The sequence below is a fragment of the Acomys russatus genome, chromosome 5, assembly GCF_903995435.1.
Source record: "Acomys russatus chromosome 5, mAcoRus1.1, whole genome shotgun sequence".
NCBI classification, from domain to species: Eukaryota; Metazoa; Chordata; class Mammalia; order Rodentia; family Muridae; genus Acomys; species Acomys russatus.
Window position 1 is genome coordinate 27784059 of NC_067141.1, and position 65788 is coordinate 27849846.

The 65788-nt window shown below is 51.9% G+C and overlaps 9 protein-coding genes across 11 annotated transcripts; 4 read left to right on the top strand and 5 right to left on the bottom strand.

The window, feature by feature from the left end:
- Positions 1 to 7001: 7001 nt before the first annotated feature.
- On the top strand, positions 7002 to 14978 carry Fosl1 (FOS like 1, AP-1 transcription factor subunit). Its single transcript, XM_051145889.1, has 4 exons — positions 7002 to 7261; positions 9664 to 9861; positions 13576 to 13683; positions 14267 to 14978. Exons 1-4 carry the CDS (start codon positions 7157 to 7159, stop codon positions 14660 to 14662), a joined length of 807 nt encoding a protein of 268 aa, XP_051001846.1. The 5' UTR covers positions 7002 to 7156; the 3' UTR covers positions 14663 to 14978.
- Positions 14979 to 16027: 1049 nt separating this feature from the next.
- Ccdc85b (coiled-coil domain containing 85B) lies at positions 16028 to 16875 on the bottom strand. The gene has a single exon (XM_051145892.1). It carries the CDS (start codon positions 16697 to 16699, stop codon positions 16091 to 16093), a length of 609 nt encoding a protein of 202 aa, XP_051001849.1. The 5' UTR covers positions 16700 to 16875; the 3' UTR covers positions 16028 to 16090.
- A 4097-nt stretch (positions 16876 to 20972) lies between these two features.
- On the top strand, positions 20973 to 25659 carry Fibp (FGF1 intracellular binding protein). 2 transcript variants are annotated; one of them, XM_051145884.1, is made up of 10 exons: positions 20973 to 21148; positions 21338 to 21536; positions 21729 to 21855; positions 22922 to 23022; positions 23827 to 23981; positions 24260 to 24368; positions 24442 to 24505; positions 24776 to 24862; positions 24960 to 25057; positions 25537 to 25659. In XM_051145884.1, exons 1-10 carry the CDS (start codon positions 21064 to 21066, stop codon positions 25604 to 25606), a joined length of 1095 nt encoding a protein of 364 aa, XP_051001841.1. In that variant the 5' UTR covers positions 20973 to 21063; the 3' UTR covers positions 25607 to 25659. The 2 variants fall into 2 exon arrangements, with proteins under 2 accessions (XP_051001841.1, XP_051001842.1); XM_051145885.1 differs by having other exon boundaries at positions 23827 to 23960.
- A 237-nt stretch (positions 25660 to 25896) lies between these two features.
- Ctsw (cathepsin W) lies at positions 25897 to 29395 on the bottom strand. Its single transcript, XM_051145901.1, has 10 exons — positions 29303 to 29395; positions 28663 to 28747; positions 27805 to 27918; positions 27275 to 27429; positions 27079 to 27175; positions 26920 to 27000; positions 26706 to 26831; positions 26447 to 26511; positions 26169 to 26369; positions 25897 to 26087 (listed from the first exon to the last, which is right to left on the bottom strand). Exons 1-10 carry the CDS (start codon positions 29381 to 29383, stop codon positions 25977 to 25979), a joined length of 1116 nt encoding a protein of 371 aa, XP_051001858.1. The 5' UTR covers positions 29384 to 29395; the 3' UTR covers positions 25897 to 25976.
- A 6911-nt stretch (positions 29396 to 36306) lies between these two features.
- On the top strand, positions 36307 to 43207 carry Efemp2 (EGF containing fibulin extracellular matrix protein 2). Of its 2 annotated transcripts, XM_051145880.1 has the most exons (11): positions 36307 to 36410; positions 36683 to 36800; positions 37029 to 37077; positions 37671 to 37883; positions 38395 to 38517; positions 38700 to 38816; positions 38972 to 39091; positions 40996 to 41115; positions 41205 to 41331; positions 41924 to 42119; positions 42909 to 43207. In XM_051145880.1, the coding sequence occupies exons 2-11, from the start codon at positions 36690 to 36692 to the stop codon at positions 43068 to 43070; spliced, it is 1338 nt and encodes a 445-aa protein (XP_051001837.1). In that variant the 5' UTR covers positions 36307 to 36410; positions 36683 to 36689; the 3' UTR covers positions 43071 to 43207. The 2 variants fall into 2 exon arrangements, with proteins under 2 accessions (XP_051001837.1, XP_051001838.1); XM_051145881.1 differs by lacking the exon at positions 36307 to 36410 and having other exon boundaries at positions 36485 to 36800.
- Positions 43208 to 44253: 1046 nt separating this feature from the next.
- Mus81 (MUS81 structure-specific endonuclease subunit) lies at positions 44254 to 49718 on the bottom strand. The gene is made up of 16 exons (XM_051145899.1): positions 49376 to 49718; positions 49148 to 49277; positions 48410 to 48495; positions 47848 to 47949; positions 47651 to 47719; positions 47397 to 47482; positions 46883 to 47023; positions 46647 to 46742; positions 46427 to 46548; positions 46240 to 46337; positions 45501 to 45617; positions 45319 to 45414; positions 45024 to 45152; positions 44844 to 44947; positions 44484 to 44567; positions 44254 to 44405 (listed from the first exon to the last, which is right to left on the bottom strand). Exons 1-16 carry the CDS (start codon positions 49508 to 49510, stop codon positions 44339 to 44341), a joined length of 1662 nt encoding a protein of 553 aa, XP_051001856.1. The 5' UTR covers positions 49511 to 49718; the 3' UTR covers positions 44254 to 44338.
- Positions 49719 to 51583: 1865 nt separating this feature from the next.
- Cfl1 (cofilin 1) lies at positions 51584 to 55024 on the top strand. The gene is made up of 4 exons (XM_051145893.1): positions 51584 to 51742; positions 53615 to 53922; positions 54224 to 54300; positions 54473 to 55024. The coding sequence occupies exons 1-4, from the start codon at positions 51740 to 51742 to the stop codon at positions 54583 to 54585; spliced, it is 501 nt and encodes a 166-aa protein (XP_051001850.1). The 5' UTR covers positions 51584 to 51739; the 3' UTR covers positions 54586 to 55024.
- Positions 55025 to 56483: 1459 nt separating this feature from the next.
- Positions 56484 to 60227, bottom strand: Snx32 (sorting nexin 32). Its single transcript, XM_051145882.1, has 12 exons — positions 60075 to 60227; positions 59544 to 59654; positions 59320 to 59441; positions 59012 to 59135; positions 58758 to 58862; positions 58516 to 58621; positions 58359 to 58434; positions 58123 to 58162; positions 57309 to 57395; positions 57049 to 57208; positions 56883 to 56968; positions 56484 to 56662 (listed from the first exon to the last, which is right to left on the bottom strand). Exons 1-12 carry the CDS (start codon positions 60168 to 60170, stop codon positions 56609 to 56611), a joined length of 1167 nt encoding a protein of 388 aa, XP_051001839.1. The 5' UTR covers positions 60171 to 60227; the 3' UTR covers positions 56484 to 56608.
- Positions 60228 to 64125: 3898 nt separating this feature from the next.
- LOC127189214 (non-structural maintenance of chromosomes element 3 homolog) lies at positions 64126 to 65084 on the bottom strand. Its single transcript, XM_051145888.1, has one exon. The coding sequence runs from the start codon at positions 65022 to 65024 to the stop codon at positions 64161 to 64163; it is 864 nt and encodes a 287-aa protein (XP_051001845.1). The 5' UTR covers positions 65025 to 65084; the 3' UTR covers positions 64126 to 64160.
- Positions 65085 to 65788: the final 704 nt, after the last annotated feature.

The following is a 65788-nucleotide window of genomic DNA, read 5'->3' on the forward strand; positions in this document are numbered from 1 at the left end:
TTTTTAGAAAGCATTCTGGGAAGGAGTTTGTTTGTTTTTTAAGTAATGGGAAGGAGTTTGTTTGTTCATTTGCTTGTCTTTTAAGTAAAATTGTTCACAGAACCGGACAACCGAGCTGTATTTCATGAGGAATTTGAGCAAGAACGGGGCCATGGAAACTGAGAGCTACAGGATAGGAGTGACAATGAGAGGAAGAGAGAGAGCACCTGACAGAGGGACCAGGAAGGACCAGAAGCTCAGTACAGTGGGGAAAGCAGGGGAAAGGAGGCATAGTGTGTGGGAAGGCCCAAGGTTAAATCTCATGGAGAGACACATGTCAAGCACACTTTAACCTCTACACCTGAGAGGTGATGGCAGGAGGATCAGGGATTCAAAGCTAGCCTCAGTTACACGACAAACTTGAGGCTAGCCTGGGGTATATGACAAGTCAGTGGTTAAGAGCACTTGCTGCTCTTTCCGAGGACTGGCAGTGGATTCTCAGCACCCACATGATGGCTGACAACTATCTATAACCCCCAGTTCCTGGGAGTCTGGCACCCTCTTCTGGCCTCCATGAGCAATGCATGTACATGGTGCACAGACCTCCACACAGGCCAAACACTCATACACATAAAACAAAGACAAATACATCTTTTAAATAAATGAACCCCAAACCAACAAAAGTTATCCCCGAATGCACCAAGCACTTTGAGGAGCAGTTGGAGAAAATCCATGGAAGCCAAATAAACGCCTACCCTCCCTGCCACCTCCAAGTGAAATGATAGTAACTGGCCACCGAAGGATAGATCAGACATGCATATGACAGCCTTATTCACCATGCCCTAAACCGGAAGAGCCCTCGAGACACCAGCAGGAGCATAGGAAGACTGTGGGCTCTTCATGCAACTTTTCATATGGGTGACAGCTACCAGGGTTTCTGTAAGTGTAAAGTCAGCGAGCTAGCTGAGTGATGGTGGCGGTGCACGCCTTTAACCAGCATTTGGGAGGCAGGCAGAGGCAGGTGAGTCTCTATGAGTTCAAGGTCTACAGAACAAATTCTAGGCCAGCTCAGGCTACACAGTGATATCCTGCCTCAAACAAACAAAAGGCGGGAGCTAAACACTTCGGATGCTATCCTCGTTAAATGTCATCTTAATCAATGTCTTTTTTTTTTTTTTTTTTTTTGAGACAGGGTTTCTCTGTGTAGCCCTGGCTGTACTGGAATCACTTTGTAGACCAGGCTGGCCTCGAACTCACAGAGATCCACCTGCCTCTGCCTCCCAGGTGCTGGGATTAAAGGCGTGCGCCACCACTGCCTGGCTCTGGCTAATGTCTTAACTCTTAAGAGCTAACTCTGTAAAACTTTTAAAGAAAAACATGATGACTTCCTGACTTTGGATTGAACAAAAGACTCCCCCCCCCCCGCCTTTTCCAGAAAGGGTTTCTCTGTGTAGCCCTGGCTTCCTGGAACTCACTCTGTAGACCAGGCTGCCCTTGAACTCACAGAGATGCACCTGCCTCTGCCTACCAAGTGTTGGATGAAAGCTGTGTGCCGCCACCACCTGTCTGACTCTTAGATTTATTATCAGAAACATCGTCAACAGATAAAAAAAATAAATAAATTGGCTTAAACAAAATTCTTACACTTTGGTGAACCAAAAGGACATTATTTCTGGGCACGGTGGCTCTAGGGCAACCAAAACCACGTGGTCAGACCATGCAATAAGAGTAACAACAACCACATCGTGTGTGTGTGTGTGTGTGTGTGTGTGTGTGTGTGTGTGTGTGTGCGCGCACGCGCACATTCTCATGCAGGATTCAAGGATTCAAGTGTGCGTCTGTGTTTAAAGGAAAAGCGGTGAGATGGCTCAGCAGATAAAGGAGGCTGCTTCCGGCTGCTTCCGTGCTGGAGCTTTGTTCCATCGGTCCTGGGATCCACACGACGGAGAGAGAACCTACGCTCTCTGGTTGTTCCCTACCTCCACACCACAGTGGTGTGCACAAAGCACACCAAATGTAGTGAAAATGTGAAGGCACACGGGATAAGCCATGGGAAAACTGGGAAGGCAGAGGGGGGAGGATTGTGAGTCAAAGGCCGGCCTGGGCTACCTATCAAGACACTACCTTTCAACAAAAATAATAGAATGAGAAAGAGACATTTGGAAATCATAGGTTTATATTTAGAATATACAAAAACTACTCTACACATCTCAATTTTAAAAAAGGAAGGAAAGGAAGAAAGAAAGAAAAGAAAAGAAAGAAAGAAAGAAAACACAAGGGTGGTGTCCCACAGCCGTGACCCAGCCCTCGGGAGACAGAAGCAGAAAGATCAGACATTCAAGATCCTCCTTACTGACGTAGGAAGTTGGAGGCCAGCCTGGGCTACATAAGAGCCTGTTTAAAAACAAAGCAAAACAAAACAAAACACCTCTGATCTCGGGGACAAAGGAATATAGGAGGCTGACAAGTCAGTGGCAGTGGCACACTTGGGAGGAAGAGGCAGGCAAATCTCTGTATTCAAGACCAGTCTACACAGCAAGTTCCAGGATGGTGAGGACTACACAAAGAACCGTGTCTCAAAAAAATAAAAATAAAAATAAAAAATAATAAAAAACCAAAAAGAGATGGCTCAGAGGACTGTCTGTCCATCCAGAGGTCCTGAATTCAATTTCCAGCAACCACATGGTGGCTCACAACCATCTATAATGTGATCTGATGCCCTTTTGTTGCCTGCAAGTGTATAAGCAGGCAGAGCACTGTGTATATAATAATAAATAAATCTTTTTTTGTTTTGTTTTGTTTTGTTTGTTTGTTTCGAGACAAGTTTTCTCTGTGTAGCCTTGGCTGTCCTGGACTCCCTTTGTAGACCAGGCTGGACTCAAACTCAGAGATCGCCTGCCTCTGCCTCTAGAGTGCGGGGATTAAAGGCATGCACCACCACGCCCGACCAGTCTTTAATTTTTAAATCTCCAACTGGAAACTAACTAGGCTTAGCCATGATTTAGAGAAATTTGAGTCCCTCTCCCCACACACACCATTTCAGAAGCTGCACAGCTGCTTTAGAAATTTGTCTGGAGGCTCCTGAGGGAGATGCACCAGTCCCACCCGAGGCAAATACCTGAGAGAAATGACAGCCTCGTCCGTCCTCACAGAGACTTGCACTCTGACCTCTACAGAAATGCTGTTTGTACCTGGCCCAAAGTGACGGTGACACCAAGGCCAGAGATTTTTGAGCAGCTGTGGCAAATACATACCATGGGATAGTCTTCAGTCACAGAAAGGTGCGAATAGTCAAATTCATGGGAAAACACACCGAGCCTTGAAAATCTTTAGGCTGAAGCCAGACAGAAAAAGTCACATAGCGTGTGACTCCATTTCTACGAAATGCCCGGATGGGGAAAGCCACGTCCACAGAGAGCAGATTCGTGGCTACCCGGGGATGGGGTAAGGGGTAAAGTGGAGTGATTGCTTAAAGGACGGAGGGTGTTTTTCTAGACCAATAAAGTTTTGAAACCAGAGAGAGGCAGTGGTTACACAACGTTGTGAGTTCACTAGATGACACCAAAGTGTACACTTAAAATGGCTAATTGTATGTTATGTGAATCTCACCTCCATTAGAAAAGTAAACTTTAATTTAAAAAGAGAATAGAAACTTCAAAACATAAACAGCACCTCCAGCTTCCTGGTGTCCCGAGAGCCTAGAGATGCCAGACTTTATCTCCTTGGGCCTCACTGCAACTCACGAGGTGGGGGTTCCCTGGGCTCAGAGCGGGGAAGCCACCGAACCAAGCACACATAGAGGGCCAGTAGCAGGCCTTCCCAGCAGTCACTGTGGCCCCTGGGGTTCATCTCTAGCTAGGAGCCAGTGAGCTCAGGCATGGGGAATGGCTGAGCAACCGCAAGGCAGGAGTTAATGACTGACGAGCTTGGAATGTGCTGTTTCTGAAAGGGCCTCTGTGGCTCCAGAGTCAGAGCAGGAAGGGACTTTCAAAGTCACGTACATTCGCTCTGCAGGAGGCCTGCTCAGCTGCCACTGGCGGTGTGAGGCAGAGGCGGGAAATCTTTTTTTTTTTTTTTTTTTTACAGTAGGAAGATGGATGTAATAAGGGTGGACTCAAATTCTCCTATGTGCCATTGTGCCACCTCTGGTCAGCCAAAGAGTTCAAACGCCAGTCAGTTGGTATAATTGTGTGTGTGTGTGTGTGTGTGTGTGTGTGTGTGTGTGTGTGCATGTGTGCCTGTGTGGTGTGTGTGTGTGAGAGCATGAGTGTGTGTTGGAGTCTGTGTGAGTGTGAGTATAATTGTGTGTGAGCACGTGCATGTGCGAGTGTGTGAGCATATTGTGTGAGTGAGCTAGTGTGTGGTGTGTGTGAGTATGTGAGCATGAGTGTGTGTGTGCTCGAGCCTGTGTGAACGTGAGTGCATGTGTGAGCATATATGTATGTGTGTGAGTGTGAGCATATGTGTGTGGTGTGAAAGTGTGAGTGAATGTGCATGTGTCTGTGAGCATGTGTGTGGTGTGTGCAGGTATGTGAGTGAGCCTGTGAGTGTGTGCGTGTGTGGGAGTGAGTGCATGTGCCTGTGTGTTCAGGAACCTGTGTGTGTGCTGGAGCTTGAGTGTGTGCGTGTGCAAGAGTGCATGCACCACAACACTCAGGAGGAGATCATGGGACACCTTTTGGGAATCAGCTCTCTCCTGACACCATAGGCTCCGGGGATCCAAGTCAGGCTGTTGGGCCTGTTGTAGCGAGCACTTTGACCCACTGAGCCCGATTTTGGTTTTTCAGACAGTCTCACGTAGCCCAGGCTGGCCTTGAGCTCATCTTACAGCAGATGCTGAGCTTGAACTATCCTGTCCTTGTGCCTTTACCAGCACCGTGAGACTCAGTGTCCACCACCACGTCCATCTGTCTCCATGACGTTATTGCATACATATCTCTAGCAGACCTGAGGTGTAGTTGTCACTATGTCTCCAGTTCACAAATAAGGAAACAGGAGAGCAGAGTGATCTGGTGAGTCACCTAGGACACACAGCAGATGCTCAGCCCGTCCAGAGTCCACACTCAGAACCCAGAGCATTCTGAGTCCACCGCGTGTGTGTGTCTGCATGTTCTCTCTTGGGGTCTCACTGCCCGCAAGGCTCTTCTCTCTCCCTCCCCTAAGCCCCAACCCTGGTGCACATGCCTGCATTTCTCTTTCTGGAAAACCACTGTAATTTCTCTTGAGGAAGATGGGTTTTGTGGAATCAGAGCAAGGGAGGGGCGCTAGGCCAGTGACCTGAGGACACTGCAACTACATGGCCCTCTCACACCTGTGGTCTTTTGCTTCCATAACAGCCCTGTGAGCTCAGCTGTGAGGCCCGACGGGGACTCAGGAAGGTGACCTGCCTGGGTCACATGGGTACAAAGTATAGCTCTATGACAGAAACCCAGGGCCACTCTGGCCTCCAGGCCTGAGTCTAAACAGTGGAACCCTAGCCTTTATTCCCAAGCAAGACAGCCCAGGACCCTGCTTCCTGGAGGGCAAATGTCTTCAGTCTCCACTGAAATGGAAGGAAGCAGAAAAGAGCTTTGGGACCCATGTTCATCCTGTCCCGCAGTCTTCATATAGTGCAGTGTAAGAGCTTCAAGCGCTGACGGCCTGGCTCGGTCACCAGACTCAGCCACTTACTCAGCGGCCTTGGGCAACTCGTTTCAGTACCTGTCAGCCTCAGTTTTCCCCATCTGTAAAATGGGGGTTGTGATGGCACCTACCTCCCCAGCACACTTGGCCAGGGCCTCACCCTCACAAAGACCTTTCACATACTTCCAAGGATGCCTGGTGACACACACAGTCCTGAAGGAGTGCCTCCAGTCAAAACGCCAGTCAAGGAGCCCCATTGATCCTGTCTCGGGACACCTGTGTCTTTCTGTGGGCTCTCTCTGTCTGTAGAGGCCGGGATGAAAACTTCTAATAGCTCCAGAGACGGTCTCGAACACAATTCTAGCGGAGTCTATCTATGGACATCCTAAGTATCACTTCATTTAGTGGTTTTTTTTGTTTTGGTTTTGGTTTTCTGAGACTGGGTCTCTCTGTGTAGCCTTGGCTGTCCTAGACTCACTTTGTAGACCAGGCTGGCCTCGAACGCACAGCGATCCGCCTGCCTCTGCCTCCCAAGTGCTGGGATTAAAAGCGTGGGCCACCACACCCGGCTACTTTTTAGTCTATCCGAAGCCTTGACACCAGTTGAAGCTGGGTGTGGCGGCATACACCTGAAATATCTGCCCTCCACTCAGGAAGCAAAGCAGGAAGATCAGCCGTTCCGGGCAATCCTAAGCTGCACACGGAGTTCAACACCAACCTGGGATACTTGAGGCCCGATCTAAAAGAGCCAGATATGATGGCACATTCCCGCACTTGAGAGGTGAAGGAAGGATCAGCCTCAACTAAGTAGCAAGTTCAAGGCCAGTTTAAGGTACCTGGGACACCCCCACCACTGCAAAAAGATACCTGAGATATCTTACCCATCCACCTCCACAAACAACAAACATAACAAACTCAATCAAACAATCCTGCCACCCGATTCCAGAGGAGCGGCCTTAAAATAGGACGTTGGGATGATTCTTGCCAGGTAAATAATGATAATAATAACCCATCATATATAATTCACTTCATAGTTTCCAGACAGTTTTCCCTTTCTTTCTAAGTCCCCGCGCGCGAGGCCAGGAGGCTACAGGATTGTTTCGTCCCGTTTTATGGTGTTGGGAACCTTGGCTAGCCCGGACGGGGCGGGGCGCAGCTGCAAGCCCCAACCTCTGCTAGGTGCGTCAGGGGGAATCCTCGCTGCACCTGGGCGCGGCGAGGAAATTGCACCATGTATGGGCAGCTGCGTCAGAGGAGGCGGGCCGCCGCGGAGGCTAGGGGACGCCAAGTAGGTCGCTGTTTCCCAGCAGAGGAGGCTTGCCACCAGAGCAAGGGGGTCGTGAAGTTCCGTGTGGACCGGCCGACAGAAGCTCCTCGGGAGAGGTGGGTCCCTTGTGAGGTAAAAGGCGCCGCTGCGACACGCCCCCACCCCCCGCAGTGCAAGTGGTTCAGCCCAAGAACTTTTCATTCATAAAAAAGACAAGACTCCGCGAGGCGCGAGTGAGTCAGAACCGCAGCCGCCGACGCGGACCCTACCGAGCATCCAGCCTAGGGCATGTACCGAGACTTCGGGGAACCGGGACCGAGCTCTGGGGCAGGCAGCGCGTATGGTCGCCCAGCGCAGCCCCCGCAAGCTCAGGCGCCAACCGCCCAGCAGCAGGTGAGGCTGGCGGGACCCCCGGGAGGGACCTGGGTTTGGACAACATTGGGGGATGCTGGGGTTAGTCTGGTTTGCTCTGGGATTAGGATTGGGAGCCCGAGCAGTGTCTGTCTCTGGTGGTCGTGACCGAGGATCCTGCACGTTCAGCGCAGTCCAGGAATCCGTGTTCCCGGTGGCCAAGGGGACGCGCGCGCAGCGGGAGGAACGAAGGTCTGCGAATTCCCCTTCTAGCCGGCCCGCATCTCCCTAGCTGACTGTCACTCTGTCCCTTCGTCTCCGTTATGGTCCTTCATTTCCTCCCGTCTGCCTCTAAATACGGTGTCCCCCACCTGCCCCATCCCAGCCTGGACAGGATCAGAGGAGCTCACCTTCTCCAGTTAGTAACTGGGACCTGGAGTCTGGACACACGGGAAGGATGGGGTCCTTCAGAACCTGACAGGGACAGTGAATTCTTAGCAGTCTGTGGTTGTCTGTGTATCGCTCCAGTTGTCCGTGTCCCTCTACCCGGTCAAGTTCTCATTCCTTTGTGTGCAGTATAGAGCCCATGGACCCCAGACAGTGTTCTGAAGGGTTCCTGGAGACCACGAAGTGTTGGGACATGCACCGGGGCATCTGCCTGACCGTTCTCTCACCCCATACTCTCGGAACCCGACGTTTCCCACTGCTGGCTAGGGGCACTTGAGAGGTTGCAGGTGCCCATTTCCTGTCGAGGGGCAGAGAGCACGTGTCGCCAGGGGAGGGAAGGAGCTGCGTCCGTTCCGCCGAGTCACAGCGGGCCGAGTCACTGCGGCTGAGTCACCGTGGGTGCCCCTCCCTTCCTGGCCCCAAACAGCCCCTAGGACCGAAGACCTAGGAGCGGGAGATGCCCCCTGGCTGTGCTTCTAGGCTAGAACCGGGGTCACTGAGCTGCTGTGTCCCCCCAGTGCTGGGCTGAGGATACAGCCTTCCAGACTTGCCTAGGCATGAGAGGTGCTTCCTGGACTGGAGCCCCGGCCCCCTTTAGCTCACAGGACTTGAACCCAGTTTTCTCCATCAGAACACTCACCCCCTCCCCAATCCCCCAACACCCAATCCCAACACATACCTCAGAATTCTGGCAGAAAAAGAACTAAAGGACGCCAGGCCTCTAAATGGAGGGCATCTCATCTCTCTTATTTTATGGACTCGAAAACCCCCATCAATTTTGAGCCTTCAAAATTTGAAGATGACAGTTGGGCACACCTGGAATTCCAGCACTCAGGAGGCAGAGGAAAGCAGATCTCTGGGAGTTTGGGGCCAGTCTGGTCTACAAAGTGAGTTCCAGGACAGCCAGAGACCCTGTCTCAAAACTAAAATTTAAAGAAAAAAAATTTTTTTTTTTTTTGGCTTTTCAAGACTGGGTTTCTCTGTGTAGCCTTAGCTGGCCTAGACTCACTTTGTAGTCCAGGCTGGCCTTGAACTCACAGCGATCCACCAGCCTCTGCCTCCCAAGTGCTAGGATTAAAGGTGTGCGCCACCACCGCCCAGCTTAAAAAAAATTTTTTAAAAGCAGATTAAACTCTGATTTCTGAGCTATCAGAGCCTGCTTCTCAGCAGCAATGAAATGTCATGTTGTGTGATATTAGGAAGAAGGAAACTGAAGCAACACTGAGGCTAAGCAACTCACCCCAGTCACAAAGCCAGAAAATGGCTGAACGGATGTTTGACACAAGACATAGTCCTTGTCCAACATATTGGGGGGACCCAGCTCTCAAAAGGCTTTGCTACACACATCCTCAGGCTGTGCTGCCATATGCCTACAGTCTCGGTGTTCGCGAGGTGGAGACGGAAGGATCAAGAGTATAAGTCTAGCCTGAGCTACATGAGATCCTGTCCCCCCAACAACAAACAAAACCTGCTTCTCAGTTGCCTTGGGAGCTAGACGCTGAAGTTACGCGCCTCTGCGAGGCTGGGAGGAGGCGCGGCTGAGAGCCCAGCCATTTGGGCCCAATCTCAGTTTCTGCCCACTGGCTGTGGGTCTATGGACAACTGTCCCCGTGGCTGAAAGTGAAGCAATTGTTGTGACAGCTGTAATAAGTCACTGTCTGTAAAGCAGTTGGAACAGCATGGGCCGTTCATACTTAGTTCAAAAACAAAAAGTATCTCTGATGGGGAAACAGAGGCAAAGAGGACATTTTGTAATCTGTCCCAAAGAGCCATACAGCTCATGAACAGGTTTCTGATTGCCAAACTGCTCTTTGTGGTCTCCCAGAGCCAGTATCTACACTGAAGGTAGACAGAAGTCTGGCTTGTCTCCTGGAAGTCCCTCAGCCAATCTGGCTGTCCTCGAACTCACAGCGATCCGACAGCCTCTGCCTCCTGAGTGCTAGGATTAAAGGCGTGCGCCACCACGCACAGCTCAACTTTCTGTTTTTATTTCTCAGAAGTTCCACCTTGTGCCAAGCATCAACGCTGTGAGTGGCAGCCAGGAATTGCAGTGGATGGTGCAGCCTCATTTCCTGGGACCCGGTGGCTATCCCCGACCTCTGCCTTATCCCCAGTACAGTCCCCCTCAGCCCCGGCCAGGAGTCATACGAGCCTTAGGGCCACCTCCAGGGGTGCGTCGCAGGCCCTGTGAGCAGGTAAGGAACAGAGGTGTTGCACTTTCGATAGCCCCTAGGGGTCCTGGGAGGAAGGGATGGGATCTTGCTATGCGATGCAGTCCCTGGGACACCAAGAAAGAGGTCAAAGGTCACTTCTGAGTCAAGGAAAGCTTCCTGGAGAAGGCTAACCTAAACCGCAGACAGGATTTGCGGGTGGAAAACCGAAAGAAGACTCTTCTTGGAAATGGGGTTGGGGGAACAAGAATGGAGGCCGAGGGGCCAGAGTGTAAAGTGCTTGTGTGGGGATGAGTGGGGTCCCCATGGCCACACACAGGGTGGGGGGCCTATGCTGCCTGTGTAGCCTGGGGTGAGGAACGAATAGGAATGAACCAGTGGCCCTTTCAACATTCTCGGAATCTCAGTTTCTCTTCTAATGCTCACAAAAAGTCAATGGGCGGTGGTGGTGCACACTTTCAATCCCAGCACCTGGGAGGCAGAGGCAGGTGGATCGCTGTGAGTTCGAGGCCAGCCTGGTTTACAAAGTGAGTCCAGGACAGCCAGGGCTACACAGAGAAACCCTGTCTACAGGGAAAAAGAAGAAAGAAAAAAAAAAGTGAATGGGAAATTTTCCCATCTTCCAGAAGAGGAAGTGAAGGCATAGAGAGGTAGTCACTTGTCCAAAGCCATACGAACAGCGAGTGATGGCAGACTGGCCTTGGCCTCAGGTACATTGAACTTCCAGCATCAGACTCCATGAGCCACACTGTCTCGCTGGGAGCTCACAGGCTTCAGACAGCGAGCTGGAACATTTGCCTCCCTGAGTCCTTCCTAAAATAGATAAGGGTATGGTTTGGGTTTTTTGTTTGTTTGTTTGTTTTATTTTTGCTTGAAGTAGGAGTCTCTTTATGTAACCCAAGCTAGCCTTGAATTTGAGATCCTCCTACCTCAACTTCCCAAGTGCTAGGATTACAGGTGCATACTAGGACACCTGACTGAGATGGAGGGTCTTTAGGGCCATGGCATCTCTTTTTCTCTCCCTGGGGTGTATAGTTTGTGTGTGTGTTGGCGGGGGGGGGGGGGTGGCCTCCATATTAAAAAGCTGGCTGTGCTGGGCATGCCCGTCATTCCAGTACTTGGGAAGAGTGGTGAGAGGGGGATGGGCTCAAGTCTAGTCTCAGAAACATGAGAAGTTTATGGTCAGCCTGGGATACATAAACCCTGTCTCCAATAACCAAACAACAACAACAAAAAAAAAAACGACTAGGAAAAAAATATGCTGTAAGGAACAAACCTGGCTCTGAGGGGTTAACTCTAAGATGGAGAACATGCTTCCCAAGTGAACGCTTACACAGACCTTTGCTCGGCAGAGGATGGGGAGGGTGGGCAAGACCCTGGGAGATGCGTGAGATTGGCCAGAGAAAAGCCCAGCGGCAAGCTTCGTGGCAACAGCATAGCTTACTCTGTGATCAGCTGGGGTATGAGCAAGAGGCAAGCCAAGGATAAAGCTTTAGTGCTTCCTTCCTTTAGCCCTGTCCTGAGTGTCACCTTTCAATCACAGGTGCTGGTGGGTTGAAGCCATGAGCTGTGGGTAGCGTCTCCTGGGCAGGTGGCTCCATCAGACAGCCATTCACTCAGTGTGAACAGTGAATAGTAAACTGTGCTCTGGAACTTTAACAAGCTGTTCACCCTCCCTGAGCCCCAGCTCCTCACATGCCAGTACAAAGAGGGCTACAGAGATGACTCAGCCATTAGCTCTGGCTGGGACCCAGGCTCTATTCCCAGCACCTTCCATAATTCTCTCCAAAGTCTGACGCCCTCTTCTGGCCTCCACCAGTACTGCATGCATGTGGTGCTCATCCATACACACAGGCAAAACACTCATATACGTAATTTTGCTGTTGCTTGTTTGAGACAATTTCTCTATGTAACAGCCTTGGCTGTCCTGGAACTCACTCTGTAGACCAGGCTGGCCTCGAACTCACAAAGTCTCTGGCTGCCTCTGCCTCCCAAGTGTTGGGACTAAAGGTGTGTGCTACCTCCACAAGCCAATTTTTCCTTGCAAACTTTATTTACTTATATATTATGTATTCACTTATGTATTTACATATGTATGCATGTACACCTGCAGGTTAGAGGAGGGCATCACATCCTATTATAGACGATGTGAGCCACCATGTGGTTGGGGGGTATTGAACTCAGGACCTCTGAAAGAGCAGCCAGTGCTCTTAACTGATGAGCCATCTCTTCAGTTCCAGGCCAATTTTTTTTTTTTTTTATCCTTAAAAAATCAGGCAGTGGTGACTCACTCAGGCAGCAGATCTGATTTTGAGGCCAGCCTGGTCTGGTTTACAAATCAAGTTCCAGGACAGCCAGAGCTACACAGAGAAACCCTCTCAAAAACCAAACAAGAATCTGTGTAGGGGGCCCTGGTAAGATGGCTCAGGGGTAAAGGCTCTTGCTGCCAAGCCTGAGTTCAATCCCTGAAACCCCCATAGTGGAAGGAGAGAACCAACCTCTCAAAAGTTGTCCTCTGACCTCCATAGGTGCTATAGCACACTTGTGTCCACACACATACATATATAAATAAATACATATGTTTTAAGACTCTAGCTGGGCCGGGTGTGGTGGCGCACACCTATAGGGAGGCAGAGGCAGGCAGACTGCTGTGAGTTCGAGGCCAGCCTGGTCTACAAAGCAAGTCCAGGACAGTCAAGGCTACACAGAGAAACCCTGTATCGAACGACGGAAAAAAAAAAAGAGAGAGACTCTAGCTGGGCACGGTGTGGCACATGCCTTCAATCCTAGCACTTGGGAGGCAGAGGCAGGTGGATCTCTGTGAGTTCCAGGCTAGCCTGGTCTACAGAGTGAGTTCCAGGCCAGGCAGGGCTACACAGAGAGACCCTGTCTTGAAAAACAACAAGAAAAGAGTCAATGGAGGGAAGCTGGAAGGGGTGATGAGAGGAGCCTCTAATCCTGGTACTTGGGAGGTGGAGGCAGGAGAATTGGGAGTTTGAGGCCAGCCCAGGATACATGAGACTTTATCTCTTTTAAAAACACAAAACAAATCAAGCGTGGTGGCACATATCTTCAAATCCCGGCACCTGAGAGGCAGAAACAGGTGAATCTCTGAGTTCCAGGACAACCCGGTCTACATAGCAAGTTCTAGGCTAGGCAGGGCTACACAGTGAAATCCTATCTGAAATACAAAGAACACTACAAAAAGAATCTATTTAAGGGGTATAAGTAGTGGAGGAGCATTGCCTAGCTAGCATGTACCAGGCCGTGGGCTAGATCCCTAGCACTGAGCAAAAGATAGATCATTTAAAGTACTTCGCTGGCACAGTAGATCCCCAGTGGCTTTTGACACTCATGGGCATCTCCTCCGATTCATAGCCCCTGGGGGGAAGAGACCCCCCCCCATCTTCCACAGATAAGGAGGCTGACTGTAAAGAGACAATCATGGCTCGAAGACACAGGAGGGAAGGCTCCTTGAGGTCCTGGCATCTTAGTTGAGTCCCTAAGATGAGGAAGGAGGGGCGGAAGGCCAAAGCTTATGGAGAGGGGAAAACATTTCAGAGCAGAAACCGGCAAACTAGGTGTGACCTGGAGATTTTACCAATGAAGTGAAGAGGGCCTGGCACAGAGAAGCCGTGACGGAGCGGTGGTACCTAAGCTACGGGCTGAAGGAAAGGTTGGCTGGTGGCTGGTGGCCCAGGGTCAGCCTCACTGTGAGCTTTCTTCTCTCCAACTTAGATCAGCCCAGAGGAGGAAGAGCGCCGCAGAGTGAGGCGGGAGCGGAACAAGCTGGCAGCGGCTAAGTGCAGAAATCGGAGAAAGGAACTGACAGACTTCCTACAGGCGGTGAGCATCAACTGGTGCAGAGGGTTCCCAGACCCCGGCCGCTGAGCCTAAGAGGGGCCTTGGCTCCCAAGAACACTGAGACCCAATACAGTACTCCTCCACACCCTGCCAGCGGGGAAGTCCTGGGAAAAGGATAAGGAAAAGTGGCTTAAAAAACTATTCGTTTTGGGGGGCTGGAGAGATGGCTCAGAGGTTAAGAGCACTGCCTGCTCTTCCAAAGGTCCTGAGTTCAATTTTCAGCAACCACATAGTGGCTCACAACCATCTGTAATAAGATCTGGTGCCTTCTTCTGGTGTACATACAGGCAAAACACTGTGTGTATATACATATATATGATAAATAATTAAAAAAAAAAAAAAAAAAAACTATTCGCTTTGGGCCTTGAAACAGAGTAGAAGTCAGTAGGTAGTTCTCCTAAGAAGTCCCAGGGCCTGATGGAAGTCGTGCCCGTTTTCTTCCCAGGGGGCTCATGGGAGTTGCAGTCCACACTTGCTGGGGACTACAGGGACAACCTCCAACTCCAGCCTGAGGCTTAGAGATCTTTAGGCCTCATTTCCCTAACTTTCTGCTAATCCTGTAAAGGAGACTGACAAATTGGAGGACGAGAAGTCGGGGCTGCAGCGAGAGATTGAAGAGCTCCAGAAGCAGAAGGAACGCCTCGAGCTGGTGCTGGAAGCCCATCGCCCCATCTGCAAAATCCCAGAGGGAGACAAGGACACAGGCGGCACCAGCAGCCCGCCAGCTCCCAGCCGCCCGGTGCCTTGTATCTCCCTTTCCCCGGGGCCTGTACTCGAACCGGAAGCACTGCATACCCCGACACTAATGACCACACCCTCTCTGACTCCCTTTACTCCCAGCCTGGTTTTCACCTATCCTAGCACACCGGAACCTTGTTCTTCGGCACATCGGAAGAGTAGCAGCAGCAGTGGAGACCCCTCCTCCGACCCCATGGGTTCGCCCACGCTGCTGGCTTTGTGAGACACCCAGCCGTACCCCGTTGCTGGTACTACCCCTAGTCCATCTGCCTCCCGTTGATCCAGCAGGCCTGGACCATATCCATGTCCCAAACCAGCACGTCCTTTATCCCCCTCAGATTAGAACGAACGCATTATGCTTTGATGAAGAGCCAGCTTGGGGGGTCCCCAAAGCTGCTCATTGTTACTCTAGAGCTGGCCTATCAGAATTTGCACGAAATCAGAGACAAAATACATCCCCTCTGCCAGAGAAATCCTGGCAGCCCAGACTTTGTAGCTCTCCCGTGGTCTTTTGGAGCCCTGATGCCTCGCAGACCACTTGCACACTGTAGTCACTTTCTTCATGTTACCCAGCCAACGCTACACCTAGACAGAAGGTGCCCTTTCACTAGCCTAGAACACTAACTCACACAACACCACTGCCAGCGCACCAGGACACCCTGCAGGCGCCTCCCGAATGCTACAACTCAGGAGGCCCCCGGTGGCTTCTGTGATGAGCTCATCTCCCTAGCTCTGAGAAGCCTTTAGCTCCAAGGTGTATCCAAGCCTTCACAGCAAGGGCGGCTGCTATTTATTTTCCTAAAGAGACTATTTTTATACAAACCTTCCAAAATGGAATAAAAGGCTTGAAGCTCTAGTCTGAGTTGTCATGTTGGATCTAGGAGGCCAAAGGAAACCATTTGGAACAGGAGCTCCAAGTTCCGGCGGTGTCAGCCGTGACCTTGGAGAAACTACCCTGAAGAATGGGGCTACCTTTGCTCTGCCTCATCCCCTGTACTGAGAGGCAGAGAGTGTCTGGAATGCCTGCAAAGATTAGCAGTTGGACCCACACTGCGCCTGTCTTAAGAGCTGGGGGCAGAGGAGAATGGTGTTATTCCGCCTTCTGAGCAGGCAGCCCAGTGGGCTTTTAGGCCCCAACACCTGCTTCCTGTCCCATTGTTTCGACAGGAAGGAGCCTGGAAGGGAGGCTGGAGCCACTTGAGTGGCCGGATTTCTGCCTGTCTTGGCGTCTCGAGGTGGTTAAGTGGTCTACCAACATCTCAAATCCCACCCCAAATTCAGCTAACGGGGTGGGAGTCAGCCCTTAGTTCTTGGCATTAACACCCGATGGGCACTGGACCGCGTCTCTGCGTTTCCACCCTCTTCCCATCCCCAGCGAGTTCCAGACACAGGCTGGCCAGGCTTCGCGCTCTGCTTCCTTCCCAGTTTATTAGTCCCCACCCAACCACCCAGCAAGTCCCTCCACTTCAGCCTCCATTCCCCTGCTGCCCTGCCAGCAAGAGCGAGGGGCCCTCCTCAGTGCCAGGGCTTTTTCAGTCCATGCCAGCGCCCGGGTGCTCAACCAAAGCTGCGACGAGGTCTGGAGGTCCACAGCAGTCCCCGCGCTCAGGGAGCAATCCAGGCAGGCATTGACTTGGGAAATGCTGCACCTTCAGTCATCGGGGGAGCACGCTAAGGGCAACTGATCCGGGCTGCCCACACTGCCGGTGCTGGAACTTCCATCGCCTAGGTCGCGGGGCCCGCACGGAGGCAGGGCGAGCTCGGGCGTGGGCCCGCCGCCAGAGCCCACTGCGCCGCCGGGGCCACCGCGAGGGCCCCACTCTTCGCCCAGTGCCAGGCAAAGCTCCTTAAGCGCCAAGTTTTCCCGCAGCAGCTCCTCCTGGCGGCCTTCCAGCTCTGCCAGCTTCTGCCAACAGCCACCCAGGTCCTCGCGCACCGCCCGGGATGCTTGGGTCCCAAAGAGCTGCCACTGGCGCGCTGCACGCCGTCCCCGCTGGCGCTCGGAGTCCAGGAAGCAGCAGAGGTCGCGCAGCTCCCGGTTCTCTGCCTGCAGGCGCCGGTTGAGCTGTTTGAGCTCACGGATCTCACCCAGGTGACCCTGCAGCTGCCGGTTCACCTCCTGCATCAGGCGGCCGCGCTGCACCAAGGCTGCCAGGCGCGCCGCCTCCTCCCGCCGCAGGCGCCGCACCAGCTCCTCCTTTCCCAGCGCCGCCATCTCCTCATCCGTCAGCTCCTCCAGGCCGCCTGCCTCGGCCTCCATGGCTGATCAGGCAGCTGCAGCATCGCCCGCCCGCCGCCGAGGCTCTGGAGCCCCTACTCGGGCCGGCTGCCGCTCAGGCTCCGGCCCGGGTTCTGGCTCGGAGGACCGCAAGCAGCAGAAGAGGCAGCGTAGGTTGCGGTAGCCACCCTGGGGTGGGCAGGAGGCAGGGCGCGCGCCGGGGCGGGGCCTCGTGATGTTACAGAAGGACAGCCAATCCAGAGAGTCTCCCCGCAAGGGCGGAGCCTGAGCCTTGTAGCTCCTCTTCTCTCGCCCACTCCGGACATAGGTGTCACGACCCTCAAACAGTAGAGATTTTCTCTGTCCTTTCCTTCTATGGTCATCTCAGCAGGACTCGAAGGCATTGCAGGACTCCATGTTCCAAATCTCCTCCAGCACTTGTTGAGAACCGATATTGAGGTGCCTGCCTTTGGCTCCTGCCTACCCCGATGGCGTCTTCCTTTGCTGGAACTCCGAAGCATCACCCGCAGCTAGTCCAAATCTAGAGTCCAAAGGTCCTGACTGGTTATCAACCAACTCTCCCTCCCAGAGGACGTTTCCTGCCTGCAGGATGGGCCGTCCGTAGGATTTGTTTGTTTAATAAACCTTGGTTGTGTGAAAGGTCCCTGCATAAACTCGGCGAGAATCCTATTCTTGACCAAAAAGTTCAGAAATCTAGCAGAAGAAGGCAAGGGTACACAGAGAAACCCTGTCTTTAAAAAAATAAATAAATAAACAAGCAGGGCGTGGCACACGCCTTTAAGCCCAGCTCTCAGGAGGCAGAAGCAGGCGGATCGAGGGAGTTTGAGGCCAGCCTGGTCTACAAAGTGAGTCCAGGACAGCCAAGGCTACACAGAGAAACCCTCTCTCGTAAAAAGGAAGGAAGGGAGAGAGAGAGAGAGAGAGAGAGAGAGAGAGAGAGAGAGAGAGAGAGAGAGAGAGAGAGAGAGAACACATACCTAGCACGTGGAAGGCCCTGGTTTATTCTTGCCTCAAAAACAAAACGGAAGACTGCCAGTAGAGAAAAAGTATGTGAGAGAAAGAAAGAAGTGTGCTAAAAGACACTGATGCCCCCAAGTCTAGCCAGTTTAGGAATAAGTGAAATTGTATTAAGTGTAGGTATAAGGCAAGCGGAAAGATGAAAAGGCTTTAAAGAGACAGGTATATCTGTGGCTCCTGTCCTGTAATCCCAGTGCTTGGGAGGTTGAGGTTGGAATATTGCTGCCAATTTAACCTAGCCTGGACTACAAAGTAGGACTCCACTAAACAAACACACAAACCAAAAACGAAAGTAGGCTTCATGGTGAATAGAGGCCAAATCCTTTTTTTTTTTCCTTCCTTTCTTTCTTTCTTTCTTTCTTTTTTTTTTTTTTGTTTTGTTTTCTTTTGTTTTTTTCAAGACAGGGTCTCTCTGTGTAGCCTTGGCTGTCCTAGACTCGCTTTGTAGACCAAGCTGGCCTCAAACTCACAGCGATCCACCTGCCTCTGCCTGCCAAGTGCTGGGATTAAAGGTGAGCACCACCACGCCCTGCTCCCTTTTCTTTCTTTCTTTCTTTCTTTCTTTCTTTCTTTCTTTCTTTCTTTTTTAGATAACAAATTCTTAGGGGCCTGCTATGCTAGACTAGAGGGTTGACCAAAGGCCAGTAAGAATATTAAACAAGGGCTGGAGAGATGGCTTAGCGGTTAAGAGCACTGTCTGCTCTTCCAGAGGTCCTGAATTCAATCCCCAGCAACCACATGGTGGCTCACAACCAACAACCAATGAGATCTTGTGCCCTCTTCTGGCCTGCAGGCACACATGCAGGTAGAACACTGTGTACATAATAAATAAATAAATCTTTAAAAAAAAAAAAAAAAAAAAAAAAAAAAAAAAAGAATTTTAGTCCAGTGGTGACAGCCGAGGCTACACAGAGAAACCCAGTCTTGAAAAACAAACAAACAGGGGCTGGAGAGATGGCTCAGAGGTTAAGAGCACTGACTGCTCTTCCAAAGGTCATGAGTTCAATTCCCAGCAACCACATGGTGGCTCACAACCATCTCTTCTGGCCTGCAGGCAGAATGCGGTATACATAATAAATAAATAAAATTAAAAAAAAGAAAAACAAAACAAAAAAGAATTTTAAATAGGGAAATAATATTTTAAAGTGTTTTGTTTTGAGCCAGGTATCGGTGGCACACGCCTTTAATCCCAGCATTCCAGAAGTAGAGGCAGGTGGATCGCTGAGTTTGAAGCCAGCCTGGTCTACAGAGTGAGTTCCAGGACAGCCAGAGCTGCACATAGAAACCTCATCTGGAAAAATATTTTGTTTTGATTGAGACAAGGTATCAATATGTAATCTTGAGTAGCCTGAAACTGCCTATGTAGACCAAGCTGGCCTCCGATCCACAGAGGTTCTCTGGCCTCTGTGTAGAAATTACAAGCATGAGACCCTACACCCAGGAAAATATACATTTAAAAAAGACTGTTTTGAAGCTAGTTGTGTTGGCATATGCCAGTAATCCCAGCACTTGGAAGGGGGAGGCAGAAGCATCAGGAATTCAAGGTCATCCTCCCCACAGCTAGTTCAAGACCAGTCTGTAGGAGGACTTTGTCCCCAATACCAACATCAAAAGACTCTTTCAGCTGTGCCGTGCCGGGTGTACTCTGGTGGCAGGGTGTGAGTACGAGATTGATAACAGTGTATCAGCCATCAAAGAGCTGTGCAGAAAGCCTAGGCTGGCGCTGAGTCAGTGGGCGGAGAGGAAGAAGCACCCAGCAGGCACACCGACAGCTCTGAATGCCTGGAGAGAGAAATTTGGGAGACAGCCCAGGTTTCTAGTAGGAGAACTGGGTGGGTGCTGGGGCTGCTACTGAGATAGGATCCCAGGAAAACAGATGGAAGGCGAGGGTGATCCCTCTGGAAGCCTTGGGGGCAGAGGTGGAGTGGGAGACGTGGCCTTGTTAGGTCAGCGCCCCTCTAGAGCACTGAGCTAAACTGGCCTGTGTAAAGCACTTTCATTTTGTTTTGGTTCGCTTTTTTTTTTTTTCGAGATAGGGTTTCTCTGTGTAGCCCTGGCTGTCTTGGACCTCACTGCTGGGACTAAAGGTTATTAAAGGTTAATTTCTTTGGTAATTAAAAAAATTTAAGCCATATTTATGTGTATGCACAACACATGTACGACAATTTGCTGGAGTTGGCTCTTTCCTTACACAGTATGAGTCGTGGAGGTCGAACGGCTTGCGGCTCCTGTGTGGAGCTTTTACTGCCTTATGAGAAGACAAAGAAGGCAGTGGAAAGTTTTAGCAGATAGGTGGCCCTGCAGATGCCTGCTTCCAGGCAGAGCTCTAAAAGACTTTAAGAGAAGTCACCAGCTTGTTTAGACCTGCAGTATGTGGTGAAAAACTGGGGCTGGAGAGATAGGTTAGGAGCAAGAACTGCTCTTGTGGAGGGGCTGGGTTCTGTTCCCAGCACCCATATCTGTGACTCACTATTCCCTGTAAATCCAGCTCCAGGGGATCTGATAACTCTAGTCTCCAAGGACACTTGCACTCACATGTACACGCCCTCCCTCCACACACACATAATCCAAAATAGCAAAAATAAAATACATGCCAGGAGCCGGACGTGGTGGCGCATGCCTGTAATCCCAGCACTCGGGAGGCAGAGGCAGGCGGATCACTGTGAGTCTGAGAAGAGCCTGCTCTACAAAGTGAGTCCAGGACAGCCAAGGCTACGCAGAGAAACCCTGTCTCAAAAAGCAAAACAAAACAAAACAAAATACATGCCAGGAACAAGAAAAATGCTCATCTGTCTCATGGACTGTGGAAACAGGCCACAAACACGTAGCGATTTAGGAGAGAGCCTCAGAAACATTTTAATATAGGACACAGGTCAAAATTGGGAGGTTCTAAGAGAGCGGAGAAGATGGTAGAGAAAGGAGTTAGTGGGGCTGGAGAGATGGCTCAGAGGTTAAGAGCACGGGCTGTCCTTCCAAAGGTCCTGAGTTCAATTCCCAACAACCACATGGTGGCTATCTAAAATGAGACCAGGTGCCCTCTTCTGGCGTGTAGGCATACACCCTGGAAGAATATTGTATCCATAATAAATAAATAATTTTTTTTTTTTTTAAAGGAGGAAGTGGGAGAATCTGCAACACAGGGGAGACTGGGAGAAGATTATCCTGAGATCTTCCAGAGAACCTCTGACAGGGCTGCGGAAAGAGGGCAGGGATGCTTCTTCATACTAGCTCCATCCCGGAAGTGGTTCTTCGGTAGCTCCGGGTGCCCGGAGCGAAATTTCCGCACTCCCGGAAGTGGCTCTCTGGCTGCTTGCCCGGTGCGGGCGTTGCACGCTCCAGCTCCGGGCGAACCCGGCCCGGGAATCGCCATGACCAGCGAACTAGACATTTTTGTAGGGAACACGACCCTTATAGATGAAGACGTGTATCGCCTCTGGTTGGATGGTTACTCAGGTCTGTGTAGCGCCGTCGCGGGAAGCAGTTGTTTTGGGTGAGAGAGGGGGGTGTGGACAGGACTTCGACATGGTTTAGAAAAGTGGACAGAGTGCTGGGAGTCAGGGAAGGGTAAGAATTGGAGATGGAACCCTTGGAAAGCCCCGGGGGTCAGCGGGATGGTATCTTATGGTAGCGCCCACTCCTCAGTGAACGATGCGGTGGCTCTACGGGTTCGCTCCGGAATCCTGGAGCAGACGGGCGCCACCACAGGAGTGCTACAGAGCGACACCATGGACCACTACCGCACTTTTCACATGCTGGAGCGTCTGCTGCACGCGCCGCCAAAGCTGCTGCACCAGCTCATCTTTCAGATCCCTCCCTCCCGACAGGCGCTCCTCATCGAGAGGTGCTCATTTGGAGGCGGGCGGGGATGTCAACCAGTCTCACTTGTACCCATTTTGCCGGCCGAAACTGAGGCTCAGGGAGGGAGGGATGGGACATACCCAGGAAATCAGAACACTGGTAACAGTAGGAACCAACGCCAGGTTCCCTTCCCTCTCCTTAATGAATCATCAGTAATATCCTCTGCCTCCACAAGGTACTACACCTTTGACGAGGCCTTTGTTCGGGAGGTCTTGGGCAAGAAGCTGTCCAAGGGTACCAAGAAAGACCTGGATGACATCAGCACCAAAACAGGAATTACCCTCAAGAGCTGCCGGAGGCAGGTGGGTCCCACAATGCGCCACATCCAGTCTAGCCCACCTCTTAAACCTTTTGCCCACCACCCCAGCTCCACCTCCAGCCTGTGACTGTGGAAGGCTCTTCTCCCTCGCCCCCATCTGGCCACAGTGACCTTTCATAGACTCAGTTCTGACCGTGGCTTTCCTTTGCTTAGAAATTCTCGTTGACTCCTATTGTCCTTGACCTTGAGACTCTGGTTGGGTCCCTGCAGGCCTTTCTGGGCTTACGTTTCCTGAACCCCAAGCTTGTTTTTGGTCATGGTGCTTCTGCCTAGAAGGTGCTGTTCTTGGCCATATCTACCACGTCCCGCCCCCCTTGAAGTCCACCAGAGGGAGCTAGATGCTATCTTAGCAACCCTGAGCCCTGTCTTCAAGGGAGAAGAACCAGGGTGTGAACTGGGCTCTAATGGCTGTGGGTATGACTCTGTCTTGCTACGACCTTTAGAGGCCTTGAATGCCTTTCCTTTGTGTCTTTCATGAGCCTCTGTGTGTGCAGCTTAGCTTAGTTCATTTCCAGGTACTCAGGAGAATCCATTCTAAATCAGTCTCATCAAAAAACAAAGCCCGGCGTGGTGGCGCACACCTTTAATCCCAGCAGAGGCAGGCGGATCTCTGAGTTCGAGGCCAGCCTGGTCTACAAAGCGAGTCCAGGACAGCCAAGGCTACACAGAGAAACCCTGTCTCAAAAAAAAAAAAAAAAAAAAGAAAGAAAGAAAGGAAAAAGAAATCGAGCCAGGTGTGCTGGTGCAAGCCTGTAATCCCAGCACTTGGGAGGCAGGCAGAGGCAGGTGGATCACTGTGAGTTCAAGGCCAGCCTGGTCTGCATAGTAAGTTCCAAGACAGCCAAGGCTATACAGAGAAACCCTGTTTCAAACCAAACAAAAAAACAGCAACAACCCCCCCCAAAAAAAACCTAAGTCATTTGTTAAAGGAAGAGCTAGTGTAAGTCAGCGCGTGCCGCGTGGATAGGTGCGCAGGAGACAGCGGGCCCACAGCAGCTCCTGGGAGTGAGCGCCTTCTGACCAGGCTTCGTCACCTAACTGCCTTACAGTTTGACAACTTCAAGCGAGTCTTCAAGGTGGTGGAAGAAATGCGGGGCTCCCTGGTGGACAACATCCAGCAACACTTCCTCCTCTCTGACCGGTTAGCCAGGTGAGGGCTGCCACGTCCCCGCTGCACATGGTCTCCTTGGGCCCTTAGTCTGGTCCACTGTCCCTATCCCAACCCTTTTACCTCTGACTGTGCTAGAGGAATGATTACTCTGTTAGTGACCTGTAGATCCCCTCAAATGGCCAAGGTTAAGGCATTTGTAAAGCCTCTAAGAAGTGCTCCGGTAGCTGGTCGGTGGTAGCACACACCTTTAATCCCAGCAGAGGCAGGTGGATCGCTGTGAGTTCGAGGCCGGCCTGGTCTACAAAGTGAGTCCAGGACAGCCAAGACTACACAGAGAAACCCTGTCTCCAAACAAACAAACAAACAAACCAAGAAGTGCACAATGATGTAGTGAGGCCTTCCGTTGTGTCCCTTAGGAAAACTGCCTGGATCGTCTCTTTGCAGAGGCGGGGGATGGGGGGGTGGGGTAAAGAATGGGTGGCGGGGGTTGGTCACATGGTGAGTTAGAGCAGAAACAGGTCACAACTAAATGCTTAGCCAAAATTGCAGGTGGCCTCTACCTGCTAAGAGGGATATAAGACAAGAAAAGATCTCTTCACGAACTGTTACTAAGAGCCCAGCATGGTGGCGCACGCCTTTAATCCAGCACTCGGGAGGCCGAGGCAGGTGGATCTCTGTAAGTTCAAGGCCAGCCTGGTCCACAAAAAAGAGTCCAGGACAACCAAGGCTACACAGAGGGGGAAAAAAAACAGTTACTAAGTAAGCTTACTGACCAAAGCATTGTTGTGGGCACTGTGAGAAGGTGTTTCTAGGCCTAAGAGACCCACTGTCCCCTGTCTGCAGAGACTATGCAGCCATCGTCTTTTTTGCCAACAACCGCTTTGAAACAGGAAAGAAAAAGCTGCAGTACCTGAGCTTCGGTGACTTTGCTTTCTGTGCTGAGCTTATGATCCAGAACTGGACCCTTGGAGCCGTCGGTGAGGCCCCCACTGACCCAGGTGCCTGGACGTCCCCTGCCCGCTTTGGGACTGGGTCCGCGCCGTCAGTTTGTCTTGTAGTTTCCCAGTGCCCAGCACCGTTCCTTCTGCAGCCCTCAGCCCCAGGCTACCTCTCCACACACGCCTTGTCTGTAGGCCAAAGGCTCACACCTGTGTGGCCTGGGCTGTAACATCCCACCTTCCATCCCTGAGATCCCGGTGAGGTAGCAGTGAGGAGGGTTCGGGACCTCCTCAGATGGCCTCTCACCCACCCACGACTTCTCTCACGGCCTCCACAGACTCCCAGGTGGATGATATGGATGTGGACTTAGACAAGGAGTTTCTCCAGGACTTGAAGGAGCTCAAGGTCTTAGTCGCTGACAAGGACCTTCTAGACTTACATAAGAGGTGACCTTGGGGATCCATGAGGCGGGGTATAAAACGGTCTTGGATGGCTATAGGTGTGACTGTCTTCCTACAGCCTGGTGTGTACTGCCCTCCGGGGAAAGCTGGGTGTCTTCTCTGAGATGGAAACCAACTTCAAGGTCTGTGGCTCTATCCAAGCCCTTCCCCCTTAAAATGTCAGGAGCTCTCTGTGCTCTACCCCAAACTGGGCAACTCTGCTCATGCCTGGTGTTGACCAGCAGGTGGCACTGCTGCTCTCTCTCTATGCCTGTGAGGGGGACCCACCTGGCTAATAACAGAAGGGACTTCCTTGATTGAGGGAGGTGGATAGATTTGGGAAGGGGCCCGGCCCTCCCTCAGCCTCAGCCTCTGGAGCAGAAGACAGAACTCCCAAGATCCCTGCCCCACAGAATCTGTCCCGGGGGCTGGTGAACGTGGCCGCAAAGCTGACCCACAATAAGGACGTCAGAGATCTATTTGTGGACCTTGTAGAGAAGGTGAGCAATCCTTCCCCGTTGCCCTGCCCACCCAGTGCCCAGCCAGTCCTGTGTCTGAGGGGTATTGGTGATGTGACCTGTTCCCTGGGACCTACAGTTTGTGGAACCCTGCCGCTCTGACCACTGGCCACTGAGTGACGTGCGGCTCTTCCTCAACCAGTATTCAGCTTCAGTCCACTCCTTGGATGGCTTCCGGTGAGAGATGCCAGGCCACTGGCTGACTGACTTCCTCTCCAGTAGATTCAGGTCCCCTGTTGAACTACTCTGTGTGTGGAGGCTCCATCTCTCTTCTTTGTAACCTTGGGCAAGTCTCTTAGCCCTTCTATACTTTAGCGTTCTCAAATGTAAACTGAGGATGAAACTAGAAGAACCATGAGACCTTGTGGAAACTAAATAGCCTAAGGGTGTATGTAGCGTGGTAATAGCACACTTACCCACCGTGTGCTTAGTCCAGTCCTTAGCACTCGGTGGCGAGCGGGGAGAAGCCCGGCATGATGGCTCAAGTCTATCATCGCAGCACTGTGAAAGCTCCACTGTTTCCCAGTCCAGCCTGGGCTAACAGAATGAGGTTCTATCTCTGAAAACAAACTATCAAAACAAAAACCTCCTAGCAGTGAGTGTCAGGCGTGGTGTTGCATGGACACAAGCGATCACTATTGTCATTTTCACTGCAGGCACCAGGCCCTCTGGGATCGCTACATGGGCACCCTCCGTGGCTGCCTTCTGCGCCTCTATCATGAGTGAAGCCCCTTTCCTCCCCCTCTGGTATATACCCTGACAATAAAGTTGCCACACATTTGGAGAGCGATCCTTGTTCCAGGGTGCGGAGCTCACAGAGACTTTCACAGTGTGCACATATGTCTGCCCACGGACTGTGCCATCGTGTGTAAGGAATTGTGTACTAGCACCTCAGAGCCTGGACCGCAACACAGAGGAGGTCTTTGCATCCAACCCGCCCTTTCCACACCCCAGCTGAATCCACTCAGGAGCCAGAGATCGTGTCTTGGTTTATGAAGTCATACAGAGAAGATGGGGGGGTCAGGCAGAATCTCAGAGTGGGGTTGGCAAGGAGGGTAGTGGCCATGTGGCAGAGGCTGAGGAGTAGCTGCTGGCCTCAAGGTGGGCAAGAGACTGGTGGCTTCTTAACTGGATGGCCCACTCGCGCTGTGAATGGGTACTTGGTGATCCCACAGCTGTTGTTTCCCCGGTATAGCCTGAAGTAGCCCTAGGAAGTTAGGGGTTATCAAGGCCAGAAGAGTGAAAAAGGAGTTACAGCCTGCCCCTTTCCCACCCCCACTCCACTTACACTCTCGCCCCACTCGGCTCCCCAGGAGTTCTTCAGGATCCAGTACGGGGTGGAGTGGCGAGGTTTGCGGGACTGGGACGAGGCTGTCTTTGTCTGCACGCCCCCCTTCTCCTTGCCAAAACCCACCAGCAGGACAGAATGGTCCACATGTTGGGGGTCACAGGTGGTGGGTGTGGCCTTGATCACACCCTTCTTGTAATTCTGGAAGGGTGGAGACAAAGGAGCTGAGTCAGAGGCCATTAACCCTCTGCCCCTTCTCTCCTGCCCTGTCCACTCACCTGTAGTAGCTTCATGTTGATAGTGACGGTGATGGGGCCATGGATGGCCAGGTACCGGGCAATTTCTGGAAATAGGTAATTCGTGGAGATCCCGGAGGGTGCCATCAAGCCCTGCCTGCCCTGAGGCTGCTCTTCTCATGGGGGGGATGTTGGGGGGTGACGGGGGAGGATGGCTCTAATTGGACCTCCCATAGCCTGGCCTGTCAGCCTCCATTCTGGTTTCTCAGCCCCCTGCCCTCCCCGTCCACCCTGGCCATACCCTGCTCATTACTGGGCAACATGGTGAAATCCTGAATCCAGGCCACCTTCCTGTAATTATTGGCGAGGCACCTATGGGGATTCGGGTGCCCCTTGAACGGGTAATCTGTTTCGCTGGCCAGGCCACCTGAAGACAAGCAAGAGCAAGAAGGAGTCTTGGCTACTGAGGAGCATCCTCCCTCCCTGCTGTCCTCCCACAAAGCCTGGTACTCAGCTGTTGTTGAGGACAGTCATATAGGCGTCCCACACGAAGCCGCCTTGGCAGCCGTTTCCACAGCGGTCACAGTCCAGCAGCTCTGAGGGCAGAAAGGGACAGCATGGGTGAACAGGCCCCTAGGCTGCTTTCCCTGTCACACATCTTCTCCCTGCCATACCCTGCACAGAGAGCTCCACAAACTGGTGGTGTCTGATGCGCCACAGAGCCTCAATGTTGTCCACTGCTGCCATGGCCCAGCAGCACCTGCAGTTTCCCTGAGTGGATGGAGCATGGGGTGGGGAAAGATGTCAAGGCCATGATCTCATCACTCCCTCCTTGGGTTAGATTGGGCCGAGCTGGGTGGGGGCAGATACCTGTTGCTTGATCGATGGGATGACATTTGTTGCCTTGCGCCAGTCACAGGTGGAGGGCAGAGGTTGCCCCCACTTTTCAGACCCTACCTTTTTGGCCATGTTGGGGAGCCTGTCAGGTGCTCTCTGATGACCATACAGCTGGCCAAACTCCTCCTCTGGGGACAGACAGGGACACAGAGGTCACAGGTTTGACACTCCTCTCTCATATTCTGTTTCCAGCTGTCACCACCTTGGCTCTTCCCATCTCTGATACTTTCTTTTAAAAAATTTTTTTAATTAATAATTTTTTATTTTATTTATTTATTTATTTTTGTTTTTGTTTTGAGACAGGATTTCTCTGTGTACTCTTGGCTGTCCTAGACTCACTTTGTAAACCAGGCTGGCCTCAAACTCACAGAGATCCACCTGCCTCTACCTCCCAAGTGCTAGGATTAAAGGCATATGCCACCATGCCTAGCTCCTAGCTCCCAGCTCCCACCCCCTTAGGTGGGATGCTAAGGCCTACTCATGGGCCAAGAGGATTCCAGTACCCGTGAGGTCACTGAATGGAGTCTCTCCAAACTGTGCTGTCCCCAAGTCTTCCTCCTGTAGCCGTTGAGCCTGGGCCATGTTGTGGGCAAAAGTATCCAGACGGTGGGTATACTCTAGAGCAAACAGGAGTTGTTGCAGGCCAGTCTCAGGGCAGGAAATGGTCTCTGGTTGGGCTCCCCCACACCCACACTGGTGAGTGCTAGCTCTTTCCTATAGCCCCCACCATTACCACTCTACTGCAAGAAAGTGGTTATCTAGCCCAGTTGAGGTTAGAATTTCCCCCAGGGACACCCCCCCCCTCAGGGGGAGGCTGAGCAAGAGCTTTAGAGGCAAGGAAAGTTAAAATGGCTAGAGATAGGTTTCCTGTGCCTGTGGGCTGCACCTTTCTCTGCCTCCTCTTCACACATCAGAGCACAGATCTGGAGGATGAGTGGGTGGGGTGAGGCCATGGGGTATAGCACATACAGACACATACACAGGTACACGCACACACACACAGGCACACATATACAGACACGCACAGGTGTGAGTGCGCGCACACACACACACACACACACACAGAGACCTTTGTGGGAGATGAAACCCAAGAATTAAAGAGAGAACAGCTGGTAGCTTGGGCCTGGGGGCAGGATAAACAGGGCAAGGATGGGGCACAGAGAGCTGCCACTTTGGGGGTTTGCTGGTTGAAGATGGGACCAGGTGGTGGCCCTCCACTCCCTGCCTGGCTGTAGAATGAAGGTCCTTCCGTGCCCAGCATTCATCGGGAAGTCACGAGCACATGTGGAGCTCATTTCCCACCAGTGGCCTGGGCTAGGTCTATTCCTCATCCCAAGCCATGAGGTCTGTGACCGTGATACCTGCTGGGTTTGAGTAACTCCGGTTAAACTGGATTTGGAACAGCTTGAAGACTTCCTTCAGCTCCAGTGGTCGGGGACCTGCATCCTGGCAAGGAAGCAAAGGTGGAAGAGACCCAGAAAAGAACCATTATAAACCCAACTTTATCTCCAAGGTACAAGGGCAGGGCTGGGGGTTCATCAGGCATTCGTCTCTGCTTCTCAGTGTGAGCGGCCACATGCCAGCCTCAAGTGCTTCCTCTGAGAAACAAGGAAGAGAAAGGTAGATGGGACAGCTCACCCTCTGATTGAATGCTCAGTCCAGCATTCAAGAGGCAGGAGGAAAGCTGAGAGTTTTAAGCCAGTGAAGCCAGCCAGCCTGGGCTACACAGTTAAAGGCTAACCTGAGCTACACAGTGAGACCATGGCCTTTGCTTTTGTTTTTGTTTTGTTTGACAGGGTCTCTCTACATAGCCCTGTCTGTCCTGGAACTCACTATGCAAACCAGGCTAGCCTAAAACTCAGAGACCCTTCTGCCCTTTGGAGCCCTGTCTCAAGAAAATTAAAAAGAAAAAAAAAGAGAAAATATACTAGTTCATAGAGAGAAGAACCCAGACACGGACCTGGCAGGGAAGGGCATGGAGAGCAGGTTAGAAACATTTACCTTGCTGAGGAGGGGGTCACAGAAGCCCTGGCCTGCTATCAACAGGGCCAGAAAGTAGGAGAGGTGGGCCATCAGTGTCATGGCGCAGCCACAAATGCTGGAGGCAGGAAGCTGTATAGACAAAGTTGGATGGTCAGGGCGGAGCTGGGGAAACCACGAGGGGAAATGTGCTTGGGGTGGAGGGTAGACCCTTCCAGCACCTGCCTGCCTGGCTATACCCCATTCACCTCTTTTCAATAGCAGCTCTTGGCTACTATGTTCCAGACAATTCTGGGATATAAAGATCAGGGGGGCAGATCTCAGTGGGCAGGGACGCCATGATGGAGTACCCAGAGTGGCAAGCCACAGGTGCCTGATGCCCAGGGAGGAGTGGCGGCAGCATTCCTTGGGGACCCACTCTGGCTTTTCCTGTGGCACAACTTAAGAGCCACCTTCTTTAAGAGAACTTCCCTGCGCCGGGCATGGTGGTGCACGCCTTTAACCCTAGCACTCGGGAGGCAGAGGCGGAGGGATCGCTGTGAGTTTGAGGCCATCGTGGTATACAAAGTGAGTTCAGGACAGCCAAGGCTACATAGAGAGACCCTGTCTCGAAAAACAAAAACAAAAAACCCCAAAACTTCCCTGCTTAAGACCCTAACCTTGGGTATAACTGTTTGTGGCCCTTTGAACCACTGTCACACCTTAGCTCACTCATCTCCCTCCCAACCACACAGAGGTCCAATCTGTCTGTGTTTAGACCATCTGGAAGTGTGTTTTGTTTTATTTTTTGCTTTGTTTGTTTGTTTGTTTTGGAGACAGAGTTTCTCTGTATAGCCTTGGCTGTCCTAGACTCCCTTTGTAGACCAGGCTGGCCTTGAACTCACCGTGATCCCCCTGCCTCTGCCTCCCAAGTGCTGGGATTAAAGGCATGCGCCACCAGGCCTGGCCAGTTTATGAGTTCTTTTATGAGGGAAGGAAATGGGTCTCATGTTGCCCAGGCTGGCCTTAAACTCCTTAGATATTTGGGGAAGACTTTGAATTCCTGGTCCTCCTGCTTAGAGCTGAGTACTTCCATTACAGACATCAGTATTCACTGGCTGACTGAAAGTTTGTAGTCAGCTTCTGTCTTGTCTTGTTCTTTCCTCAACATGATCTACAAAAGAGGAATAAGAAAGATAAGAGAAGGTATCAGAGAAGACACAAGCCCAGAGCTTGTGTGGTCAGGGGCTGGGCAGTGCTTGACACACGGTAACTGATGTCTCCATCCTAATGGGTCCTTGGCCTAAAGAAGCTCTCCCTCCATGCTGGGAAACAGCAGCCAAGAACAGAGATAGGTGGAGAGACCTGGCTTTCTAGGGTTCGTGGTTGGGGCAAAGGAGGAGTCTATGCTGGGAGTCATCCATTTCCATGCTCTCTACCTCACCTCTTCGTTAGGAATTGCCTTAGAATTGTTATGGTCCATTAAACTCCACCCATGTCTCTCCCTGGAACAGTGAGCTGAGGGACCCCTCTACCTAAAAAAAAAAAAGCTGCTTTCACACTTTTAATCCCAGCACTCAGGGAGGCAGAGGCAGGCAGAGCCCCTTGAGTTTGAGGCCAGCCTGGTCTACAAAGTGAGCCCAGGACAACCAGGGCTCTACTCTGTCTTGAAAAACCAAATCATCATCATCATCATCATCACAATGCTTTCTCCTTGGTGTCTTTATTTTTATGGATAAAGGGCCACCAGGGATCCCACAACATGCTTTTATTAAAATGTGGTGGACAGCCGGCACAGTGGTAACACACGCCAGGCACAGTGTGCACACTTGTAATCCCAGCACACGGGAGGCAGATGCAGACATCCTCTGAGTTTGAGGCCAGCTTGGCCTACAAAATCGAGTCCAGGGCTACACAGAGAAACTCTGTCTTGAAAAAAAAAACCCAAAGCAAACAAAACAAAACAAAAAATGCAGAGGACCAACTGTCCATTGATGCCTAGCCCAATTGCCCTGGAACCCAATTAAACATCCCAATGTGGGTTTTATGCTGTGTGGGTGCCATGAGGTGCCAGAGGCATGCCATTCACGCTCTCTCTTGTGGAAGGCTAAAGGCAAGGGGCTAGGGGCTTCTTCTTTCCTTCTTTCATCCATTCCTCAAATATCTCTGCAAGGACAGGTTTTGATGTGTTCTGCTCAGCGTTGTATCCTTGGTACCTGGTGCGTAGTCTGGTCAGCAATGCCCAATCAACAAACTCTTAAATGTGAGTTGGGCATGGTGGCACACACCTTTAATCCCAACACTCGGGAGGCAGAGGCAGGTGGATTGCTGTGAGTTTGAGGCCAGCCTGGTCTACAAAGTGAGTCTAGGACAGCCAAGGCTACACAGAGAAGCCCTGTCTCGAAAAACCAAAAACAATACAAAACAAAAACGAGCAAATGCTTACATGAATAACTGGTCCTCCCCCTCCCCCATCACTTGTTCCCCCGTGTACCCTGTAGCTTCTGCCCGCCAGCCAGACAGGTCTGCCCTGTGAGCCAGGGACCTCACTGTCTTTGAGTAACCTCACTTCAGATGAGAGCTGAGCAATTTGGAAGCAACCAAATAGGAAGCTTCATGAGGACATGGTGCCAATCCAGGAGGTTAGGCAAAGTTGCTGGGGTGGCAGAGGTCAGAGGAAGCCATTGGGAAGGCGGCTCTAAGGAACAGGATGACTTGGGCTCGGTGGTACAACGTTGGAGGTTCATGCTCACGTTTGAGTCATGAGCCATGCTTGGAGTCACCTCCTTCTGGGTCTTAGGGCCCGTAGGTGACAGCAGCACGCATAGCAGCTTGAATGGGATGGTACTCAAAGAGCCTGGCTAGGTGTTCATGGGATAGCTCCTTCTCAGTCTACTATGGGGCAAGGCTCAGTCTTAGAGTCGGCGGAACTTGAGTTCTAACATTGCTCTCGTTACTTCGGTGGCACCTGGGACAAATCTCTCAGCCCCTCTCATCTGTGAAGTGGGGTAGCCGTGGCATCCCATCTCTGGCCTGACAAGAAGGTTGTAGCATCCTTGCCAGTGCCTGGGAGGTTGGCTAGATCTTGATAATCAAGAGGGTTTACTTCACAATAACAACACCCTTGTTAGCTGACTATGGCAGTTCACATAGGAGACTGAGACAAGAGGCTTGCACGCCTTTAATCCCAGCCCTTGGGAGGCAGAGACAGGCAGATCTCTGAGTTTGAGGCCAGCCTGGTCTACAAAGCGAGTCCAGGACAGCCAGGGCTATTAGAGAAACCCTGTCTCAAAAAAAAAAAAAAAAAAAGAAAGAAAGAAAGAAAGAAAAGAAAAGAAAGGAGAAAGAAAGAAATAAAAGAAAAAAGAAAAAGATTATATATATATATGTTTGAGACAGGATCTCTCATGTAGCCCTGGCTGTCCTGGAACTCCATGAACCCTGTGGAGACCAAGCTGGTTTCAAACTCAGAGATACACCTGCCTTTGCCTTCCAAGTGCTAGGGTTAAAGGCATACCACCTAGCCAGGCTTTCTTTCTTTCTTTCTTTTGTTTATATGAATACCTGTCTGCATGTACACCTGAAAGTTAGTAGAGGGCATCAGACACCCATTACAGATGACTGTTAGCCACCATGTGGTTGCTGGGAATTGAATTCAGGACCTCTGGAAGAGCAGACAGTATTCTTAACCTCTGAGTCATCTCTCCAGCTCCCTAGGCTCCCCCCCCCTTATATTTATTTTTCTTTCTTTGTTTCTCTTCTTTTTCTTTTCTTCTCTCTCTCTCTCTCTCTCTCTCTCTCTTTTTCTTTTCTCTTTTCTTTTTTCTGTCTCCACCACCAGGGCCTTGGGACTGGCCTGATTGGGGAGTGAAGAAACGACAGTCATGCATACAGGAAACCTGGGGACCTGGTAGGCCATGTGTTCCAAGGGAGTCACCCCAGCAGCCGGGAAACTCAGCTGGCCTATTACATGGGCCTAAGGAAGAGAGTTACCTAATCTTTTAGGGGATCTCTGCAGAGGAGCAGTCTCAGGCTACAGTCATCTGGGCCTTCAAAATGCACATACTGTCAGCATCTGCACTCTCTCGTGGAAAGCCCGGCCGTTCTGCTGAGCCTGACCTGGAGAAGGCTCTGCCATTCCCACAAGTCTGAGTGACTGGCGTCCTTGCTATGGCCATGCTAATATCAGTGACACACATTCCCTGAAGATGCTTCCTACACCTTACCCTTTCTGGGCTCTGATCTACTTCAGAATTCCAAAAGACACACACTCTCTCACGCTCACACACTCCTACACTCACACACATAGTCCTGCATATTTACACACTCACACATACATGTAGAGGAATTTTAATTCATAATATTACTGCTCTGGCAAGAGATCAAATCCAAAGACCTTTTTTTTTTTTTTTCCTTTTCCCCCACCAAAGACCTTTTAGGTCTGAGTGATCTGGTTGGAACACAGACACACCTTCAATCCAGGAGACAGAGGCAAGCAGTTCAAGGCCCCCTTGGTATAGAGCAAGTTTAAGGTAAAGAAAAGCTTAGATCTAGGAGTGCTGGTGCACGCCTTTAATCCCACTTAGTGTGTAAAAGGCAACACCCATGATTGAAAGTGATGTCTGATTGAGTGGCAGAAAAAGAAAGTGATGAATCAGAGATTTGACAGAATAGGATGTGCCCAACTCTTAGGAGAAGAGAGAGGAAAGGGAAGCTACTTCAGGGGCAATGTGGAGAGAGGGAGAGACACTGTGTGGAAGTGAAGGTGCTCCTTGCCCCTCAGTACACACACACAGAGAGAGAGAGAGACAGACAGACAGACAGACAGACAGAGACAGAGAGACAGAGAGACAGAGACAGAAGCAAAGACAGAGACAGACAGACAGTGAGATAGCACTTTTACCAGAAGAGTTTTACAGAGAGAGAGGTTGAAAGAAAGAACCAGTTGGACACAGGTGAAGACAGAACGAGCCAGAGAACGAGAAGAAGCCAGGAGATTGCTAGAGTTAGTTTGAGGCCAGGCAGAGCAATTCAGAAGCTGAGAGAAGCCAGATTGAGTAAGTTAGCTGGGAAAGAAGTTCAAGCCAGAAGAGTTAAATTGAACCAGCCGGCTTTGAGCTCCATAAGAATAAGAAGAGGTGAGCTTCTTAAACAGTAAGTCTCAGAGGCTAAAACATTCTAGGCCTACGTTAGATTGTACAGAGGCTAGAAGCTTCCAGGACTGTTAGCAGAGACAGGCAGTGAGCCTCCAGACAACAATTGAAATAGGTGAATAAAGTTCATTTCTCACACACATTCACACATACTCTTGTGAGTCAGGAGTTACTGAGATTGAACTTTAGGTCTCAGTCATGCTAAACAAACATGCCAGTACTGAGCAGACATGTCTGGAGAGGTGAGTTAGTCCAGTGTTCCTCTTCCAGAAGATCTGTTGGTTTCCCGGCACCCACACCAGGCAGCAACTACTGCCTGTAACTCCAGCCCCAGGGCGCACCGCTAGCCTCTGTGGATGCCTGCACTCAGGTGTGTGTACCCACGCACAGATGCATCATTAAAAGTTAAAAAAAGGACGCTGGGGAGACGGCTCAGTGGGTAAAATGCTTTCCACACAGCAAGTGGGTCTAAGTTCGGGGCCCCAGCACTAGCATAAAAGCCATACATGATGGTGGGTGATGGGTGTCTGTAACCCCAGTGTCCTGGAGGGCCCGGGTGGAGACTGACAGATCCTGAGAGCATACTGGTCAACCAGTCTCGCTGAAATAGTAAGCTCCAGATTCAACGAGAACCCTTTCTCAACACATAAACAAGGTCCACAGAACAGAGGAACACACGCAAATACCACACACATAATCACTCAGATTTTTTTTTCGAGACAGAGTTTCTCTGTGTAGATTTTTTTGTTTGTTTGTTTTGTTTTGTTTTTTAAGCAAGGCAGAGCTGAACGCGGAGGCACACACCTTTCATCCCAGTACCAGGGAGGCAGAGGCAGGGGTATCTGTGAGTTCGAGGCCAACCTGGTCTACACAATGAGTTCTAGAACAGTCAAAGGTGCATTGTGAGACCCTGTCTCGAAGAGACAAAAACATACATACAAACAAACAAAAAGACGGGAAGGGATTGGGTAAGGGAAAGGAAGTGGGGAAAGGCCGTGTTATTGCCGCTAGCGGTCTAGACCAGGCACGGGAACCCTGGACACGCAACCCTTTTCCCGTCTAGTCCCGCCCTGAGACGTGGGGAACGCGAAGTCCCGCCCCTTCGCCCCTTCCTGGGAGCTAGAGGCACCGAGACTCCGCCTCTAAGGCGTGATCTCCTCTGGGGGCGGAGGCGGAAACTGAGTGGGGGACCTGAGTGGGTAGAGGGTCAGGAAAGGGTTGGCACTGGGCCCTAATGTCCTCCGCGCCCAAGTTCAAGTTCTCCTGCCTTTTTAGGGGCTTCCATTCATTTCGGGCCAAGACAACTGCCGCCCTCGCCCCCACACTACTGTAGCTTTGCGCAGCCAGGGCTTAGGGGAAGCAGCGCCCCTGGGCACTGAGACCACCTGGAGGCCATGGAGGTGATGGGCAGAGGGAGATGGACAGTTAATTTAATGCCTGGACAAGTGTCCGGAAACCTTGGATGAAGTTTTGAGGCCATCTAAGTGATGGTGTTGGAGCACATGAGAGTCAGATTTGAAGGTGCCCAGTAGGTTCTGAAGAGCGCAGAACCAGCGTCTGGCTGTTTCCCTACACTGGGGTGCGAGGACACATTGCGGGACTCTGGAGCGCAGGTTAGAAAGGGTCAAGGTGGACAGAATAAAGTTTTGAGTGAGGGTCTGAGGTCCCCAGGTGAGTTTCGGGGCCAAGCATTAAGGTCAGTGGCCCAAGGACCCGAAAGTTGGGGAACTCTGGCCGAGCGCCCGCAAGGCGGCTCCAGGCACCGCCGCGGGGGACCGGGTGGGGGCCTTGTGGCCGGCCCGGGGCGGAGAAGCCGGGGGTCGGGGTCCCTCCCCCCTGGCGCGGGCTCAGGAATCCGCCGAAGGGCGGGCGGAGGCGCCGGGGTGGGCCGTGGCGGGCGAGCGGGCGGGCGGGGGGCGCTTCCTGGGGCCGCGCGTCCAGTGAGCTGCGCGGTCCGTCTGTCCGCCCGCAGCCGCAGGCATTGCCGGAGTCAAGGCGTGAGTGGCTGGCCGAGGGAGGGCGCAGGCCGAGTCCGCGGAGCCCAGAGGCCTGCGCTCCACGGCTCGCGGGGTGGGAGCGGGGGCGGGGCGGTCCAGGATTTCGGGCCTGAGCCCCAGGCCTGCAAAAGGATTCGGGGGCCCCCAGCCCTGGAAGGTGCTCCCAGCACAGTCCTGAGAGGAGACAGCTGGGACGCAGACTCCCCTTTCCGATACAGGGAATTGGGGGGTGCCGTGGCAGAGGCCCCTGACTCCTGCCCACCGCCTCCCAGCCCCAGGATGCTCTCTTTTGCCTCCTGCCTCCCCGGGTCTTTACTGTTCTGGGCGCTTCTGCTGTTGCTCTTGGGAGCAGCGTCCCCAAGGGATTCCGAAGAACCGGACAGCTACACGGTGGGGATCATGGTGATCACCAGCTTGGGATGGGATGGGAAGGACAGCTAGACCAGGATCCTGGGGTGGCAGCTTCTGGGAACGATTCTCCCCTGCTTGGTTGGTGGAAGGCTGGAGGCCATTGTGTGGGGCTGACTGGAGCATAACTGAGCTCAGGCCCTGGCCTTGGCCTGGCTAGTTGGAGCAGACCGCCAGGGTGGTCACTGGCCACCTCGGGTTCCCTTCCAGGAATGTACAGATGGCTATGAGTGGGTTGCAGACGGCCAGCACTGCCGGGGTGAGTATGTCTGGGGAAGGGAATTACTGTCCCCAGGGACCCGCTATCTCCCAGAGCTGCTGCAGGAACCTGATGGCCTTTCACTGTCCAGCTCAAATGAGCCAAAGCCAGCCGCGCTTCTCTTGTGCCACTCAGTTAGGAGCCCTACCCCTTTAAGAAGCCCCACAAACTACCTCTGCCCTACAGTAGGTGAGAGAGCACCTGGCTATTGCCCAGAGTAACGAAAATATGTGCACCTTCCCTGAACTGCTCTGTACTCTCTTAGCCCAGCTCTTGGTCGCAGTGCAACCTGGGAGAGCTGTAGACACTTCGTGGGTCAGGAGGCCTGAAAATTACTCTTGGGCAGAGGTAGAGGCAGGGTTTTGAGGAGGAACTTGGAAGGCAGGAGAATGGGACAACAGTGTGAAATCCAGGGCCCTACCCCTAGTTCTGCCAACCCCCCGGGAGGGGTTCTGGGTCAGCAGCCTTAGTTTGCTGAGCAGAGAGAAAGCCTTGCTCTGTTGCTCCGCTTTGAGAAGGAGGAGCTGGGCTTCTGCCTGCCTCCCAGGGCCAGCCCAGGTAACTGGCTGTGCTCAGCAGGCCCTTCTCTGCAGATGTCAATGAGTGCCTGACTATCCCTGAGGCCTGCAAGGGTGAAATGAAGTGCATCAACCACTACGGGGGCTATCTGTGCCTGCCTCGCTCTGCTGCCATTATCAGCGACCTGCAAGGCGAAGGACCTCAAGCACCAGTGGGCGCTGCTCAACACCCCAGTACCAATCCTTGCCCAGCTGGCTACAAGCCTGATGAGCAGGAGAGCTGTGTGGGTAAGTGGGGGCCCAACCTTCTACCAGTCTTTGTGTGTGTGTGTGTGTGTGTGTGTGTGTGTTTTGGTTTTAACTATTTTTGTATTTTCTGTATGTCTTACCATGCTGTCATCCTCCTAACAATACTTAATTCTTTTCGTTTTAATCCTCCTTGTAGTACTTTCTAGTCCCTCCCTAGTTTGTTTGTGTTTGAGACAGGGTTTCTCTCTGTGTAGCCTTGGCTGTCCTGGAATTCCCTTTGTAGACCAGGCTGGTCTCGAACTCACAGAGATCCCATGCCTGCCTCTGCCTCCCGAGTGCTGAGATTACAGGCGTGTGCCCTGCTTAACATGGCCTGTTTTTTGTGCTATTGGGAGGATCTGAATCACACGCTCAATGTTCTGGTGCCAACTACCCCATGTGCCCCACATGAATGACGTCTGGTGCGGGCCACCTGCTCCCAAATTGAGGTCCCTGCTATGATCGATAGCGTATGCCACTCCAGGCAAGGGCTGAATGGTGTCTCCCACAGATGTGGACGAGTGTGCCCAGGCTTTGCACGACTGTCGCCCTAGCCAGGACTGTCATAACCTGCCTGGCTCCTACCAGTGCACCTGCCCTGATGGTTACCGAAAAATTGGGCCAGAATGTGTGGGTGAGTTCTGAGTGTGGCGTTCCTAGTTCTTGCTTGTGACCTTGGTCTGGCTCTTGGTCTGACCCCTTACCCTCACTAGACACAGAAGACTAAATGCGGGTGGCAAAGTCGGGAGCGAGTGTGGCTGCCGAGGTGGGCCAGTTCGGGCTCCCACTTGACTTGTGCTCTGCCCCCCATCTCAGACGTAGACGAGTGTCGCTACCGCTATTGCCAACACCAGTGTGTAAACCTGCCGGGCTCTTTCCGCTGCCAGTGTGAGCCAGGCTTCCAGTTGGGACCTAACAACCGCTCTTGTGTGGGTGAGGCTGTGCTAGAAACAGGCTCTGGGGTCCTGGGTAGAGATGTGTGAGGTGGGGGCAGGATCTCCCTCCCTCCCTTCCTCCCTCCCAAGCAGACTGGGGCTCTGGGCAGCGCCTCTGCTTTCATCACTCCTGTTTTTTCCTGGCATCCTCAGACGTGAATGAGTGTGACATGGGAGCCCCATGTGAGCAACGCTGCTTTAACTCTTATGGGACCTTCCTGTGCCGCTGTAACCAGGGCTATGAGCTGCACCGGGATGGCTTCTCCTGCAGTGGTGAGAATCCACTTCTGCTACTAGATCCTGCATTGGTCCCACCTCCACTTCACCCCCCAGGACTTGCAACATATTGGACCAACTCTAGTCACATAGTTATCGGTTTGAGGGCTCCATGTTTCATCCTCTGCACCCACAGACCTCCATGAACTCCATCTTGGGCTGGTTGCTAGGCACTCCCATCTTGGGGTTGGTATGCTAGGTACCCCAAAGCTTGCTGGAGAGACAGAGAAGGGTGTGAGTGCCAGTTTTCTGACAGTTGATCTGACATGCATTGGGCTCTGCAGTAGGACAAGTCTCTCTTCTTTCTGGGCACACTTTTACTGCAAAGGGATTCTTTGGAGTACGAGGGACAGGAAGGAAAAGTGGAAGCACATCTGATTATGACTTACATTTTCAGTCTCATTTAACTTGGTCAATGATGATTGGTTATTTGCAAACTTGACATTAATATTCCACTAGGTGAAGCTGGGAGAGGTGGCGCACACCTTTAATCCCAGCACTGGGAGGCAGAGGCAGGTGGATCTCTGATCTCTGTAAGTTCAAGGCCAGCCTGCTCTACAAAGAGAGTCTAGGACAGCCAAGGCTACACCGAGAAACCCTGTTTCAAAAAACAAAAACAAAACAAAACAAAAAGTTCCACCAAGTATTGTTGTCAGAATTGTAAGAAGCAAGCAGAACGTTCCAGAACGGTCCACAGCATTACTGGGGTGCAGCTCTGTGTTTGTGAATTTTTTGTTCGTTTGTTTTTTGGTTTTTCAAGACAGAGTTTCTCTGTGTAACAGTCCTGACTGTCCTGGACTCATTTTGTAAACCAGGCTGGCCTCAAACTCAGAGATCCGCCTGTCTCTGCCTCCCGAGTGCTGGGATTGAAGGCGTGCGCCACCATGCCCAGCTGGTGTTCCGCTCTGTGACAGGGACAAAAGCGAAGAGATAATATGGTGCATGTGGGGCACACACGCAGCAAAACCTTGGGTGCTGTGACTGCAGAGTGCAGGACTTGAAAAAATAGAGCTGGTCAGGTCCTTAGGCCCCTCTAGGCCACCCTACTCTTTTGACTGGCGTGGAAAAGGACCCTTTCTAAAACTAGTTCGCAGGATTTATGCCCAAGCCTCTCCATTCCTGGCGTTTTTGAGACAGAGTCTATGTAATCCTAGCTGTGGTGAAGCGCTCTATGTAGCCTGCTAGCCTACAGAGATCTGCTTGGTAGTGCTGGGGTCAAAGGCTCAAGCCGCCATGTTGGGCTGGTACTTTAAGCATCTTTAACGTCCTGGGGAAGAGAGGACCTCTGTAAGCGGGAAGGTCTGTTGCTGTTTTGTGATAGGGGTTCACTCTGTAGCCCTGAACGGCCTGGAGTCTCTTATGTAGACCAGGCTGGTCTCAAACAGATCTGCTTGCTTCTGCCTCTGCCTCCCAAATGTCGTGATCAAACATCCTGCTGTTTGTTTTTTGAGGCAGGGTCTTGTTACGTAGCCCTGGCTGGCCTTGAACTTGCTGTAATCCTTGCTGGATTCCCTAGGTGGACCAGGCTGGCCTTGAACTTGGTATAACCCTCCTGCCTCTGCCTCCCAAATGCTGGGATTATAGACACACAGCACCACGCCAAGCTTCAAGCCCTCCTGCTCTCTTTTCCTTTTCCTTTCCCTTTCCTTGCTGGGATGGAACCTAGAGCCTCAAGCGCGTTAGGCAAGTACTCTACCACTGCGTTATATCCCCACCGCTCTAACCTTCCTTTGAAACCTTCGGTGCCCCTTTTGAGCATTATACCGGCTTATGTTATCCCTTCTCTCTTCCCACATCCAGCCTTATTGGGGGGCGGGGGCGCTGGCTTCTCAGTCATGTCTGTGGGACTCCGTTGTGAGGACTGTCCTTGGGCCAGGGTCCTCATCCCCACCCTCCCTCAGATATCGATGAGTGCGGCTACTCCAGCTACCTCTGCCAATATCGCTGTGTCAATGAGCCAGGCCGATTCTCCTGTCACTGCCCGCAAGGCTACCAGCTGCTGGCTACAAGGCTCTGCCAAGGTATGGGCGCTTCTCGGGGTGGGCAGGTGTTTAGAGGATGGTTGTTTACTGTCAGTCCCGGAGTCCAACCCCCACCTCCCTTGGCACAGACATTGACGAGTGTGAATCAGGTGCACACCAATGTTCCGAGGCCCAAACCTGTGTCAACTTTCATGGGGGCTATCGCTGTGTGGACACCAACCGTTGCGTGGAGCCCTATGTCCAAGTGTCGGACAAGTGAGTCAGACTGATGGCAGTTTGCTGTGGTAACTACAATTCCGAGGTCTGTGGGGGCTAACTGGTTCAATCAGGCTCATGAGTACCTATGATGGCTCATGGGAGTTATAGTCTTTTTTTTTTTTTTTAAAGATTTATTTATTGGCCAGGTGGTGGTGCTGTATGCCTTTAATCCCAGCACTTGGGAGGCAGAGGCAGGTGGATCTCTGTGAGTTCGAGGCCAGCCTGGTCTACAAAGTGAGTCCAGGACAGTCAAGGCTACACAGAGAAACCCTGTTTCGAAAAAACCAAAAAAGTTAAATAAATAAAGGATTTATTTATTTACTACTATGTATACAGTGCTCTGCCTGCATGCACATCTGCACACCAGAATAGGGCAAGGGATCTCATTATAGGTGGTCGTGAGCCACCATGGGGTAGTTGGGAATTGAACTCAGGACCTCTGGAAGAGCAGACAGTGCTCTTAACCCCTGAGCCATCTCTCTAGCCACGAGAGTCACATAGTATTCTATGCTTGAGTTTCCCTCTTTAGGAGGTGGGTATTTGGGAAGTAGGCCCAGCCCTCATTCCTGTCCTATGTTGGGATATCTAGCCGCTGCCTCTGCCCTGCCTCCAACCCCCTGTGTCGAGAGCAGCCTTCATCCATTGTGCACCGTTATATGAGCATCACGTCAGAGCGAAGTGTGCCTGCTGACGTGTTCCAGATCCAGGCAACCTCTGTCTACCCTGGTGCCTACAATGCCTTTCAGATCCGTGCTGGAAACACGCAGGGGGACTTCTACATCAGGGTAAGGCGCCTCTCTACTCATACCCAACTGACTTGAGTAGCCTAAAATAGAATGCCTGAAGTCATTTAAGTGGGAGCTGCCCTGTCCTAGGTCATGGGGCTCATGTAAGAAGCCAGAGATGTTCCCCGTCCCTAGTAGGCATGCCGCAGACAGTCGGTTAATGGGCTTTAAGTGCCAGCACTGGCTTCTCCTATCTGGCGTTGACTTCCATATCCATAAAACAAAATGTGGTTCCTGCAGGGCTGGTATCAGACTCCAGCTCTGCGCCAAGGGGAAGATGGCAGAGATGCTGGTGCGGGTGTGAGGGTCTTGAATCACGGTCCTTATACTGTTTTCAGCGTTGAGATGTTTGGCATCAGAACGTATTTCTCCTTTCAAAATTGCTTTGGGGCTGACAGCACACACAACTCCATGGACAGAACAACTACTTATGGAGCAGGCCCTGAGTTCTCCAGAACAAAAACAACGAGGGAGGGAACGGAGTACTCTGAAGGGGAGGTGAGGGGACAGTTCTGGGTCCCCCAAACCCAGGTCATCAGGTAGTCCTGATGGAAGGAAGATCAAGGTGCCTAGGGTCAGGAGAGAGCGTATGGAGAGAACCAGTGGCAGGGGTTGGGTACTGTCGCTGAGAGAAATGTCTAGAGGTCAAGGTGGAGAAGAACTTGAGTGGCAGTCTTAGGAGACTGTTTCCCAACCTCAAGCCACAGGGCAGGGGGCTTAAGGCCGAGCAGGGTCGTGGCTCATAGGCTAATGTGATCTGTATATTCTGCCATCCACTGTGCTCTGCAGCAAATCAACAATGTCGGCGCCATGTTGGTCCTTGCCAGGCCAGTGACAGGACCCCGGGAGTACGTGCTGGACTTGGAGATGGTCACCATGAATTCCCTTATGAGCTACCGGGCCAGCTCTGTACTGAGACTCACTGTCTTTGTGGGAGCCTACACCTTCTGACGACGCTTGGGGAAGGGTGGGGTAGGCCCCCTTCCCAGCCCTTTTTCCCGTCCATAGCTTAAGGAGCCTGGGGCTTAGGGATGGCTGTTCTGTTCAAAGGGACAATGATGTGAAGGACAATAAAGGGAGAAAGAAGGAGCCCTGGCTGAGGTGGGTGAGTAACCTCAGCACGGGAAGGGGCTGGCTTGTGAGAGAAGCAGGCAGATCCCACCCAAAGGGTCCTCTGCGTTCAGGCTGAGAAGGTTCCAGAGCTAAGAGTCAATCAACCTGTGCAGGAAGTTCTAAGGAGTGTACGCTACAGGCCCTATCACAGTGCTCGGCTGATGCTAGGATCCAGAAAGCATGTTCAGGTCAATGCCAAGAGTTTGGGCATCCTAGCCCTACCCCAAATTGCATTTGGACAAGTCCTACTGTTTCCCAAGTCACCAAAATGAGGCAACTGGACTGACAAAGCTTTTCTATCCCAAGTTGTGGTACCATTTCTCAAAGAAACTTACTTGACCAGGGGCCATTTAGTCATACTCAAAGATACAGTCCCTCACTGACTCCATCTCACTTTCCAGGGCATGCCCAACCTCCAAGGAGTTTGTTTGTTTGCTTTCCTTTATAGGGTCTGGCTTGACATAAGTTAAATTCTTTTTTTTTTTTTTTTTTTAAGATTTATTATGTATACAGTATTCTGCCCACATGTGTCCCTGCACGTCAGAAGAGGGCAACAGATCTCATTGTAGATGGTTGTGAGCCACCATGTGGTTGCTGGGAATTGAACTCATGACCTTTGGAAGAGCAGCCAGTGCTCTTAACCTCTGAGCCATCTCTCCAGCCCTAAGTTAAATTCTTATAGTCGTACACAATCATGTTTGGCCAGGAGCTTGACTTAAAGGAACCATATGGGCCAGGTATGGTGGCCCACACCTTCAATCCCAGGACTTGGAAGGCGGGCCAAGGAAGACAGGGAGTTGCAGGCCAGCCTGGGTTACATAGCAAGTTCTGGGCCAAGCTGGACTTTACAAGAGGGAGGGAGACATTGTGCAAGGCTGGCAGAGCACTGCTATGTGGAAGAGGAATTGCCCAGTTTTACTGCTAGTTACAAACGAAACCCACTGGATCACAAGTGTAGCCTTCCAGCTCCTGCACATCTCATGAGGACCTTGACAGTGCTTTCTTAACACCTAAGACCACAAACATTTACATTTTTATTATAGTCCAAAGGATCCTAGCCTTGGTAGAGGTGAAGATGGCTGCTGGGGTGTGTCTCCTGGTGTAGCTCAAGTCAGAGGGCCATGGCTGCAATACAGCTGGAACAGAGTCCTGCTCAGAGCAGGTCCCAGATTTCTGCAAGAAGAGTCGGGAGGTGGTGAGCCTGGTGCCTCGAGCAAGCCCGTCTTCTCTCCAGATTGTGATTACCCATACCTCTGCAGACGCCCACACTTGATCGTGCTCAACAGCATCTCCTGCTCCTTAGGGGTGGCACAGGCATCGTAGGCAGCTAGGAGACTGGAGGTGGGGCACACAGGCTCATTATCTGGGCAAGCATCATGAGACATGAGAGCTAAAGCAGGAAGAGGTTCATCCTTGGGTGAGGGAGTCTGGACACTTTTCCTGTGTTTTTAAGAGGCCCTGCTTCATCCTGCCTGCCCTCCCTTCCTGGGAAACACTGGGACAGAACCTGCCAAGGCTCCCACACAAAGCCAAGCTCGCTCTCCAGGAGTACTGACTATAATGAACTCCGTACAGGAAGGGCAGAAGACCCCTCAGGGCTCTGGGGTGTACCTGGCAGGGGTGCTGTATCGATCCACCAGGGCCGCTGCCTTCTCCCCACTCAGGCCACGCACCTGCATCAGCTGCCGGGCAAATACTTCTCGCACAGACTGGGCCTGGGGTTAGGGTGGGTGTATGTTAGGGGTGCTCTGGGACCAGGCCACCTAAGCAGAGGCAAGGCAAGGGTGTTACCTTATTCTTGACAGCTTCTGCATTGAAGTCACTGAAGGTGAGGAGTGAGCAGAGAGGGTTTGTGGAAGGCTTTGCTCCTGATTCAGCATCCCCTGGGGTTCCCCAAGGGCGGCTGTGTAGGGTGTGGCCCTGATGGAAGAGGGGACTGAGGCCAGGGTAGGCTCTAAGGGCTAGCCCCCAGCTAGTCTTTTCCCAGGCCTCAGTGGGAAGCCTGAGGAAGTGGGAGCCCACCTTTCCTTGCTTGGGCAATAGACATTGGACAAGTGCCCAGTGCTAGACAGAGGTATCTGCTCACCTGGTACAGCCTTCCCAGGCCCTTTGTCAAAAGGGCCAGATAGCCAGCTGACTCCTTAATATCCACAGTACGCTTCACAAAGAAGCCGTCAATGACCTGGAAAAGAGAGGGAGTTGGCTCCTGGCCTGAGCCATGGGCTATAAGATCTCTGGCCAGCCTGGGTCCCCACCCCCACCCCTCACCTGGGTATTGGTGACAGCCTGCAGCAATGTACTCTCAGGAAGGCTGAGGTTGTCAACAGATCCATATTCCTCCACCAAGTATACCTGGTGCCCCAGGCCACAGCGCTTCAGGCGGAACTGGGAAGGCAGACATGAGCAGTGTGGGTCAGGCCCGAATGCCCACGTCGTCTCATCTTTCCTGGCTCCCCGCACATCTTGAAGGAGTCGCCACACTTTGGCCCTAGCTATGACTCCTGTAGGAAAACCCTGAACCTCTGAACGTTACACATCCTCCGAGCCTCCCTTGGCCTATTGGCCTCTGACCCTAACCCAGCCCCGCTACTAAGACATGGGCACAGCCTCTGCATTTCCCATCCTAGAGGTGAGATCTCTTGGGCTAGGTACTCAAGAGGTCTTTTAAGTTTCTCCAGCCAAGACAGATAGCCTTGTGGTCCTACTGTGCACGTGCACAGTTTAAAAGGGTCCCAGAGTGGGTAAGCTGGAGGCCTCCGGTTGCTCTGCTTTGAGGCTACCAGTAGCTTCTTCTAGGCTGAGGTAAGCAAGGTGTAAGCGGGCTGACTAAAGGCACCTTCTAGCCGGGCGTGGTGGCGCACACCTTTAATCCCAGCACTCGGGAGGCAGAGGCAGGTGGATCGCTGTGAGTTCAAGGCCAGCCTGGTCTACAAAGTGAGTCCAGGATGGCCAAGGCTACACAGAGAAACCTTGTCTCGAAAAACAAAAAAACAACAAAAAAAGGCACCTTCTGCTCTCGAAAGCGGCCATCAATGATGCTGCTGCAGAGGTCGTCTAGCCGCTTGCGTTCCACAATGTGGTCCAGCACTAACTCCACAGGTCTCGCTGCCAAGAAGCCAAGAAGAGTTTCACCGTCTTCTCTCCGCCCACGCTGCACACAGGCCAGCCTCCCGAGCCCGCCCATGGCGCTTTACCTGGATCTCTGGGCCTGGTCTCCTGTGCCACCCACACAAAGTCCCCAACATGCAGCTTGCGTATTGTGTGGGGCACATGCAGCCGCTGTAACTCTTGGAGCATTTCTGGCCTGTGCCCTGCCCTGACATGCCAAGAACAAAGGCCAAGGTCAGGGTGAGCTAGCACCACAGACTTTCAGTATCCTCTAGTCGTTTTCAAGGCTGATCCCACTTGACTCACCCTCTGGTTTCGCCAATGTCCACACACAACAGCACTCTGTACTCGCTGGGCCTCAGCTCCAGTGGTTGCTGCTGCACCGACCCCTCACTAGTGCCACTATGAGGGAATGGAGGCTGTGCATACGGCCATAACCCCCAATGCCAGGGGAGTTCCCCACAACTCACAGGGCCAGCTGTGGCTCAGTTGTAGGTCCCCCAGATAAGGGTATGGCTGCCCTGTTTCTCCTCCCTTCTTACGGTTCTGACAAGGTGGCTTCTGGAACCGCTGAGTCCTCTCCACGGGGCGCTTCTGGCCTAATGCCAGTGTTTGGTGTGCTCAGGCCTTCTGACATGGCCAGCTTCTGGGCCAGCTCCAGGCCCTCCTGTGTCAGTGCATACCTGGGAAGTGGTTGACACACACAGTTACCTTCGTTATACCAGGCAAACTCTGTTTCCCCCAGTGAAGCGAGCCTTACCCTCCTTGGTATAAGTTCAATGACTCCTCGCCTTGGTCTCCTTGTCCCTCAGCTCAGCTTCCTCAGGAACTCCCTAATGGTGTGTCTCACAACTCGTTCCCCCATCTTATTCAATGCTATATGTCTTCTCTCTCCTCAGCTGCTCATAAATCAGGCTTTTAGCGGGAAGGCCGGCTTCCCCCAGCCTCAGCAGCACGAGGTCTGAGATTTGCCTGGCCATTATAGAGCCTAAGACTGTCGTCCTAACTCCACACGCCCCATTCCTGTCTCAGGTGCTCCCTGCAGCCTGCCCACACCTGGCTGGCCGATGTGTTCTGAGGACTAGGTTCCTGTGGAGTAGGCCTCGAAGGGCAGGCCAGGGTCTTGAACTTTCAGGAACTACCTGTGAAAGGAAAGGAGACCCTCAGGAGGCCCTCATACTCCCAAGGGTAAACTTCCTGTGCCCTTAGCCATATGGCACATTTGGGTCAGGTTTCATACCAAGGCGGTCTGCCATGAAGAGGAAAAGCTGCAGTGGGTGCTGCCTGCCCACTCTCAGCTGGATGCTCACCCTTGGGGCCTTCCGGGCACATTTCTGCAGCAGCTCCTCCTTGGTTAGGAAGCTGTGGCCATTAGAGTTCTGAAACCATGGTAGAAGTGAGGGCCGGTTCAGGGCCAGGCCTCCTCCTCATCCTGTCTGGCCTGGCAGTAGGATCACCACCCAGGCTGCTCTCTGAGCCTCCTGCCTCACCCCATGCACACACTTACCAGGTGCTCCCTGTAGAGGTGCAGCAGGACCTCCCGTGCACCTGAGTTCGGAGCTGGCCAATAGCCAGCCCTGGTGCTTCCTGCTTGAGGCTGGGAGGCAACCTGAGCAAGAGAGGAGCTCTGCGTTAAAATGCCTGTCAGTGTCGGCTGAGGGTTCCACAGGTTCCGTGGGCCTGGAGAGGGAGATGAGGCTATAAGCCCCCGTGACTATAGAATGTGATGGTGGCTGGAGCAGCAGCAAAGGCCGGGGTGGGGGGAGGGGTGGGCATGTGCCAGGCTCAGCCTCCCACTAACAGCACTAGAGAACAGAGACACGATAGAGGTCTCACAGCTTCCTGGCCTGGATCTCTTAGCAACTTCGTTTGGAACTCTGTCTACAGCTGTCTCGATAATAATCCCACTTAGGAATTAAGACAGCGCCCCTCAAAGATGGGAGGAGATTGTCTCAGGCCAGTCTAAACCAGTAAGAGCTAGACATAGAGCTGTTAAACCCTCAAACCAAGACGTCCATCCAACTCTCAGCCCTCCCACTTAGCTTTCTATTTCCTTCCTCAATCCTTACTGGCATAGAAGAGTCCGAGGCTTGACCAGGTGGTTCTTCATTGGCTTGCTTTTTCTCCGCAGACGGTGGGCTGGGGGCATGGTCACCTGTAGAAAACAGAAGGTCAGTCCTGCACCCAGTGTGGCTACCGGGAGGAGCATGGGTGTAGTCTGCTCACTGTGTCAATTTTGGGTGTCGTATTTTAAAACACCTTTAAAATTTCACTGTAAGTATATGAGTGTTTCACCAGCGTGTATGTCTGTGCATCACTTGCATGCAACGCTAGAAGAGGCCAGAAGTGGAGGCTGGAACCTGAAATTAGGGTTTTGGTTTTGAGACAGGGTCTCATTGAATGAAGCCCTAGCTGGCCTCGAACTCACAAAGATCCTCCTGCCTCTGCCTCCTATGAGTGTTGGGACCATGCCTAGCCTCTTGTCATTTTTTTTTTTTTGAGACAGTCTCAAGTAGGCCAGGTTAGCCTTGAACTCGCTCTGTAATTGAGGATGCTCTTGAACTCTTCGACCCGCACCTCCTAAATGCTGGGATTATAGACTTGTTCCACAACGCCACCCACGCCGTCTCTGTCAGCTAGCTTTGTCCGTGAGAACTACTGGGCTTAACAGAGCCATCAATTACTAGCCCTGGGTCGAACAGCAGCCACAATGAGAGTGCGGAATTTGAAGCCAGGGTATCCAAGGTAGACAAAGCCTACACCTAAGACATTTAGGGGATCGATCACCACCTCCCTGAGGTGCTCACCGCCCGATGCTAGATGCTGCTTCAGCCGCTCGTCCAGCATCTGGCAGAGCCTGTCTCCGAAGTGCTGGAGGATCTTAGCTTCCTTCCCGCTGCGCAGTGGTAGCGGGTACCGTCGGAGGGAGCGCAGTGCCTGGCGAGCACGGGGAGAAGGGAATTCATCAAGCTAGGATTCACGGGATCACCCGGCTCGGCCAGAGCCTGTCATCAGAAGGTCCAGCTGGGACTCACCTTTTGAAACACGAAGCGTGTGTGGCGCCCTCTGCTGGCGGCCTCGTCTCGCCACTCGGTCAGCCAACGAATGAAGAGCGGGTTGGGGCAAAGCGGCAGCGGACGCTTCCGGCCCCAGCGGACCGGCTCCGCCATAAGATCTAGATTAGCTCTTTTGGAGCCTAAAAACAACAACTGAGATTGGGACCTAGACAGTTCGGCAGTTGGTATGAGAACGCCTGATTGAGGGTAGGACCTCTCTAACTTAGCAGAGGACTAGCTGGTAGGAAGTTAGGTGTGTACCACCTCTTGGATCCGCCCCCAGTCCCAGCCAGCACCAGCCATCGGGACAGGCCCCACCCAGGCCACAGAGCTTTGACCCGCCTCTTCCTCTCATGCCAAACTTTAGAGAGCAGGATTATTTTTGTGCTGACTATTAAAAAGACGGACAGCGCCCCCTGTGGCCGGGAGGGGCGGCCGGAGGTGGGGGGGGCACGCTCAGAAACCTGAACTTGGCTTGCTTCAAGGTCTCATTTGGCTATTTCAGGCTCACTATCGTGGAAGAGGCTGGGAGAAGAGGGCTTGAGAAAAATCGGGGAGAGGGACGGACACAAGTGCAAGAATATGGAAGAGACATCTCTGAAGGGGCGTAAGGGATGAAGTAAAGGGAAGGCAGGAGTAGCAGGAAGATCTCAAAATGTGGGCGCATAAAGTCGGGGGTGCGCACATAAAGGCTCAGGCTAGGTGCATGGCTGGCGAGGGTGCGTGTGGTAACGGCAAGGAGGAATAAGAAGTGCGTCCTGGCAAGTGGGGAGGTCGAATGTGGGCACACGGTTGGATCCCCCGGAAGGGGAGCTATTGTGGCTCATTCAAAGCGGTGGAGCTTCAGGGAGGGTGAACGTGGGCACCTTGCCGGGGGAGGGATGTTTCAGGTTGAGGGACACAAGGATCAATAGAGCATAGTGGTTCTCTTCAGGGATTGGTACAGCCCAGGATCTTCAGCTGTCATGCCGGAAGTCGCCGGCCACCTAACGCACAGACCCTCTTCTCAGTCTAGCTTTCTGAGCCCGCCTCCTTCCTCAAGCAGCCTTATAAGGAGCCTGAAGCTGGCGCTCGGGCTAGCCACGCCCTCTGGAGTCTCATGTCCTAATAAGGACATCTAGGGCATCCCGCGGCCGGGGGCGGAAGGAGCGCGTCTCCAGGGTAACTGCATAGCCCCTCCCCCGTTGCTCAGGGAAACCGGGAGTCTCGAAAAAGGTGGAGCCAGCCTTCTCTTTTAGGTGGGGCACTTGGGACAGAAGGGGGTCAAGCTTTGGCCTCCACCTGGTGCTCCCCAGCTCAGTCCCTGAGTGCCATGGGAGGCCCCTGACTACAACGCCCCCCCCCCCCGCATGCTCTGCAGGTTGTCTCACTCCTGGGATTGCTCCTCATTTACACCTTTTATTTGGCTTGGGGAGGTCAAGGGCCCCTGTTTGCTTCTGCCTTGTTTGCAACCTTGTCCTCTTTTCCTGTAGAGTGTGAGGCCATGGGCATTGTTCGGGATCAAAGAAATCTTCCTGGAGTCTCAACACCAGTTTATTTTAAACTCTTGCTCTCATAGAGGTTCTCAATTTTTGTATTAGAATAACCATAAACCTATCAACTGAAGTAAGTATTCCTTTTCTTGTCGCCTGGTAGAAGAAATATAAAGAAGCCTTTAATGCACAACTCTTCAGCCCTCCCCCATGAATTATGTTTGACCCAAGAATTTGCCAAATGTCTTTAGATAAAACTCTCAAACATTTAATTGTAGCATTTTCCGTATTTTAAAATTCTATCCATTTGTTGAAATTTCACTCCGCGGAAGCATTTCTATTGGGTTGAAGACACTGTTATACTTGTGATTCTCATTTCTTTGGGAGCGGATTCCAAGTCAGTGATTCAGAAAAGCGAAATCTTGATCATCAGGAACCATAAAGAACAAAAAAGAAACCACTTCTGGGATAGAGACTCAGTAGAGAATTATTTTCAGGTCATTTAATCAAGCGACGAGTCTCCTGCTCAACTAAGAGCCTTTTCTGGTCCCTTGCACCAATGGGCTTATTCTCCGTGCAATAGCCCACGCCTCTTGGCCTCCGCCTACTCCTCCCGGCCCCAGCCTCTGCGGAACCCAGAAGCAGATAGCTTCTCTTTGGAGCTAAATAAATAAATAAATAAAAATAATAATCGGACTGCGTTTCCCGTCGGCCCTCGCGTCAAGCGCCGGAAGCCCGCCCCGCCCCTCATTGTGCGGCTCCTACTAAACGGAAGGGGCCGGGAGAGGCCGCGTTCAGTCGGATCCCGGCAGCAGCTGCGGCGGCTCATTTCTTCGGTAGCTCTCTCTAGCTCCCTTTCGTTTCCGGAAACATGGTAAGCACTAGGCTACTGAGCCCGAAGGAGATGGTTTCGTGGTCCGTCGCTTGCGCGCTGGGTGGGATAGGGGCTGCGAAGAGGCGTTCTCAGTATCCCATCCCCCAGCACCCCGAGCGAGATGAAGGGTCTCGCATTGAAGGGCAGGCCGCGCGTGCGCGCCCGTGGGCGCTGGGAAGGGCCGATTCGGACGTCGCTCGCGCGCCCCCTGGCTCCTTTCCCCTCCCCCCCATTCTGCCTCTGCGCCCGCGCGGTCACTGCCCGTGGGGGAGGGGTCCAGAGTGTGGAGCCTCGGGGCAACGCTCGCCGGTTCTCGATGGCGCATGCTGGACCAGAGCACGCGGCATCCAAACCCTGCCCCGGGGCCACTGGGGAAAAGCGCGCGCGAGGCGTCGGCGCGCGCCCCACCCAAGGGCTGTTCCTTTCGCCGCTTCATCCTCCCTCTGCGGATGGGTTTGTCTCCATAGCAGGTGGCAGGGATGCCGCGGTCTGGGTGGGGCGGGGGCGGCGGCGTGGCTCTAGGGGATGCGGGGGCATCGGGGACCTTTTTGAAACATTGACTCCTGAGACTAGGAGCTTGCACTGCGAGTGGGTCCTATCCAGGCTATCGCCCTTTTTTCTGTACTTCGGGCTAGGACTGGAACAGCCACTGTGCAGCAGCGCGTGCGCATATGTTTGAACCCTGCCATCCTGGCCGCAGCTCTGGAGCTAGGCCTTTAGCTGTGCCGGATGGGGCCGAGGGTGGAGCCGCGTTTAGGGAAGTGACCCAGGCGGGTACCGCCCGGAAGCCACCCAGCTCTTATGTTTAGCCCGAGGGCCTGGAAAACAGACGGCTAGTGTGACTGTCCTGTGCCACCTCTCAAGCTGGCAGGAGGCAGACGAATTCCTAAGGGCGAGTCCTAAGCGTTCAGACCCGCCACCTCTGGGAGAGAGTATCTTGGGGAGGCCTTGAGCCTAGCCCAATCTCCTTTCCCCGCCTACTCCGGAAGCGTGTGGATCACGTGGCTAGCTTCCTCTGCAGTTCCACGGTTGGGGGGGGGGTTGGTTGCAGATTTCTGATTGGGTCGTCCCCCAGGGCCATACAAAGCAGAAAGTTTTTGACGATATGGGGCGCTACAGTTTGACCTATTAATTTGTCAGTGATTTTTTTTTTTTTTTTTTTTTTTTACTCACCACTCTTGGATAAGAGAATTGTCCAGCAGGGCCCTAATTAAGGGTTGTAATTCTTGTGTTAGGGAGATCTCAGCAGGGAAGAGTGTCGTTTATGCACTGACTGCATTGAAGGCTGTGACGGATTTAATGAACTGTTGAACAGCTGTTGGTGTCTGTGAGGTTCTGATTCCCTTTTTCGAGATGAGGCGATGGTCTTCCTTTAGTATCTGTTTTAATCTAGCTGCTGGGTTCTGTTAACCCAATCAGTAACTCTTAGGTTCTTTGAATCTGGCGTTACACTTCAGCAAAAGTTTGGGGTTTTTTTGTTTGTTTGTTTGTTTTGTTTTGTTGTTTTTTCTTTTATGTTGTTGGGGTTTTTTTGTGTGTGTGTGTTTTTTTTTTAATCCTTTGGCTGTCCTGGACTTTGCAGACCAGGCTGGCCTCAAGATCCGCCTCTTCCTCCCCGAGTGCTGGGATTGCAGGCAATGCCATGCCCAGATGCTAGGGTTTTTTGTTTGTTTTTTTACATTTTTGGGGACGTTGAACTAGATATTTAGCTATCTTCCTTGCAGGGAGTTTGTTCCCAATAGTCCTTAGATGATGGGGGAAACATTCTCTTGCCTTTGCAGGAATCCTGGCTGAGGTTTCCTGTAACTGGAGAGATAAGAATAGCCCAGAATCTTTCCCCTTAAACAGGGTGTTATTTGACTTGTCCCTCAGGCCTCTGGTGTGGCTGTCTCTGATGGTGTCATCAAGGTGTTCAATGACATGAAAGTTCGCAAGTCCTCCACGCCAGAAGAAGTGAAGAAACGCAAGAAGGCCGTGCTCTTCTGCCTGAGTGAGGACAAGAAGAACATCATCCTGGAGGAGGGCAAGGAGATCCTGGTAGGAGATGTGGGGCAGACTGTGGACGACCCCTACACCACTTTTGTCAAGATGCTGCCAGACAAGGACTGCCGCTACGCTCTGTATGATGCAACCTACGAGACCAAGGAGAGCAAGAAGGAGGATCTGGTGTTCATCTTCTGGTGAGTTCCTTACCCAAGCTCTTCTGCCTGCCTCCTGTTCCCATTCTCAGGAGAGCCTAACTGAAATCATCCCAGGCCTGGGGGTCAGGGTAACAGCCAGTGGGGAGGCAGGCTTGGTGGTTGAGGCAGGTGGGTCTCTGAGTTCAAAGACAGCCAGGTGTATACAGAGAAACCTTGTATTGGAAACAACAAGAAGAGTGAGGAACATGGGGGTGCTCCGCTGTTGGAGCCTCCTAAGGGTCTTTCCTGTGTCATCTGTTGTCTGGGGATAGCTACAGCAGTTTCTTTGCTTTGTTTTCAGGGCCCCTGAGAGTGCACCCCTTAAGAGCAAAATGATCTATGCCAGCTCCAAGGATGCCATCAAGAAGAAGCTGACAGGTAAGGACCCCTCTTTTGTTTGCACATTTGTGGGCATCATGGGATGACAGTGACAAGGGTCCTCCATTCCCCTGCCTGCCACACGCTGCCTCCTTCCTTTCATGGCTGTTTCCCAAACATCCTTTCCTCACCCTGTGCTTCCTCCTCACTACTCTCCTTTTTTCCTCTGTAGGAATCAAGCATGAATTACAAGCGAACTGCTACGAAGAGGTCAAGGACCGCTGCACCCTGGCAGAAAAACTAGGTGGCAGTGCTGTCATCTCCCTGGAGGGCAAGCCCTTGTGAGCCGCCTCCAGCCCCCTGCCTGGAGCATCTAGCAGCCCCAGACCTGCTCTTGGGTGTTGCAGGCTGACCCTTTCCTGCCAGACCGAGGGGCTGGGGGGATCCCAGCAGGGAGAGGGCAATCCCTTCACCCCAGTTGCCAAACGTCCCTCCCACCCCCTGGAGTGTCCTCTTCCCTTCATCCCCGAAGGTTCTGGCCTTCCCAAACTGCTTTTGATCTTCTGATTCCTCTTGGGTTGAAGCAGACCAAGTTCCGTCCTAGGCACCCAGTTTGGGGGGAGCCTGTTTTGTTTTTGTTTGTTTTTTTTTTTTTAATGACTCCCCAACTCCTCATCCCTCCCCATCCCATGCTGCCAATTTCTAACCACGATAGTGACTCTGTGCTTGTCTGTTTAGTTCTGTGTGTAAATGAAATGTGGAAATGAACCCCCCACACCCCACCCCCGCGCCAGCTGGTTGCTCCTCCCTTTCCCTTGATCTTGGCCTCTCATGGAAGCAGACCAGTAAGGGACCTTCAATTAAAAAAACAAAAAACAAAAAAACAAAAAGCAAAAAACAATAAAAAGATTAATTAACAATGTGGCTTTTTGGGTTTGGGATCTGGTAGACCCTATGATGGATGATGAGTGGTTTCCCATGCTGTCCCCTCGCCAGCCACTGAGGATTGCACAGCTGGATTTCCTTGCTACTGGGTCTTCATAGTAGACAATGGGGTGCACTGGACCTTTTACGCCTGTGAGCTAAATACAGTTCGTTCGGGTGACCTGTTGAGCTAGTTTCTGCTTTTTGGGTTTTGGGCCTTTTGAGACAGTTTCTCTATGTAGCCTTGGATGTCCTAGACTCATTTTGTAGACCAGGCTGGTCTCAAAGATTGACCTGTTTCTGCTTCCCAAAAGTGCTGGGATTGAAGTTGTGCTACCATGCCCAGTTTATATTCTCTTTTTTAAGGTTCTTAGGTCTGCCTCCTTCCCCTGGGTGACTGCCTCACCCTACTACGAGGTTCAGTGGTGTTATGAGCAGCTAAGTTGAGCCTTTGGTCGCCTGTACTTGTGGCCGGAGTCCATTCAGGGTGGGTCAGCCAGGTGGAACCCGGGACTTCAGACCCAGGTGTCTGGAGCCCCACCTCCTACTGGCAGCAGAGCTTAATCCTTTCTAGCATTTCTTGGGATTCTGGTCTGTCTTGAGGACTAGGGGAACTTGCCCTAAGGCAGGTGAATTGTGGTGGTACTGAGTTTAAGCCTTCCCTAGTCAGCTAAAGGTTATTTCCTTAGCTGGCCCACTGGGAATGGTACAGTTGACATGTTGCTTTGGTTTCTCACAAAGACCGCAGACCCACCCAGGTTGGCCAGTTGTTTGGTGTAGAAGATGACATAAGGACATCAAACAGCTCATGCCCTAGTAGCTAGGCAAGCGCTCCGCCTCTAAGCTACTGCAGTAGATTGGACAATTGTGTTCTTGAAAGAGCAAACCTCAGAAGGATAAACCTATTGCCAGTGGTTAAAGAGTGGAGGGATTGAGGACTGCCCTTTTGCATCTCCGGTGTGAGCTCCTTGTCTTGTAAAGCGGTGGTATGCAGTGGGTGTGGCGTCTCAGAGGCAGAGGCAGGTGGATCGCTGTGAGTCTGCAAAAGTTGAGTCCAGGACAGCCAGGGCTACACAGAGAAACCCAAGTCTTTGAAAAGCAAAAACAAAAACGAAGTGTGGTATGCTATGAAAAGTAAAAGCAAACAGACCCTTGGCTATAAAACCACCACTTTATTTGTGAGAAGCAGAAGGGGCAGTCACAAGCCAAGTGAACTCTATGGACACCTGACTCAGCTTGCTGTGGGGCAAGTACAACTCCTGGGAACTCTGCTTATCTGCAGGCAGGTGTGTCCCCCATGTCAGGCAGGGCCAAGGAAGAATGGGTTCAAGAGTGAGGGCGTGGCTAGTGGGCGCTGGTAGGAAAGGGGGACATCTTTATGGGGAAGAGGGTAGGACAGGTGAGGTCGATGTCATTGAAGGTCCCAGGGTAGCATCTGGTTTCACTAAGACTCTCCTTTAAGAGCAACAAGGGTGTTCCGGAGAAGCAATGTGCTGGCCTGCAGAAGAAAAGTCCTCAGATCTCTGAGGGCTGGTGCTGTTGTAAACGTTCCTCAGCCTTCAGGCCCCTTCCTACCACCCAAGGAAGAAAGGGAAGAATACTGGCCTCAGCAGGGATATCACCTTGAGCCCAGGCCTGGCTGGCCTCTGCTGCCCCCACCATGTATGGGAAGAAGGTGGGCAGCACGGGAGCTGGAGGAGGTGGCGGGGAGAGCTCACCTTGGCATGTTTGAGCTCCAGCTCTGCCAACTCAATGAGGTTCTTACGGAAAGAGGAGACACGGCGAAACTTGAAGTCCATGAGCTCTGGGAAGAAGAGTGAAAAGGGACAGTGGCAGTCGGGGTGGATGCTTGATGTGGGGCGATGCCAGACTTCCAAGGCTCACCCTGCTTGGCAGAGTCGGAGAGGCGTTCGAAGCGCTGGCAGCACAGCTGTTGGTGGCTCTCTGCCGGCCGCACTTCCCGGTTCCTAGTACGAGCTTTGTCCAGCGCCTTGTTAGCATTCTCGTAGTCAGCCAGTGCCCGAAGCCTCCGGTACAGCAGGTCCTAAGGCCGTCCGCACAAGATGACTGTTGCCATGGACTTTGCTGCCCTCCCCACAGGGCCTCCATCCCTGAGGGTACCTAGGGCTAGGGCTACCTCTCACCTTGGCTGCCTGTGAGTCTCGCATGTAGTATCTCAGCATGTCGGACAGCTTGAGGTCTTCATCGGAGGCTACCCGGCCTTCCAGTTTCTATGTCAGGAAGGCGAGATCAGGACGGGGGGTTCGAGAAAGAGGGTACCAAGCTAGGCATGGTGGTGCATGCCTGTAATCCCAGCACTTAGGGAGGCAGAGGCAGATGGATCTCTGAGTTTGAGGCCAGCCTGATCAGTCCAGGACGGCCAGAGCTACACAGAGAAACCCTCTCAAAAAACCAAACAAAACAGAGAGAGGGCACTAACTAAAGGGTTGGAGGCCCCTCCCTCTACATACGCAGAAGAGAGTTCCTACAAATCAAGGTCTGAGTTTCAGAAGGCAGGCTAGAGAAGGATGTGCATGCGTGCAAGCCCAATGAACCGTGTGTTCACTAGGGTACATAAAGCAGATTAGAGCCATATCACATCACAACCCAAAGGGCAAGCGAAGGACTTTGTATCTTAGGTAGGTTCTAGAGTGGACAAAGGCCCTGCAGACCCCGAGCACAGATCTCAGAGACATTGGCATACTTCATAGACTTCTTTGGAAAGAATTTGGGAAGTACGCATCTCAACAGGATGTTGGTGGCTCAAGACGGTGACACACTGCCGCTGTGCCTTGCTCCCCACCCCTCACCCACCCCATACACTCACTCGGAATGGCAGGCTTTTTGCATGTTTCCATTTCACTTCTTTGTAAACTAGTCTAGCGTGGGCTCCACCAAGCACCTCCATCAACAGGAAGCTTTCCACAGAAGACCGTGTGTGCAGAAGCCACTACTTACCCTCAGTCGTTCGAAGAGCTCTGCCAGTTTCAGGAAGCTCCTGCAAGGTGGAAGGCAGGGATCTGGGACAGCTCAAAGCCTCCCTGCCCTCAACCCTCCTTGGAATCTTTTCTCCCCTAACCCCTTTAGACGCTTCTGAACGCCCCACCCCCGACCTGGGTTTCTATAGCGTGCACAGCCCCCATGGGTGCACATAGTATTGCTGGCACAGAGACCTCAGGCATGTGAGTTCTTACTTCTTCAGCTGGTTGACCTCCTGGGTTCCAAGACTACTCAGTGCAGCAGAGATAGGGATGTAGTCGTCTGCCAGGCCTGCTGGGGGACAACCCCAATCAGAGGCCTAAATCTACATGCTAAGCCCCTCCCATGGTGTGAGCCCCTTGACCCTCATACACTTGTGGGAGCGCATAACGCGGTCGGCCCTCTGGCAGGTGTCTCGGATTCTGGTGTGGTATTCTACGAGGAAGGTCCTCTCATGTTCAAAGAAGTCATCTACCTCCTAAGGGATAGAAACAAAACACTTCTTTATCCGGGCACCGGGAGCCTGGCGGTTACCAGCACCTAGTGTGTCACCATTTCCTGGCAGCCCAGGGTAGACCCCAGCAGTGGCCTCCCTCCCATAGTCACAGGCTTACCTTGAGCCCTGATATGCCGGTGATGAGGACCTCATCTGCAGACCTGACGATGCTCCTCAGGAACCCTCCCAAGACCTCCTTCTTGTTCTTCTCTCGAACACTCAGCTAAGCACACACGGGGGGCGAGGGGTCACTTGTAATTTGTATCTGGTCAGGTGCCGCCCACATAGGGAGCAAACTGGGTGAAATTCTCAGGCCTGAACCACCCCCACCCCACCCTGGGCTCAGATCCCAGGCGTTCTCAACCGGCTTACATCCTGGCTGTATTCCAAGAAGACAGAGAAGTTGTGATCCTGACGCAGGGTGGGATGGGCCGCCAGACGCTGCAAGAAGACCTCATGCATAGCAACCGTCTTCTTAAAGATGGCCAAGTACTCCCTGTAGGAGCACGGCCAGCTTGCCATCCACACTGGGCCCCCACCACGATAGTTCCCCCTTTCCCTCAACAGCCCTGGGGCGAGAGCTCAAGGTCTCAGGACACCTGTCAGAGTTGAGGAAGGAACCCTGGGGCTCTGGGGAGGGGTGGGGCTGGGGAGGGGTGGGCCTGGCTTTGAACACTTACGCTTCTAGCTCCTGCCTCATCTTGGCAAACTCTTCCCGGGTGATGGAGCTGTCGCCCTCACCCAACTTCTGCAGCTTTTCCCTTGAAGCCTCAAAGTCTGGCCTGGGCGGGGCTGGGGGAATCTGCTCAAAGGAGGGATGGATTGCCAGGGAGGCTATCACAGCTTACGTCCTAACCCACGTTCCCGGGCCTGCCCCACACAGCCCAGCCCAGTCCTTCCTCACGATCAGGCCGGCGTACTCTTCATTTTCCACATAGGTGTCATGTAGCCAGACGAATTCTTCGTGCTGCCGAACCACCGAGAACTCAGGCTGGGCAAAGCGAGGGAGGCCACTCTGCAAGCCCAGAGACCTGCATGAGATCCCATCTTCCCCAAACCTGCGAAGCACCCACTTTTGGAATTCCCGTCCTGCACCCCATTTGAGACCTGCGGTTGGTTCAGGAAGGTGGGGGCCTCAGCCAAGGTAGTCAGAGCTCAGGGATGATGCTTTCAATGCTTTTTAATTTTTTAAAAAAGATTTATTTATTAGGTATACAGTGTTCCGCCTGTGTGTGTGTTTGCCCACCAGATCTCATTATAGATGGTTGTGAGCCACCATGCAGTTGCTGGGAACTGAGCTCAGGACCTCTGGAAGAGTGGACAGTGCTCTCTCCAGCCCCCGGGGCTAATGCTTTCTAAGGGGCTGAAAGCTGAGCTGGCTCTGCCTCTCACCCTAGGCCATCTGCCCACCTCCTTGGCCAATAGGCTGTCTTACCTTGGTTTGAACAGTGAACTTCACCTTGTCCCTCTCACTCACTGCATCAGAAATCTCCACCAGTAAGGAACTGCCTCCCTGCAGATCCACCGACATGGCAGAAGGCTGTGCAGCAAAGACAGCGGCAAGGTGGTTGAGTGAAGCTGCTTTGTCCTGCCCAACTCTCTGAGCCCTGCTCAGGGTGTTACCGTTACTAGCCAGAGCATTTCCCCAGCTCCCATCCTCAGTGGCAGGCAGAATGGCCTGAGAGTCCTCATTCCTGCAGGGCTTTAAAATGCCTTCATTAGCCTGGTTGGTGTCTCATTTCTATAAGCACAGCATTTGGGAATCTGAGACAGGAGGATTGCTGTAAGTTTAAGGCCAGTCTGTATTAAATATAATAATGAGTTCCAATCTAGTCTGGGCTACAGAGTAAGACTCTGTTTTAAGCATGACAAAACTGCTAGCAATGCAGTTAGAGGTAAGAGAACCAAGAATTCAAGGCTAGCAGACCTCTGACAGTTTGTACTTTGGCCATGTCGGTAGAGGTGTGCGGAAGGGATGCATGGCAGCAGCACATGGGTTTTCAACTATTGTTACCCATTGAAAATATTTTATACTTTTATCAAGGATTTTTTTGTTTTATTTTGTTGTTTTTCAAGACCGGGTTTCTCTTGTAGTCCTGGTGTCCTGAACGAACTTTGTAGACCAGGCTGACCTTGAACTCACAGTGATCCACCTGCCTCTGCATCCCAAGTGCTGGGATTAAAGTCGTGTGCCACCACACCAGCCTGGATTTTTTATTTTATTTTTTCTTTAATAGTATTTTACTATGTAGCTATGACTGGCGTGGAACTTGATATATAGATCAGGCTGGCCTTGAACTCCTACCAATCCTCCTGTCTTGGCCTCTGAATTGGGATTACAGGCAGTGAGCCATTATTCCTGGCTTCTTATTAGGTTGTTATTACATTGTAGTGCTAGGCCTCATGCTTGGAAAGCATGTGCTCTACCACTGAGCCAAACTCAGCCCTTGTTAAATTTTTTAATTCATGGTTATTTGTTTATTTATTTATTTATTTTTGAGCCATGGTCCCTCTTTGTAGCCCCTTGGCTGCCTGGAACGCTACGTACATCAGGAGGGCTTCAAACTCACAGCGATCCACCTGCCTCTGCATCCCCAGTGCTGGGATTAAAAGTGTGTGCTACTACACCCAACCCTACTTATTTTTATAAATTATTATAATACCTTGCTAATTTTATCGTTAGTCTTTAGACACTTTTAGGTTTACTGCTTATATAATCCTATAACTTAAGTTTTACTCTTTCCTTTCCAGCCTCTATGCTTTGTTTCCTGCTTCTGACTTCCTGGTCCTCCACGCTAATGCATAAGAGACAGACACGGTGACGAAGGAAACCCTTGGTTGTTTCTGGTGACAGATGATGAGTTTCCAGCTGGGTGTTAGCAATGCATACCATCACTTGGGAGGGGCAAGCAGGAAGATCAAGAGTTCAGGCCATAATCACTTCAAGAGACTGTGGGCAGAGTTCAAGGCCATATTTGACTATATAGTCAGTTTAAGGCCAGCCTGACCCACTTGAAACCATGTTTCATAAAAAGAGAATTGGAGCTAGGCGTGGTGGCACACGCCTTTAATCCCAGCACTCAGGAAGCAAAGGCAGGTGGATATCTATAAGTTCAAAGCCAGCCTGGTCTACAAAGTGAGTCCAGGACAGCCAAGGGTACACAGAAAAACCTCGAGACAGAGAGAAAGAGAGAGAGAGAGAGAGAGAGCGCCAGAGAGAGAGAAAGAGAGTGCCAGAGAGAGAGAGAGAGAGGGAGACAGCTCAGCTGGTAATGTCACCTGCTATCGATCTCCAGGACCCATATGGCAGAAGTCAAGAATTGGCTCTATTTTCCTCTGACTTTTACACGCCTGTCATAGCACAACCATCCCCAAATTTGAAGGAAAAAAAAAAAAAGGAAAGGAAAGAAAGAAAATAATGACTGGAGAGATGGCTCAATTGTCAAGGGTACTGGTTGACTTGGGTTTAGTTCCCAGTACCCGCATACTTATAACCATGTGTAACTCCAATTCCAAGGATCTCTTCTGGCCTCATGAGGGCACCAGGCAGGCATGTGGTACACATAGACACATGAAAGCAAAATACTCAAACACACAGAATAAAATAAACCGGGGGTCGGGCATGGTGGCGCACACCTTTAATCCCAGCACTAGGGAGGCAGAGGTAGGCAGATCGCTGTGAGTTCAAGGCCAGCCTGGTCTACATAGTGAGTCCAGGACAGCTAAGGCTACACAGAGAAACCCTATCTCAAATACAACAGCAACAACAAAAAGAATAAAATAAACCAAAAAAAAATTTTTTTACAAAGTTTGAAAAGAAAAATGTTTTCAAAATTCAATGCTAGGGGCCGGGCTTGGTGATGCACACGCCTTTAATCCCAGCACTTGGGAGGCAGAGGGAGGTGGATCGCTGTGAGTTTGAGGCCAGCCTGGTCTACAAAGCGAGTCCAGGACAGCTAATGCTACACAGAGAGACCCTGTCTCAAAAAACAAAACAAAACAGAATTCAATACTAGGGCCCAGCAGTAAGATTCGGCAGTTACAGCATTTGTTTTGAAAGCTTGATGGACCCATGTAAATGAGAAGGAAAGAAATGAATCTACAAAGTTGTGCATACTATGGCAGGTCACACACACACACTTTTAAGAAACAAAATTGAAACAGGTATTTTTACATGCCTTTTATCATATTAATGAGGCTCCTTAGATGCCTTTTGATTTTTTATCAAATTTCTCTCACTTTCTCAGGATAGTTACGTGGATTTTCCTGTTATTCTGCTTTTAAGATTTTATTTAGGGGCTCATGAGATGACTCAGCAGTAAAAAGATGACCTCTTCCAGAGGTCTGGGGTTCAGTCTCCAGCACCCACAGACCCAACCATTTGTAACCCCAGTCCTAGGAGAGTCTATGCACCAGACGTGAACCCTGCATAGACATACGTGCCAACAAAGCATCCATACACATCAAATACAATTAAAAACAAAGAGAACTGGCATTTTAGCACCCATATCAGGCAGCTAAGAACTGCCTGTGACTCCAGCTCCAGGAGCCCCGACAGTCTCTTCTGACCTCTGAGGATGCCTGAGCTCTTATTCACACACCCACACACAGACAGAATCTTAAAAGTAGTTAAAATAGTTATTATTATTATTAATTATTACAAATTATATTTTTTAGTGCTAGGATTACAGGTATACCACCACCATGCCTGGCTCTTTGCAGCACTAGGATGGGGAGGATCAGAAGTTTGAGAACAGCCTGGGTTACATGAGACCCTGTTTTAAAACAACAACTAAAGGCCAGACAGTGGTGGCCAACGCTTTTAATCCTAGCACTGGGGAGGCAGAGGCAGTTGGATCTTTGAGTTCAGAGGTCAGCCTGGTCTACAGAGCAAGTTCCAGGACAGCCAGGGCTACATAGAGAAACCCACAACTAAAGATAAAAATCCCCTGATACTGTATACATAATAATAAATCTTTTTTTATTTTTTGGCTGGCCTTGAACTCACAACGGTCTTTTTTCTTTTTTAAAGCCCTAAACATCAGCAGGTGACATGACTCACCTTGCCACCAAGCCTGATGAGATTCCCACATCCCACACAGTGAGAGATAAGAAACTAGCTCCCATAAATTGTCCTCTGACCTCTACACATGTACACCTGCAGGTCAGAAGAGGGCACCAAATCCCATGTAGATGGTTGTGAACCACCTTGTGGTTGCTGGGAATTGAACTGAGGATCTCTGGAAGAGCCATCTCTCCAGGGACCCCACCCCTTTAATTTTTGAGACAGGGTTTCTCTGTGTAGCAGTTCTGGCACTTGCTCTGGAGACCAGGCTGGCCTCGAACTCAGTAGCTTCGCCTGTCACCACCAGGCACAATATCATAGACTATGGCAATTTTAAAAGAAAAGTAAACTGAAACACATCTTAAAGATAATACATTTTTTATTGTTGTAGAAATATGCTCCTTCCACCTCGATGGTCTTCTTCCTTCTTGCTCTTGAGAATCCCAGACGTTCATTTCAAGAGGTGGAGGCTGGGTCACTCGACTCAGGTCTAGCCCTACACTGCTCATCTGCCAAAGCGTCACAGTACTGCGTGGGCCAGTCCTTGGGATCTTGATTGTGGATTTTGGCTACAAATTTAAGAACTTTCATCTTGCTTGTTTCCAGATGTGCTCGTGGACCCCACTCGAGGTCACAGTCCATGGGATCCGTGTGGGGTATCCGCCGGGGCTCCAGGTAGCGCTGTCTCACGAAATCTTCCGTGATGAGTTTCTTCGGATCTCCGAAAATGGAATGCTTCTTTGTGGGGTACACCCCTAAACGACGTAGAAAATCCCAGACTTCGTTTTCTGGGATGCTGTGGCCATTCATAAAGATGAGCCCTAAAATAATCATCAGGAGGCCGGTAGTGGGCGTTTCCTGGTGACCCCTCACCTCACTATCCTCCTCCACTGGCTCCAGGGCATTAATGAGGATATAGGAATTGCTCTTGGGCTCGAGCTCCACCAGCTTGTAGCCGAAAACGTAGCGGAGCTGCTCGGCAGCCAGCTTGAGCAGGTCTGGAAAGATGTCCTTGTAGTCTCGGATGACGTGCTTCAGGATGCCGCTCCGCTTGATGGGAATCTTCCTCTGGTCCTTAATCAGCAAGAACTGCACCAGCTCGGCCACCTTTAGCTCCAGCTGCTTCTGGGTCCATAGCTGTGGTGCGGAGGTGGCCTGGGCCCGCCGGGAGCTCGTCGGGCACAAGGCACTTGGCGTGCCCTGCGAGTCATCAAGGTGCCCAGGTCTGCTCCGGATCTCCCCAGAGACACCCGGGCAGCTGTCGCTACCGCTCCCTCGCTGGGCACTAGGACGGCCCCTGCTCCTCGGTTTTTGCAACATGCGACCAGGTGGAGAGACCCTCCTGTAACCGACAATACCGGGCGACTTGGGGGTTTTCGTCAGCACGGGGTTCCCACGCGCAAGGGGTGGGGGAGTGAGGAGCGGAGGTGGGGGCGGGGACTACCATACTTCCTAGTTGGGTTTGTGCAGGATCTCTTTTGGCTGGTTTCCAATGCGGAGCACCTTGCATCCCTGCCTTGCTAAGGAACTATCGTCCTGACACATTATCCCACTATTCTAACTTGACCTTGTTGTTTTGAGACAGGGTTTCTTTGTGTAGGCTTGCCTATCCTAGACTCACTTTGTAGGACCAGGCTGGCCTTGAACTCCTCCCGATCCCCCTGCCTCTGCCTCCCGAATGCTGGTATTAAAGACATGTGCCGGCAATTTACAGATTGTGTCCTGTGGCAGTCTGAAGACAACTTGGAGGTGTCAGTTCCTGTCTTCCAGACACTGGTTTAGGGGATTGAAATCAGGTCATCCCGACTGGCAGTAAACTGTCTTTACCCATGAGGCAAACCGGCTGCTCTGTCTAACCCTCTGGAGAGGCTGGGGTTATTTGTATGAACCGGCCTCTTTTCCCTTTCTCTTCATGTTCTTCACAACTTGGGAGGGGGTGATAAAATATATATGTCAGTTTTTGTTGTTTGGAGACAATGCCCATGTAGCTAATGACAGCCTGGAATTCCTCGTCTTGACACCATCTACCAAGTGTTGGCCAAACTCTACCAAAATATGCAATTTAGAATATCCCATTTGAGGAC

Bases quoted from the DNA above. Each gene is read 5' to 3' on its own strand.
- Fosl1 (XM_051145889.1), top strand. From the start codon at position 7,157: ATGTACCGAGACTTCGGGGAACCGGGACCGAGCTCTGGGGCAGGCAGC. The intron at 7,262-9,663 runs GTGAGGCTGGCG...TTTATTTCTCAG, and splicing joins CGCCAACCGCCCAGCAGCAG to AAGTTCCACCTTGTGCCAAG. The intron at 9,862-13,575 runs GTAAGGAACAGA...TCTCCAACTTAG, and splicing joins GTCGCAGGCCCTGTGAGCAG to ATCAGCCCAGAGGAGGAAGA.
- Ccdc85b (XM_051145892.1), bottom strand. From the start codon at position 16,699: ATGGAGGCCGAGGCAGGCGGCCTGGAGGAGCTGACGGATGAGGAGATG.
- Fibp (XM_051145884.1), top strand. From the start codon at position 21,064: ATGACCAGCGAACTAGACATTTTTGTAGGGAACACGACCCTTATAGAT. The intron at 21,537-21,728 runs GTGCTCATTTGG...TGCCTCCACAAG, and splicing joins CAGGCGCTCCTCATCGAGAG to GTACTACACCTTTGACGAGG. The intron at 23,982-24,259 runs GTGCCTGGACGT...CGGCCTCCACAG, and splicing joins TGAGGCCCCCACTGACCCAG to ACTCCCAGGTGGATGATATG.
- Ctsw (XM_051145901.1), bottom strand. From the start codon at position 29,383: ATGACACTGATGGCCCACCTCTCCTACTTTCTGGCCCTGTTGATAGCA. The intron at 28,748-29,302 runs GTAAATGTTTCT...CTTCCTTGCCAG, and splicing joins GTGACCCCCTCCTCAGCAAG to GATGCAGGTCCCCGACCACT. The intron at 27,176-27,274 runs GTATCTGCCCCC...CCATCCACTCAG, and splicing joins TCCCATCGATCAAGCAACAG to GGAAACTGCAGGTGCTGCTG.
- Efemp2 (XM_051145880.1), top strand. From the start codon at position 36,690: ATGCTCTCTTTTGCCTCCTGCCTCCCCGGGTCTTTACTGTTCTGGGCG. The intron at 38,518-38,699 runs GTGAGTTCTGAG...CCCCCATCTCAG, and splicing joins AATTGGGCCAGAATGTGTGG to ACGTAGACGAGTGTCGCTAC. The intron at 41,116-41,204 runs GTATGGGCGCTT...CCCTTGGCACAG, and splicing joins GGCTACAAGGCTCTGCCAAG to ACATTGACGAGTGTGAATCA.
- Mus81 (XM_051145899.1), bottom strand. From the start codon at position 49,510: ATGGCGGAGCCGGTCCGCTGGGGCCGGAAGCGTCCGCTGCCGCTTTGC. The intron at 47,024-47,396 runs GTGTGGGCAGGC...ACCACTTCCCAG, and splicing joins AGAACACATCGGCCAGCCAG to GTATGCACTGACACAGGAGG. The intron at 44,568-44,843 runs GTACACCCCAGA...CCCCACCTCCAG, and splicing joins CGATACAGCACCCCTGCCAG to TCTCCTAGCTGCCTACGATG.
- Cfl1 (XM_051145893.1), top strand. The intron at 53,923-54,223 runs GTGAGTTCCTTA...CTTTGTTTTCAG, and splicing joins GATCTGGTGTTCATCTTCTG to GGCCCCTGAGAGTGCACCCC. The intron at 54,301-54,472 runs GTAAGGACCCCT...TTTCCTCTGTAG, and splicing joins CATCAAGAAGAAGCTGACAG to GAATCAAGCATGAATTACAA.
- Snx32 (XM_051145882.1), bottom strand. From the start codon at position 60,170: ATGTCGGTGGATCTGCAGGGAGGCAGTTCCTTACTGGTGGAGATTTCT. The intron at 59,442-59,543 runs GTGAGGAAGGAC...TCCTTTGAGCAG, and splicing joins AAGAGTACGCCGGCCTGATC to ATTCCCCCAGCCCCGCCCAG. The intron at 57,396-58,122 runs GTAAGTAGTGGC...TTCCTGACATAG, and splicing joins AGCTCTTCGAACGACTGAGG to AAACTGGAAGGCCGGGTAGC.
- LOC127189214 (XM_051145888.1), bottom strand. From the start codon at position 65,024: ATGTTGCAAAAACCGAGGAGCAGGGGCCGTCCTAGTGCCCAGCGAGGG.